Here is a 72,089-nt window from a genome sequence, read left to right as displayed (position 1 = left end):
GGGGGGGCTGGGGGAGAGGGAGGTCCAAGGGGGGAAAGGGATGCTGTTGTGGAAGGGGGGTTTGGTGGGGCGGGGTCATGGGGTGCTGGAGGAGCAGGACCAGGCACAGGAGCAGGCAAGCCGCAGACCTCCCTGAGAGTGGCAGTCAGGGACGTGCGCTGCTGGACCAGCTCCTCCATCAGCCGGTCACGCCACCGATCCTCTCTCGCAGGATGGAGTTGAGCTCCTGCACGGCCTCCACATGCTGCCTCAGGATGTCCGCATACACACGCCTGTGTCTGTGGCTCCCATGTCCCCGAGATGGAGATGGAGGTGGGGCTGGGTTGCTGCGGCCCTCTTGCACGGCTGGTCCGGCTGTGGAGGAAAAGAAGAAGACACAATCAGTCCTAAAAAAGTGGACTCTGTAGCACTTAAAATACTAACAGGTTGGTTTATTAGGGGATGAGCTTTCGTGGGCCAGACCCACTTCCTCAGATCAGAGTAACAGGGCTACATTTCTATCACAATCAGTCATGTGTGCAACAGCTGTCCAAAAGGGCATGCCCTCTCCCTTGAGACAGGGGAATCAGACATTCTGAAGGTAACACTGTGTGTGACCTGGGCATCAGCCTGAGCATGACAGGTTTCCCTTGTGCATCACCCACTGTGCACCCACCTACCTCCCCCCCCCCCCGGTGTTACACAACCTCACTGCACTCACCTGCTGCTTCATCTCCTGCGCCAGATGACACCTGGGAGGCCTCTGGGGTCTGGGTGACTGGCTCTAGGGTGAGGGTCGCCGTCTCCTCACTGTCCTCCTCTGGCACCATGTCCCCGTCTCCTGAGTGCTCTGGGTCCTGCTCTGGCGCGTCCACCACAGGGTCTGCCAAGCCTGACTGGACGAAACGCCATGGTGTGCGTGCTTCACCACCACCACCCAGGATCTGGTCCAGCTCACTGTAGTAAGGGCAGTAGTAGGGGGCTGCACCAGAATGGGAGCTCTCCTCCCTGGCCTTGACATATCCTTGGCGCAGCTCTTTAACTTTGGAGCGCACCTGGTCCTGGGTGCGGGGGTAGTGTCCCTTCTGGGCCAGGGCCTCTGCCATGCGGCCATAAATGTCCGCATTTCGCCGCCTGCTTTTGAGGGCTTGTAAGGCCTCCTCCTCCCCCCAGAGCTCGAGAAGGGTCTTGATCTCTGGCCCAGACCATGATGGTGCCCGGCGTTTGGAGCCCCTGGCTGGGTCCCCAGAAGGCTCTCTGGAAGGGCCAGGAGGGTCTTGGGGCTGGGACATGCTGCACCTAAGTAGCCGTGTGCTCTGGCTCCTTTGCTGCAACAAGTGGCTGTGAGGGTGCCTGTCCCTTTAAGAAATGGCTGCAGACAGGAACCAGAGACATGCAACCCATGCCCCAGATTGTCCACCAGGGCTTCTTCCTGGAGGCCAGTATTTTCGAAAAAATGGCCCCCCCACGTCCACACTCACTTATTTTCGACGGATCTCCGTCGAAAAAGGCGTTCTTCCTCGTGCAATGAAGTTTACCGCCGTCGAAAGAAAAGCCGCGTTCTTTCGATTTAATTTTGAAAGAACGCGGCTGTAGTCTAGACGCAGGTGAAGTTTTTTCGAAAAAAGGCTACTTTTTTCGATAAAACCCCTGAGTCTGGACACAGCCTTAGTTTTGTGGTGGGTCCAGGGATGCTGACATGGCTATGAAGCAGATCATCATACACAGAAAAGCTTGTAATAATTAATTAACCTAGAGACAACTTTAATTTATAGTTTTTTTTAATCTAATGTTTGTGTTTCAAAAAGTATTGCCTATAGACTCTTGTTAGGAAGATTCCCAGTGACTTCAGTAGGTTTGGATCAAGTCCATATGCAGTCCTGAGAGTCCTCTTACTTTTTGGAATTTTGATTGATGTGTTCCCAATGATATATTGACCCTTCAAAAATTGTAGGTGACTACTCTACTATCACACATGAAATAATTCATAGAGATATATTAATTAAAGCAAGAGAGATGACTATTCCATGTACCATTTACTAGACAACAACATGAGAGGTTTCCTTTGTTTTAAAACAAAGCTGGCTCGTCATTTGGAGAACCATTTTACACAGCTGCTACAATTGCAGCTGTGTGCATACAGGCTGATATCTTGGTGCAACCTATTCTCTCTCCCTTCCAAGTTCCATGCAGGTTTTTTTACATGCAAATTGCTTCATGCACAGTCCTTGTCTGATGGTACCTTTGAATTTTTTGAGTGCAACCCATATAAACAAAGACATTAAACTTACATATTTCTTACACATTTAGGGTCAGATTCTCAGCTGGTTCAAATATGTGCAGCTCCATTGTCTTCAAAGGAGTTGCATTGACTTTCACCAACTAAGAATCCGAACCTTTATTATTGCTACAATTATAAAAATAAAAACAGTTTTTAGGGTTTTTTTATGTTGATGAAACAAGATGATATATGAATAAGATAATCACCCAACTGTGTCAACACAGTAGATAAGTGCTTTTTATTGCTAAGCAAAAGACAGATGCCTCCTGTCTAAAAGTGATCATAATAAGAAGTAGAAGTCAGCATACACCTTCTATTTCATTTCCTAAGTTAACAGTGAAGAGTTTGTCTTTTCCCAGGAAGACCTTCATTTTGTACATTGACTCTTATGAGTTTTGTAATTTAAACTAACAAGATATTACTGGTACCTATTTATGCATGTATGTTTTTCAAAGATAATTATTAAACATAACTTAGTCCCCAACAGACCAATGTCAGGGGAACTGCTGTAGGAGATAAATCTAGAGGAAGGAAAGCCAAGTGTGAGAAGATAAAATAGAATGACGTAATTCTTCAGCATGGAGTCTTTACTTGAAGAGAATGTGTTTACACATAGAAAATGGAGTCAAGAGCCAGTGGCTTCAAAATAAAATTACCTTTTGAGATTTTGATCTCTCCTATTTTATATGTCATTTAAAGGACGTCTCAGTGCCTTTGTTTAAAGTAAACATTAAAAAGCTTCTTAAATTGTGAAAGAAAGAAAGAAAGAAAGAAAGAAAGAAAGAAAGAAAGAAAGAAAGAAAGAAAGAAAGAAAGAAAGAAAGAAAGAAAGAAAGAAAGAAAGAAAGAAAGAAAGAAAGAAAGAAAGAAAGAAAAATGTGATAAAGATAAAAAACATACAATACATTTATACTTCCTGTATTGATGCATCAAAGTATCCAGGGTACCAAAACAATGAATCGGGGAGTTAGTTGGAATGTAGAAGGTAAGGCATATGGAATCTTTCACTCTTCGGTTTATTACCTTTCATCGTCTTAATATGCAATCTTAACCTGAACACTTTATTTAAGTAGGGGTGATAATAGGGGAAGTTTCTGTGAGGTAATGACATTAGGGGTGATAATTTGGGAAGCTAAATTTGTAATGGGTGAGATCATTAGAATCTTTATTTAAACGCATACATAATGTGTCAAAAACTTCCCCTATTATCACCCCTATGTCACAACCTCACAGAAACTTATCTTCCTTCCTCACCCCCACTCTGTTCTAAAATTTGATTTGTCAATTTCACATGCGTTCACTTTTTTTTGATTGTATCGGTTTGGTATATGTGGTTGTGCCGATTTTCTTCCACATATTGATCTGAGGAAGTGGGTCTGGCCCATGAAAGCTCATCACCCAATAAACCATCTTGTTAGTCTTTAACGTGCTACATATTTCTGTCTTTTGTTTCAGCTACACCAGACTAACATGGCTGCAACTCTATCACAGTTCTAAGACAGTAAGACTACGTCTACACTTGCATGATTTTCCGAAAATGCTTTTAACGGAAAACTTTTCCGTTAAAAGCATTTTCGGAAAAGCGCGTCTAGATTGGCAGGATGCTTTTCCGCAAAAGCACTTTTTGCGGAAAAGCATCCATGGCCAATATAGACGCGCTTTTCCGCAGAAAAGCTCCGATTGCCATTTTCGCGATCGGGGCTTTTTTGCGGAAAACAGTACTGTGCTGTCTACACTGGCCCTTTTGCGCAAAAGTCTTTCGGAAAAAGACTTTTGCCCGAACGGGAGCAGCATTGTATTTCTGGAAAAGCACTGACGATCTTACATGGATCGTCAGTGCTTATCCGGAAATTCAAGCGGCCAGTGTAGACAGCTGGCAAGTTTTTCCGGAAAAGCGGCTGATTTTCCGGAAAAACTTGCCGATCTAGACACAACCTAAGTGCTTTCACATTCCCACCTGAAGCTAAAGAGTGAATTGGTAACCAGACTTATCATCTGGAAGTAGCTTCTTCTCCAGAAAAGGTTACCAGACGATCAAGGAGGCAATGAGCTTCTACAGACTCTGTGCTGCTTGGACTTGTGGATTGAGGATGCCAGTCTCAGAACATTCAACAAAACACCTATCTCAACCATAGTCACAAGAATTTTACCAAGAATTTCAACTCCAAAGCTTTTGAACTTGTGCTGTGTGCAGTAGAACAGCTGCCATACCACAAAAGTTTGGTTTACTGTCTTATTAGCCAGCCTGAAAAATTTACACACTATCATCCCAAGAAATAGTATTCATTTTAGGTTCAATACTATAGCTTCACTGAACAAAATTAAAACTGCTGCTGCAGCTTCAAGTATAACCCAGGATGTTCTATGACATAACAAGTTGCATATTTTCAAGACAATTGAGCTGAAAATTGCATTTGTAGTAGGAATGTAAAACGCCATTTAACCATTACATTTACATTACGCCATTAACATTACGTTTAACTGGCTAACTACTTATTTGCAATCTCACAGGCCAGGGGTCTAGCAGGGCTGAAACAGCTCCCACCCATGGCACGGCATGGGCAGAGGACCTGCTCCATACTGAGCCCACTGTGTGTTAGGACTGCTTTGGCCAGGCCAGCCATGCCACGCCGCAGGAAGAGAGCTGCTCCAGCCCAGCCGAGCCACTGATTAACCGATTACCGGTAAGCATCACCAGTAAGGGAAATGTTTATTGGTAACCAACTGGTTACATCCCTACTTTGTAGATAAATAATTTGAAAATAACAATTTTAAAAGAACAGTATTGAATGGCAATTTCATTTTTATTAGATTAAAATGTTTTGAATTATCTAACATATTTTGTATGGAATGTTGTTGTAGAAGACCTCTTGAAAGCTCCAAATCTTATCTCTGTCACCCGCAGAACTTAGTTCGCTAAAAATATTTTCACCCGGCTTGTCTTTCCATATCTTGGACATTTACTACTTTTCACTATTAGGAAAAAGATATACCAGGTAGTGTCTCTTATTTACTGTATCTATACATTTAAAGAAAACAAATTTAAAAATGTAATTTGTCACTTCTTTTGGTGCTAAGGAACCTTTTCATAGCAAAATATTTTAGCAAGAAAATCCCATTAGTGCAACCACCAGTGTAACTGCATCAAGAGAATATTAATGTAGACACAGTTCCTTTGGTTTCTGGTGGCTTTCAACTCTATTCAAACAGCACAGTTGGTTTACACAGTAGCAAAAGGCTGAAGGTTGCCAGAGCCTTGCCTATGCCAGTGCTCCTTGTATGCTACCACTGATGAAGCTGAACTAGTCGTATCACTGGTGAAAATATGTGCTTCACTTACCTACTGGTCACAAGACTATCTGTGCTATTTTGAGCAGGAAAGAGAATGCAGTTTTAAGCCTATCCCTGCCTCAGTTTCTCAGATTCCCTTTAATACAACTAAGCACATTTTTGAATGGGCAAAACTGCAAGTTCCAATAGTTGTGAATATCATGGGTCAGTGGATTATAACGGTTCTCTGAACTTCTGCAGCTATCAGCAGCAATACTAAACTTTCTCCGCTGATAAGCTATATATAATGAGATCCAAATTCAACAAGGTACTTAAACACATACCTAACTTTCAGTAGGAAATAGTCCCAGTGAAATCATTAGGACTATGCATGAAAATAAAGTGAAACATGTGCTTAAATGTTTAGCTGCAGCTGGTCCTGACTGCAGGAATGGTCCACTGAGGAAATATTAGTCTTCTACTTCTTTGGTAGCAAGATAGTTCTGTTTCTAGGATCTTTATTTTGCTGCTCAAAGCTAGTCAGAATTTCTTATGTTTACTGAACTAAACTCTGCTCTCTATTATGGCCTGATCCATCTGTCATTGAGAAAGGTAACAGGACAGAATACAAACAGGAAGAAAAGCTACATGATAAAGAATAGTTTTTCCCTTCAGAAGCCTACTCTCCCTTCCTTGCAGTCGAGAGAGCACTAGGAAAGACATGTTAAGAGGCATTATTTTCTTAATCAATTCACCTCCCTTTATCTTCTTTTGGTTTTTGAAGGAGTCACAATCGCAGTCATCTCTCCCATCTTTCACTTAAAAAAAATCAGTGAAAAGACGTTGTTCTGAATGACCTTTCACTTTAGCAGCCCACTTGGCTCTTCCCACCACTCAAATGCTAATCTCTCACATGCTTTCTGGTGAAAATTTTAAATTTTCTGCTGCCACACTCCTCAGTATGAGCCTCCTGTGAAAAATTCAGTCATCCAGATAAGAGGGCCATGACAATGTGGCTGGCAGAAAACATCTCATCTAAAGCTCCTCGTCTCGAGAGACTTGTTTGTACATTTCACTGAGGCTCTTTCTTAGAACAGACTTTGCAGGATTAACAACTGCTAAAATTGCATCTTTTTAGCTCTGCAAATATAATCCATGCACCTAATAGGGAGCTATCTCTTTAAGAGACCCCTGTGGCAGAGGTAGGAGAAAGTTGAGTGTTCCTGTTGTTATTGCTTGGCAGATTCAGCACTCCACACCCAGAAGTTTCTGAAGTTGGGTGGGGTACTATGGGGTCAGACTCCACCAGCAAGCAGACAGGGCAGATGCTTTCCTAAGGCCTGTGTGATCTTAGAGAAGCTGAGCCAGGAGCAGAGAGCAGACTGTTGTTCCTCATTCTGCAGCAGGTTGCAGCAGTTAGCGATCTTGTTAACCCTCTACCAAGAATCATGGTCAGTGCAACTTAGAGCAAGAAGAACCTGGAAGAGGAAATACCTTTGTCTGCATTAACTGTCTGCTTTAAATGCTGTTTTGATTCAATCCAAACTGTTTAGTTAGGGTTGTCAGATGGGGTGTAACTAAAAATACCAAACACCCCCTTTCTCCCCACACAAAAAAAGGGGGTAAAATTCTGTTGAGGAAAAAAAGAGGGAGACCAAAGTTGTTGAGCAAAAAAAAAACAAACAAACAAACAGCATGGCCCCTTTAAGAAAAGCCTTTAAAGCTTTTTGCTGATGACCATCTTATTTTCCTGACTGAGCCAAAAGACAGCTTCCCTATGGAACCAGGTAAGTGGTGGGTCCAGGGGGCTCAGGGAAGGGGCCCAGGCAGGGCCCGGGGGATGGGCCCGGTTGCTGAGCGTGTGTAGCGTTGCCATGTGTCTGGTATTTTCGCTTCCTGGCAGGGAAAAATTCAGAAAATACTGGACATTAAAGGTGTCTGGTATTTTCTGAGTTTTTTTCCGAGACATGAGGTGAAACTACCAGACTCTCTGGGTCAATACTGGACACCTGGCAACCCTAGTATTAGTTTATTTTCTCAGTCAGTTGGATTCTTCAGCTCCTCTGTAAATGTAGCAATGGAGAGAGTCATTTCTGTTTTGTTGTTCTCAGTTTCTTTATTTTCTTGTAACAGGATTTCTTTAAGCCTGACCACTTGTGAGTTAACTGATTGGTTAATCAATGAGCTGGCTGCCTACCAGTGATCCACAGCAGAGGAAGAGTCTGCCTAAATTAAGGATCCCTACAAGCAAGTTGAGAGATGGTTCAGACTCAGCATATGGTGCAGATTTGATGATCAGAGGCACAAACTGAGACTTTGAACTAAATCTAAACTTTTGGAGCCTCTTAGTCTCTTCTTATTGTGTTTGTGTGGACTGAACTGTTCAAATTTTACTTTTAGTTTTCTCTTATGTTTACTGTAACTGTGGACAATATCTATGGGCTATAAAATAGCTCTGTTATGTTGTAAGAATTAGATTATTTGTTTCTTCATAAGATTTTATAAAGTTGTTTAATTAAATTCATTCTTCAGGGGTTTTTTTGGAACTTGAATGTAGGGAAGCTGACACTGGGCAATCCTTTCTGAAATTCCTTACAGACTAAACTCTGAGGCTGTGCCTACACTGCACCCCATTTCCGGAAAAGGGATGCAGATTAGACAAGTCGGAATTGCAAATTCAACGGGGGATTTAAATATCCCCCGCTGCATTTGCATGAATATGGCTGCCGCTTTTTTCCAGGTAGGGCTTTGCTGGAGAAAAGCGCCAGTCTAGAGGGGATCTTTCAGAAAATAAAGCCTTTTCCAAAAGGTCCCTTATTCCTGACTTTAAGAGGAATAAGGGACCTTTTGGAAAAGGCTTTATTTTCTGAAAGATCCCGTTTAGACTGGCGCTTTTCTCCAGCAAAGCCCCGAGCCAGAAAAAAGCGGCAGCCATGTTCATGAAAATGCAGCGGGGGATATTTAAATCCCCCGTTGAATTTGCAATTCTGACTTGTCTAATCTGCATCCCTTTTCCGGAAAAGGGGTGCAGTGTAGACACAGCCTGGGTCTCTAGTACTTCTGTGGGAGTGGTTTTTTTTTAGACACTGGAGAAGGGCAGTGAAGTCTAGCCTACCCAAGGTTACACAAACAAGGAGGTGTCATTAAAAGAGTATGAAGTATAAACAAAAAATTACATGAGAAATTTCTGAACAAAGTTATAGGAGAACAGCCTTAGAGTAGAAAAATATTTGTAATCATGAGAGTGCTATACAGAAAACTGCATTCTGTATTAGTACAGGTATCACCATTGCATTAACATTAATAAAATACTTTAAGAATTACAAACATTTTAAGGGCAAATTTCTATGCCAATTTTAGGATTGCACAGCATGAAAATCAGGGCAAAAATTGTCTCTAAGGGTATGTCTACACTGCATGGGTATTTCAGGATACCGGTGATATCCGAAATAGTTACTCTGCATCTATACAAGCTACCTGTTATTTCAAAATACTTTTCAAAATAACGGGTGTGCTATTTCAGCATCCTGGTAACCCTCATTCCATGAGGGTTAAGGGATGTCTCAAAATAGCATGTTATTTTGAAATTTGGTGCTATGTAGATGAACCATATTTCAAAATAAGCTATTTCAAAATAGATTTGAAATAAGATACACAATTTGCATAGCGCAGATTGCGTATCCTATTTTGAGATTAGGGTGCTGTGTAGATGCATCCTAAATATCAAATACCAGTGTTGTGACTGCAGGCTCCAGAGGGAACAGCTCAGCACCAAGGATGCCTTGAGTCTACACCATCCCAGTGGGAACTACAGGAATAATGGTATTTCAGGGAGGGGAGTATGTGTGGAGTGCACCTCATATTTGCACATACATCCTCCCTCTACTTGCCTGTAGTGTGTTGTGCAAGTAAATCCAGGCAAACAGATACATGTTTAATGATGGTTATTTGCAAAATTCCAGCAATCTGCTCTATATTTTGACATCTCAAGTACTCCACTAACTTCTAGCAGTTTTTCAGCCCTGAAAGGACACATCACTGTATTCCTCCCATATTGGTTTTACAAACCCGCAGAGGTAAACAGACATAATCCTGCATAGTTTTGTTCTAACAAAAAGCCCAGTAACTCTTACAGTCATTTAAACTTTTTTCATTAGCCTTATTCTTACTATGGTTACATTCAACACACTGGAAGTTTTCTTATCTAAAAAGCTTTTAAAGGAATCCATGTTGTAAAGGGTCTAATGGCCTACTAAGTCTTAGATTCAGTTGACTACCAGCAATCTTTTGGGATTTTCTGTGGCTCGGTGCACATTTTTTTCCCCATCAATAACTCTCTTCCTAGTGTGATCTGTAGGTTTAGGTCGTCCTAGACTGGCCTTTTCTCTGTTTATTGTCAATGCACAGGCAATATTTGTGAATATTTACCGTGATAACTCCCATTGAACTCAGAAATCCAGATCACATGCTATAGTGTCTCACTGGGGTGAAGCTGTCATAGCTGGCAATGGGAAGATCTCCCAAGCATATGGCAATCCTATTGTGGCATAGTGGCTTACCTTATGCTTTCTTTAATGCTGTTATTGGTGTTCAGACAGGAACAAAGGGGCAAAACAGCTAGACACACATCCAAGCCAGAAATGGGGGGATTCAAAAGTGAGCTCTCCTGAGATGTAATGTGCAGTTTTTGGCATACTTCACTGTCTATCCATGCTAGCAACATCACAGAAGCATGCCTGACTAACAACAGGAAGGCAAGATTTGTTCCTAAAAAGTAACAAAATTATTTTTTACTCTGTATGGGACAGAAAATATTTAGGGCTGCAGTGTGCCTACCAAGTTCAAAGCTCTCATTTACAGCTTTAGAAGCTCTATACATAATGAACAAGATCTTAATCTAGACTTAAGACTTTTGTTTTGATGACTTGCCAAGTTCCTTCTCCCTAGCCGATAGTATCACCTGTTTCTTGTCTGGACTGTGCTGCAGCCAGCTTGCTCTCACCCTTGTCCCTATCTCATTTAAGCACTGGTAAAGCATAGCAACTGCGCTGCCCACATCCTGTGAAAGAGAGAGACAAAGCTAACTTGACCAGCAATAGCACTTCAACCCCAAACTTCTCGTGTGTTTTCTCAGGAGTGTGACATTCTTGTTAAGCAGGACCGAAGCATACACAGAAAAGCCATCAGGTCAGCTTAGCCACTTCCCAATATTGCCTTCTGAGGCCTCATAAAGAGGAAAAAAATCACTAAAAAGGGAATCCATTCAGCTCTGAAAGCCTCTGTAGGCACGTTAACAGCACATCTTGCAGCCAACTCTTAAATCTAACATAGTCAGAATGGACATCTATTCTTTGCCCACTGAAAGAGAAGATCACCAACCTAGGAAATAAAGGCATTCTCTTCACCATACCCATGTCTCATACTAACCTAAACTGGGTAAGAGAAATGGCTCCAGATTCAGCTAGCCCTGCCGTTACCACTTAGGGAAGGTAGGAGATCAAGTACTAAGTAAGGAAACTATAAATATCACTCAGTGATACTTAATGTGGGGTCTTAAACATCAGTTAAAGAGGCTGATCCCATTCCCACCAAAACAGAAGCATTACTCCCAAATTCTTCTTGCTTGCTTTCACCAGCTATGATTGACACAATGAAGCCCCTCCAGCACTCTGAGTCTTGATAAGCAAAACATCATCCAGAGACCACTATGCATTTTTCACCTATTGGCATGAATCCACCCCCATGGATGTAGACAATCCATTATTAATGCAATAATCTGTCATTTTTGGATAAATACAAAATTCTCTATGGGCAAGGTTGACCATTTCAGAGAAGAAACATCCTTGATTCCCCAACCTGTCCACCATTCTAAGGTTATAACTTTAGGCTTCATACATGCTCAGAGTTGAAGAATGCTTTCTCAGAATCCACCATGCTTTTGTCAGAGTTTGCAAGAACTGTCTGTGCTGCAGATGCAGTCACTAAAAAAAGCTGAGCTGAAGAATAGCCAACAGCACTAAACTACTCCCCACAAAACAGATAATCTGTAAAGCAATGTGACCTATAAAGACAGGGTGATGAAGGAGGATATCTAGGAGCCACTGTATCAATGTCTGAGGACAAATGATCATCTTATTCTCCAGCTAGACCATTAGTACAATGCTTCAATAGCCACACAGTAGTTTCTTTCAGAATTCTGAAACCCAACAGGTCCATCAGTCTTCTCAGAAAGATCTCAGCCTGAAAGGTCAAAAGCAAATAGATTCCTCCTCACTAGCTTCATAAATATTCTCCTCTGTGCTAATGTATTTTTCATTCACAGGTACGGTATTAAAAAAGTGTAAATGAAGAGTGTATTATAAATAGGCTCCTCTTCCAAATACTTTGGCATACTTTAAAGTTCTGCCATTACTTAGCTGAATTATAAAATTGACAAAACATAGTGAGTCATTCCTACACATTTACTTTCTATTTTAAGAATATACTCTGTTCCTTAAAAGTGATTTAAAGCAAGTATACTGTGTGATCAATATATTACCACAGTGGGAGTTTTATCTGCTGTCAGTTTGAGTTACATGGGTAGATCAAGGATATTTGTTATATAGACTTACTTTTGTTCCTCTTTTATAGAATGAAAGAGTAAAACACCAATAAAGTTGACTTCCTTGAGACACCCTTATTTTAGTCCCTGGGCCCCGCTGAATTAAGGAACTAGTCCCTGGGGGCACCAAAAGGTGTTAGCCACCCTGCAGAGGGGAAAAAGGAAAGTGTGCTGTTAGCTGACCCCATATCCACAGTGGCAAACAGAACTGTCTAGACATGCAACATTGTGTTATGGAGTAAAGCAGCATCAATACACCCCCTCTCTTTTTTGGAGAGTTTGTGTCTAAAAAGCTTCCTCCAGCACTCACCTACAGTGCCTTTCTGGAATAATCTGGCCTTTGCCGTGTAAACAGTGCACCTGTGGTTCTTCTTTGGTTTGAGATGTCTCAGTCTGGATCTTTGTTTACATTATCATAGCTCAGCTGAAGTCTATGGAGCTCTGAAAATTTGTATAAGCTGAGGATATAGCCTGTATATTGAAGAGATGAATGGCATATAATTATTACACTTTTACAATATAGGACTTGACATGATTTAGTCTGAATTCTTGTTTGAACGAATTCATCCTAAGTACTTTCAGGATGCAGAAGGGAGAGAAAAAGACATGCTAATTTTGAAAAGTCTCTGAGGGAATGTCTACACTGCAGATTTTTTCCAGAAAAATGGCTGTTTTTCCAGAAAAACTACACTTACGTCCACACTGCAACTGCGTTCTTTCAACAGAAAGTCTGAAGAACGGAGGGGTTTTTCCAACAGCAGTAAATCTCTTTCTACGAGGAAGAAGCGTTTTTCTGAAAGAGCTCTTTCAGAAAAAGGTATGTGTAGATGGGGAAGAGGGGTTTTTTTGAAAGAAGAAGCCTCCAGGAAAAAAGCACAGGTGCCTACTAGCCACTATAGCCATAGTAATCACAACTTAAATGAGAGAGAGCATCCAATCCATGTGTACGCTATCTTTCAAAAAAGCTTTTTCAATGAGCTTTTGCTGTGTGGATGCTCCCTTTCGAAAGAAGTTTTTCTGGAAGATCTGTCATAGCCTGTGTGACAGATATGAGAGCATTGAAGATTTCCATTTATGTGTAAGACAGTCAGAACAGGCAATGCCCCATGCCTCCATGTCTGAACTAAAGTAAATTCTTTTTTTTTTTTTAACAGCCATTCTGTCCGTGGTTTCACTTCTAAAACTACCAATGACGAAACAAGATGTTCTAGTGGTTTGTGTGACACAAATGACTGTTAACCAGACTGATACTTCCTGATGGTTTTTACACAGTTCGCTCAACAGCCATGAATCATTACTAACGTAGACAGATTTCAGACAGGCAACCTAAAATGAAAAAAAAAAATTCCCCCAAAAAATCCTGAAAGGTCCAGTTTCCTTATCACAAGATTCCTTGTAGCACTGCCTAAAAATAAATAATAATTGTGAATTGCAGTACAATACTTTAATAGATCTTTGTACATGAGTAAAGCTGATTTTAGAGAGACTATACCCATTCTTGAAGAGTATATTATAGCCGTGACACTCAAGATATGCCTATATTTCAAAGATGACAAAGGATTGAAAAGAAAATGTATATTCTGAAGTATGCATGTCTCAATGGAACTTTTATATGATAAATATCCCAAGAGCTTTATTTTATAAGTAATCCTTAAATCTGTGGGGAATGTACATTTGTAACAAAACCCATATTTAAAGCATTTATATATATAATCAATATATTTCTGATCTAGTCAATAAAATTGCACTTGCATGCCTGTAACAGGTGAAGAATGAGATCAATTCAGTGTATATTTCAGGTTTTTCAGCTAAGTTTTAACCCTGATAAAACTATAATATTGCACAAGATCATATGATAATCTAGGCAACTCCTTTTCCTGCCCTTTTCTAAATTTTCACATAAAGAAGAGAAACCATGGTGCTCAAATACAAACTGTCATTTAGGTCATTTAACTAAACTGATTGGCTGTATTGAATTTCCTTTTAATAAATTGTTTACATATTCCTGCTACCAACGTGAACTGTATGAGAATTTATGCAGGATATATTTGATGATAAAGTTAATTGCAAGCATATATACATGGTTAAGAGTTAATTATTAGCATATATACATGATCATAGGTACAATATCAATGAGCTAAATTTGGAGTATTTTACTTCATTAGTGCACAGTCTTCACCTAAGTATATTCCCATTGACATCATTGGATGTGCTGGCAAAACAATTGAGTGAAAATAAAAGCATATTCTGATCTCCACACACTGAGTAGCACCTTAGAAAGTTATAAGCAGTCTCACTGAGCTCAAGGGGTTGATGTCAGCAGAAATTCTGGCCCACATGTTTGTGAAGCTACCTTTTCTTATTATTAAACCCTTGTACTCCAAGCGGAGCATAGGTCATTTACAAGTCTCCTCCGCTTCACTCTGTCTTGAGACAAAACTTCTAGCTGACTCCAGGAGTACCCCAGTTGTTGTCCTTCAGTCTCAGTAGATCTTCTCCACGAAGTCCAAGGTCTTCCTCTTTTGTGCTTTCCTTGCGGGTTCCATGTGAGAGTTTGACGGACTATGCTGGATGATGGTTTTCTGAGAGTATGGCCTAGCCATCCTTACTTTCTTCTCTTGATTTGAACGTCAAGTGGTCCTTTCTCCTTAAAACAAACACAGGCAAAAACTAATCTTTGTAGCAGGAAAACGTCATTATAATATTCAAAATTCTTCCATATAGAGATGAAATAGGAATTTTTATTTTCTCTTCCTTTCTTCTATACCTATTAATGAAACATTAGTTTACTGTTTTCATTATATGTGCATAAAATGTCGCTTATTTGCTTAGCTTTTATTGATCAGCTTTCATTAAAAAACCCATTAAACTCATCCAAGTAAGCATAATAAATCTGCTTGGACATTAAAAGCAGTTTATAACAAATACATTAAAGGAAGCTGGTCAGTTGAAATACTAAATTATGTGTCCTTGTCTAATTATTGACCTTTAGAACCCATTTAGAAAAGATCATTTAGTAATCTGTATGCTTAAAAGAAGAGAAAACATGCCTCACATCACCTCCTTCTGTCTGATTTATAAAATATTAATTAGAAGCCTAGAGAAACCACAGTAGGAGTCAGAACTCCTGAGGATCTTTTCCTTCTAGGGCATGCTCAGAATAATGTGAATAGGGCTGTAGAAACTGAAGCTAATAAATTAAACACAACATGTGAGGTCTACTTTTTTGACTAGTGGTTTCATTTCAAAGACAACTTACTGTCCAAAATGCACACACAAACCTGGCCCTGAGACAGTAGCAGTAGAAAATTATTTTGTTCTCCATAATACAGTTCTTTCCCTCTCATGTAAGACTGGGACATTCTCACAACAACAGTTTACTTCTTTGTTGACTGTTATATTTCTGAATATTCCTTAGCCTTGTTTTAATAATTCATAAAAACCTGCAATTAGCATCAATTTTCATACTTATTCTGTTAGAATTAGCTGTAAATTAGGCCTCGTGGAATTGTTTGCCTTTGTATCTGTTATTAGTTTTCCAGAACATTTCTGTTTTGAAATGGTGATGAAAAACACCTCTCTAGGAAACAGCTTCCAGTTGGGATTTTGGTAGCATTATAACTACTCCATCATGCTGCTGGTTTGGGTGTCCTTGAGGAATAACATAAAAGACAGAAACGTCCATACAGTCAAAAAAAATCAGAGCTGATACAGAAGAAGAGCTAGAGGAAAACACAACTCCTCTTGTTATATTTAATTAATTCATTTAAATATCTATTGTAAAAGAAACAAAAAAGAATAACTACACTTCTTAATAGTGATAGAAATGTAGCCGTGTTATTCTGGGGTAGCTGAAGCAAAAACATCCCACTCTCCCCACCTCTAATATCATCAATTCACAGACACTTACCTTCCTTCCTCCCCCCCACCCTGCATTCCCCTCCTGTTCTGAAATGTGATTTGTCCTTTTCATATGTGTTCATTTTTTTAAATTGTATCCTTTGGTATATATGGTTGTGACTATTTTCTTCCACTATTTGATCTGAGGAAGTGGGTCTGGCCCACGAAAGCTCATCGTCTAATAAACCATCTTGTTAGTCTTTAAAGTGCTACATTACACTTCTTAAGTATTTTTAATTCAAGCCATGGTCTAAATGCAGCATTTTAAGATGACTCATTGAAAAGGCAGGTTCTGAAAACTTTTATAAACTCTGGAGACTCTAGAAGTACCAATCTCTTCCCAAAATCTGTTCATTATCATACCAATGAACAAAAGTCAGGGAGTTTAGGACTGTGACATGCAAGTGGAAAGGAAAATAGGAACAAAGGATTCACCATATTAGCTCAGACTTTTATTACTCTCTTGTTTTCCCTGGCATATCCAGACCCCTGGCTTATCCAGCTATCTCCTGGTTCAGGAGAAGATAACAAAAATCTATGGCTATGTCTAGACTACATCCCTTTTTTGGAAAAAGGATGTAATTTAGATGTATCGCAATTGCTAATGAAGCGGGGATTTAAATCTCCCGAACTTCATTAGCATAAAAATGGCTGCCGCTTTTTTTCAGCACGGAGCTTTGTCGGAGAAAAGCGCCAGTCTAGACGCTGATCTTTTGAAAAATAAAGCCTTTTCCAAAAGATCCCTTATCCCTTATCCCTCATAAGATCCCTTATCCCTGTGAGCACCTCTGGGACACCCCACAACACAGTGGGGCCATGTGGAGGCATGTAGACTTAAGGGCAAGGGGTGGCACTAGGGGTAAAGAGAGGAGCAAAAGGAAAGGGGACATAATAAGGGCCAGGAGTCAGGCATGGGGGAAAGCAAGTGTAGGCCCAAAGAGGGCAAAGGATGAGGGGAGGTACTGGGACATAGGAAGGCTCAATAGCATGGAAAGCCACCAGGACTTAGAGAGGCATATAGGGAGAAGGGCAAGCAGTAATATAAGAGAGCAAGAGGAGGCACAAGGGAACAGGATACACATCAGGGGTGCAGTAGGTCCATAATATGCACCTAGGGGATCCAGTCACATGGACTGGGATTTTAGGGGGGGTTAACCTCATTTTGAAAAGAGGTTAGCATGCATTTCAGTGTATTTTTAAAGTCCTGATTGCTTATTCACAGAATGAATGTTGACAACCCTGCTTTGGTATTGGTGGTTCCAATACATTTGTAAGTCTTAAGTCAGGTTTTTTCCTGGCACACTCTTTCATTAAGGGTATGTCTACACTTGCACCTTAGTTCGAACTAGGGATGCAAATGTAGGCATTTGAAATAGTCAATGAAGCGGGGATTTAAATATCCTGGGTTTCATTAGCATGATATCGCCGGTGCGTTACTCCAATCAACAGAGGTTTTGAAAGTGAAAGTGCATGCCGGGACGCGTTAGTTCGAACCAAAGCTCTTAGTTTGAACTAACATTACTCCTCATTACTCCAAAAAATGAGATCGTGCTAATGATCAAGTGTAGACATACCCTAAGGGCTCGTCTACATTGGCCCCTTTTCCGGAAGGGGCATGCTAATTTTTCAGATCGTAATAGGGAAATCCACGGGGGATTTAAATATCCCCCGCGGCATTTAAATAAAAATGTCCGCCGCTTTTTTCCGGCTTTTAGAAAAGCCGGAAAAGAACGTCTACACTGGCCCTGATCCTCCGGAAAAAAGCCCTTTTCTGGAGGATCTCTTATTCCTACTTCAAAGTGGGCCAGTGTAGACGTTCTTTTCCAGCTTTTCTAAAAGCCGGAAAAAAGCGGCGGACATTTTTATTTAAATGCCGCAGGGGATATTTGAATCCCCCGCGGATTTTCCTATTACGATCTGAAAAATTAGCATGCCCCTTCCGGAAAAGGGGCCAATGTAGACGTAGCCTAAGAGATCTAAAATAGAAAACCTATTGTAGATATCTTGATAATGTTATTTTAAGCAACCCCCTGGAAAGCTACCTACCAAATTTTCTGATTGTGTATTAACTGAGGTTAACACACATAACTAGCTAATAGAATTAAAAGGGTGCACAAATGGAAGAACAGACCAGTCTCATGCAGACCCCACATAAACTACACAAAGCTATTCAATCGCACACTTACTATCGTATTCAGTGATAACGGTTTCCAGAAAAATCTGCAGAAAAGCTAATTTGAGAACATTCTATGGGTACTTGGTTTTGTATTTTAATGAGTGGTGTGTAAATGGTCCTTTACTCTAAGAGGTCACCTTCAGATTACATGAAACAACTTAATGACACAAGTAAATGTCAGGTTCCTCTTGCTCCACTTTTTAACTGAAGTAGGGCCAAGGTCAAATATCTCAAGTACAAGAGAACTAAAGCAATTAATTCACATCTAATAGCTTCTTCAGCACATTTAGATTTTTTCCCTTCTTTATCATCCTGAAGAGCATTTGGAATTTGAGTCATGTTGCTAAATTGCGACTGGTAGAATAAGTCATATGATGCTGTTTTTGTTTTCTAACTGTAGGTAGCATCATGCCACCAAAACATATGTTAGCTATTATTTTCACTCCTCATGATAGTGTGGTGACCCTTCTCATTGAGGAGTAAAACTTCAATAAATATCTTAATAATTAGCTGGTAATTAAACACTTTCAGCCACATTATCGACTTTTTACTTTCCCTCATTAAGTGCTTACTTATGTAAGTATACTGTTGCCGTCACCAACATGGGAAAGGGATTCACAATCTGCCCTTTTATAAACAGTTAGCCAAACCTGCATCAAAAATGGAAGAAGGTTTATGTGTGTTATGTAAAGAACAAAATAATTCATAAGTAATATTTGACAAATTCTCCATTTAACACTGCAAGTGATTTTACTAGTGGTATGGGGGTGGGATAGCTCAGTGGTTTGAGCATTGGCCTGCTAAACCCCGAGTTGTGAGTTCAATCCATTTGGGGCAAAAATTTGTCAGGGATGGTACTTGGTCCTGCTATGAAGGCAGGGGACTGTACTTGATAACCTTTCTGGGTCCCTTTCCATTCTAGAAGATAGGCAATCTCCATTAATTTAATACAATTTGCTAGACTGACCACAGTAGACAGGGAAGTCTACTGAACCTAGAGTATCTTTAGCATGCACAGGATAAGCTTTTCTTACCTCACTTGCCAAAGCATAACACCCTTTCTTTGGGTGATATTTTGTCTAAACACCCTCCAATCACGGTTGGTCTCTCTCTGGTGAGGTTGCCACCACTGATTGCAGTATAAAGTATAGTGACGACCACTGTTTTGCCCAAACACATTTACTCAGTTTTAATTGCCAATTAATAGATATCTATTGTTACCAGATTTGCCCAATACTCTGGGGTATGCTCATTTATTAGGGTTACTCTTATGGGACTGGGGGAAGCAGTGTGCGGCTTATGCTAACTTGTGCTCTCATATGGAGGTGAATTCTCCCTGCTGCCAATTCCCCCTCCCGCTGGAGCTCTCCTTCAGGAACTAGGAACTACTTTCTCAGGTTGGGGTTCTTACCACCTTAGCAACACACACAGACACCTATGCCCACTAACAGAGCACGCCTGAGAGCACTGGGTAATCAGCACTCACAAGCTGACCCCCTCATATGTCCCTGGACTCAGCTGTCTGGCTGGGTTTAACAGCAATGCCACACTGCACCCTCATGTGCCTTTGGATTCAATGGGCAGGATTAAACATTCTCATATGCCCCCAGGTTCAGCACTTCCCTATCCCCACTTTCATACCACAATCATTCACTGGTAAACCCCACAATGAGCAAACCCCACAGGACTTTGGGAACTACAGGGATCTTTAGCTTGGGTACAAGAAGCGTTGTTGCAGAGCAAATGGGGAAGCCAAAACAAAACCCCTTGAGGAAGAGTGAGCAAAAGAGAAAGAAAGAGAGAGAAGCAACCAGCTTAACAATGAAAGTTATTAATTTCTGAGTAGTGAATAGATATCAAACAGTTACAATATTAAATCTAACAATTACAATATTAAATCTAAATTGAAACTGATGACAAATGTTAGGGCTAGCTAACCATATAACAGTTTACATAGGGTAGCTATGCTTAGAGAGGTGGTTGATGTGTGTGTGTGTGAGAGAGAGAGAATCCTCACCACTCTATGGAGCTTGCACTGATCGGGGTTCCCAGATGATGATGGTAGCCGGGAGTCCAGAGGGCAGGAGACAAGCAGAACAGAGCCCCCAGACAGGAGATGAAGAAGTCTCAGTGGAACTGATGCAGTTTAAATCCGGGTATCAGAACAGTTTTTCTTGGGCAAGGATAGGCGTTTTTATAGGGATAGGACAATAGTTCAAAGAGAAAGAGGAGAGACAATAGAGACTGATCACCCCTGGTTATGAGTGATGTTCCTTGAAGAAGCTCACAATGCAACTAGGCAGTTTCAGTATTTTGGATGTCAATAAGATCATTATTAGAATTGGTCTGATAATGACTAATTGGGTGTGAGCAGGCCTGGGTTCATTAGCATCTGGAGTAGAGATTTCCCATCAGGCAGTACTTCTCTGCTTTCGGTATCCCATAGTTCACTGCGGTTCCTGCCTTGGAAGAGCTGGTTTCCATTCTCTATGCTAATGAGTTCTATCTTCAATGCAGATGAGGCTGGGGTGTTTCCCTTATTAGTTTAAGTGTGTCTTCCCTGGCCTTTTCATTGCTTTGTCTGATTCTAGCAAAGGCTTAGGGGAAGGGAGGGAGGATGGTTTTCCATGAATGTCACTCCCTGGCTCCCAAGAGCACAGGGCTGGTAGGTAACAGTATATCTGGTTACATGACTAGAATTCCTCAATCCATTCATTCAAGGATGAACTCTTTATTGCTGAGGCCCCACACAGAGTCCCACATACTACTTAAGCCTCACTTAAGTCCTTAATTCAGCATATAAAGGGCAGGGAGGGTCTTGTGCATTCACATGTCACTGGTGTGACTTTCACACCATTTGATTAACATAAATATTTATTAATTGTCACTAAAATGTCAGTGTTATTAGAATAATACAAGCATATTATCCTTTCTAGTACTGTAGCATGGAATGCTCTGAAGTACCTTGCTTTCTCTATGGCACTGAAAATGCATGTCAGAACATTATTTTATCAACTGTACTTACAATATTTTTTGTCAGATATACAGTGTATCTGAAAGAAGGATTAATTAAGAAATGGAGTGGAGTAGTGGGACAAGCTGACATACAAATTAAAAGCAAAATTAAAACTGATGCACTCCTTTGGCCATACAGCAGATTCATATACTATATGACAAAGAGAGATGTAGCATGTGGTCAGCATCTTCCTTTCTATAACACTAAGTTATTGAGCTGTATAAATTAAAAAGAGAAGCAAGAGATTGATTATGAAATATTTAATATGGGGAAAAGCATATATTTTCTAAACTGTCCATAATTTTTTATCAGTGCAACTCATTGAGATCACAATAGCAGCACATTACTGGCAAATTATCTTTATTACAAAATAATATTGTTACAAATTCTTTCCAAGGTGACATTTTTAGACGTATGGGGGAGAATTTCTCTTGAACAGAAGAGGGCTTTTTTAAGAGCCATTTAAAAAGATGAGCACTTGCTGCAGCAGTTTTGATTAGGCAGCCTGTCACTGACATCTATTGGCAAAATTCAGTTAGGAAGTTTGTGTCAGGTTAAAACAAGTTAAAATAGAGCCTAACTTACAGACTTGAATTCTTAGACAGTGTAAACCAGAATAGCTCCAATTAGTCTATTTACATCTGGTGAGTATCTGACTCTCAGTCTTTTTATAAAATAGAAGTCATGGTCCAGCCAGTATTTATGAATAGGTTCAGTTCTATGGACTTGAGATTATTTACATGAGTCAAGCTATAAATATACATAATGTTGTGCTAACAAATCCCTTCTTTTATATGCATGGACACATCATACTACTTTCACTACACATTTTATCACATGTTGTAGGATTGGCTTGCTTACATTGCAGGAACAAATCCCTATACAACGTGCTTTGTCCATGCACCATTTCCATATTGGACTTTACTCTTTACCTAAACATTCCATTTTCAGCCTGCTGATCTGATTACCTCCCTAACCTGGTCTTCCAAGAAATGAGACATCCCCCATGTTTAATTTAATTTATTCACGACATAACATTAGCTTTCTTTTTCTTTTTATATGTTTTATTTGAATTACATTTTTATTTTTGTGGTTCAAGTTTATTATTTAGTAACACATTTTTAAAATATAGTAGTTGTACTTATTTGAACTATTATAATCACTAGGCTAAAGTATGAACCGAGGAGTGCAAGCTTACCTTCTATGTTGTAGCTATGGCACATGGGTAGCCAGGAAGGCTCCATGTGCTGCTCTTGTGCCCACAAGTATTGCCCCTACAGCTCACATTGGCTACAATTCATGGTCAAAGGGAGCTATGGAGCCAGCATGTTGAGTGGGGACAGCAGGGATCTAGCAGCCACTTATGGAAACCGTGTCAAATCAGGGAAGGCAGGGAACCTACCTTAACCCCGGGGCCCCCTGTACCAGTGACAGGATTTTTAATGGCCCAGTTGGCAATGCCAGATAGAGCTGTCAGGGTTCCTTTCCAACTGGTGGTTCCGGCTGAAAATCAAGTGCCTGAAAACCCTAGACCAATCACCAGATAAAGACTGTGCAAAACTAATGCTGCTGGAGGCACTTTGCACTTCATGGTTGAGATCTCTTAGAATCACCAAGCTCTTACATTAACTCGTATCTCTATTCATGGTTTTACACAGTAGAAGAGGATATGGGCCTATATCTAATATCTACTATGTATGTGAGAGAGTTTGTGTGTATGTCTGTGCATCTCTGTCCAGCTGTCTGTTCAAGAAATCCTCCTAAATGATAAGAGCTAGGACCACCAAATTGGTGTAAGCTTATGATGTGCCTGGGATGGGGTTGGTGCTCATAAAAGAATACAAAAAAGAGACTGAATCACTAGGCAGATGAAATGGGCTGGCTAAGGATGCACGTCCTCTATCTGAGCCACCTGTTCACCCCCTAGCACCCTTTAGGGAAAGTGTGGGGACTGAAGCTTCCCTCCCTTCCCCCCCACACATTTATACACAAACATTGTTGGCTGTTCTCCTTCATCAGGGAGGAAAGTTCCCTGGGCACCCATGATGTATAGCTACAACATAGAAGTCAAGCTCGCACCCCTCAGTTCATACTTTAGCCTAATGATTATAATAGTTCAAATACAACAACCATATTCTAAAACTGTATTGCTGAATTCCTCACTCTGCCTGGGGTTGCAGGGAGTAGATGAACCTGGACCTGCCCCACCAAGGGGACCTGCACCCCTTCCCCAGCTGTGCTTGCTGGAGCCACAGCAGCTATGGAGAGGTGCTTCTTTCTTGTTCCCAAGTTGCTGGGGCAGTCCTCTCTCCCTGGCGCAGCATGCATACTGAACCCCTCATCCCCAGCCCCACCCAAGAGCAAATATTTAAATGAAGAAAAACAAAAATTAATCAAGGACCTGAGCAACACAAGAAAAATCTTCTAGTAAGTTTACATTTCTGGGGGTTTCATTTTCTTTCCATTTGAGTATTAAATATGTAATTTAATTGTGTACAAAACAATTGATTTAGTTAATTATCTTCTCTTTTCCAGATTCCTTGCTCTCATATCGCCAAACTGTCTCCCTGACTTAGCAAAAATAAAGAAATCACATTTCATCTCTGTCTATATCACACACACAGCTTCCTGAGTTCGTTCTTTCTTTCTTTCTTTCTTTCTTTCTTTCTTTCTTTCTTTCTTTCTTTCTTTCTTTCTTTCTTTCTTTCTTTCTTTCTTTCTTTCTTTCTTTCTTTCTTTGTACTTAGATATCTTTAAGACTCTGATACACGCAAAATACATCTTACCCATTATTTCCTTTAAACTCCATCCATAGGCCCACTTTGCTCTTGTCAACAATCCCTTTAGAACCTTCTTTCATTTTTTATTCTAACCCTTTCATTTCTTAGGAAAAGTTCCTCTGCCTTTACTTCAAGGGTCTTTCCTCTCCTTCTCCAAATCTCATTTATTTGTATTATACCCACCACTGACCAACTAATGTGCTATCTAAACTCTTCCTCATGGCTTGCCCTTTGGTGTTAAAAGAATATTCTTAGCTCAGGTTAGTTAACATGAGGTAAAATGCTAGGGAAGACAAAGCAGGCTGAAGGTTTCAGTTGAGTGACCAGGTCAATGTCAGAACTTACCAAAGTTAAAGCCTTTAGCATTTATTTTGTAAGATTTATGTTGAGGGACATAAGGAATAGTAAGAACCCTCCCTCATCACACACCCTGCACAGACTACTTAGGTCAAGGACCACTGGTGATGTCAGGAGTTACATACTCACTTCTCCATGGCTCTAAAGCACAGGGATGGGGAGGAGCAGGGAATGGGTAGAACACTGGCTTTTCTCCCCTATGCATTAGCTAGCACAGCCTGCTGTGTAGACCATCAGCAAGACCTTACCCCAGAAGCAAGACTGAAGCAGGGAAGGAATTGTATTCAGCAAGATTTCTAGGGAACAATGCATCCCACAGCCAGTCCTGGGTTGGTGCAGTTTTCATCTTCTTTGAGTTGTACCTACATGCACATTCTAGTCCTAAATATTTTTATTATGTATATATAAAAATATAAACATATATATTTCCATATATATATATCCTGGGCATGAGTTGTTTTCCTGGGAATTTTTTCAAATTCTCTTTTAATATATGTGTTCAAAGACAAGTAGTTTCAAATTGTTTATTTTACTTACACAAAGATTGCTAATCAAAATTTTTGCAATATTTTATGTAAAACCAGAGTTTTCATTTGGCTTTCAAAACATTTTACCTGAAGGACAGGCATTACTTGAAGTGATTTTCCTATGCAAAATGACTTTGTGGCATACTGAAGACAGGCAAATTATGCCTATGGAAAAAAATTACTTTTCTAAGTTGACCTTGCTGTTCTCAATCTGTGCAGTACAACTACAATGTGGAGATTTGCATAGTGTTCTAACAAAAATGCATTTGAATGCCACATGGCAGGTGGCTCCATATTGCTAAGTTGCTAACTGTGTCATGAACATCTAGCACGCCTTTCCTTTTCAATGGCATAACAAAGGCAGTGAAGGTCTTATGGTTCAATTGATCAGTCTGGGCAAACAGAACACTTCCTTTCTTTCCATTAATGTGAATCATAGACAAAAACCAAAAATCTAAACAAACCTGGGTATGGGATGGACTCAGCTGTGGTTAAGTGTCAACCTTGAATTAGATGCTTAAGAGACGGCAAAGCTGACATAAGCAAGAAGAGCACATTTGGACTCAAAGCAACAAAACAAAGTATACTGCAGCTTTGTAACCAAAATAGAGAAGCAAAGCAAAGAGTAGAGAAGTGCAGATCCTTCACCCACATTCCATCAGGTGAGTACAAAGAAGCATTTTTAGGTACGCAATATAAATGCACTTGACTTAAAATGAAGATTTTTTTTAAGTACTCAAATATTGTATATCAGTCATTAAAGTTGAGCAAGTTTAGAAAAGCTAAATAATTCATAAAACATAAGCCAGCACTGTGCCTCATTAGGCAATGTTTATAAGAAATAAGGCATTATCAGTTGATACACTAATATCACTCTTTCTTTCCTAAAGTTTTAGCTTGGGTTTTCCAAAGATATAGAAAAAAGATTCTCAAGCACTCCTAACTCAGGCATTCCTCTAGGCATTCCTCTTACTTCTCATGGCTGAAAGTTTTAAAATATCATTAATTTAGAAAATTAGAGATGGGCCTCTCCTGAAAACTACCCCAGACAGCAGGGATATTTGGTGCTTGGATTTGAAACCAGCACAGCTCTACTATTGCATATTCATATTTTTATTTACCCTCTTTCTCATCTGACAGGTTTGGGGGGGGGGGGGGGGGAGTTAAATCCTGATTGGTCAAATTATTAGCACAGAAAGTCAGGGACTCAACCAGATGCTTGAGTATCCCTAAAAATCTAACTCCCAGAAGCTGGGATTAGAAGACAGAGAATGGATCACTCAGTAATTGTCCTGTTTTGTTCATTCCCTCTGAAGCATCTTGTATTAGCCACTGTTGGAAGAGAGGTTACTAAGCCGTATCGATGCATTATTTTCTTGCATTATTTTCATACTATTCTACTACTAATAAAAATAGTTTTGAGAACAGTCATATTCTCCTTTATTAAGAATTTCAGTAAGATATTAGAGTCCTTCTCTGAAAGCTATTATTAATCTTTAAAGGGAGCAAATACATGACAAAGATTGTTAATGTTATTCTTCCAGGTTTTTGAATTCTAAATGTAAATAAATGTCATGGTACTGGTTGCTTTTCCATAGAAAAATTTGATTAGAATTAACTTTGTCACTATACACATAAGAGTTCTGCTATAATAAAGTAGCCATATTATCTGCTACGACATTTGTGACATATTAACTAATGCTCCACAGACGAATCACAGGATCACCAGGAAAAGCAACTGAAAATATTCCATGTTGCTGTTTAGCCTGAAATGCAATTAGATTTCTGCTCCTGAATGGGTATTGTAGCCATTGGTTAATTATTGCCATATGGGGTGCCATTGATGAGGGGAGATTAAACACAATAAGCATTATAAAATGACATATCGGATCTTTTCTTGTGATTTGTTTTGTCCCTTCTAGAAAAAGAAAGCAATAGTTTGCATACAACACTGTCAGTCAGAAATATGTCAGTAACATTAGGAAATGAACTATTTAGACTTAAAATCAAACTCTCTTCCAAAGAAAGCTTCTTTTCGATTTTGTTTCACAAATGATTTTTTACTTAGCCATAATTTGTTCTATATCTTTCATTTTGAAAAGTTGTGATGTTACTACTTCTGCCAGCAAACACAATAGGGAAGCTTTCAATCAATACGAGCAATTTTAAAAAGCGTATGTTTTATTCAAAAAGCTTTCTATTCTAGTCCATAATCTACTGCGTGCTCTTTTTGAAGATCCTGTAAAGATGATGCCTGCTAGGTTTCCTTTCAGATTTCTTCTGATACAATTCCAAAGATACATTTCTACCTTTACAAAATTAATTCTGTCCTTTTACTGCAGAGTAGGTCTGAAGCTTCTGTAATGAGAATTTATTTACAATGTAAAACTGGAATCAGATACTAAATAATACATTAATGGATTCTGAAACTCTAAGACACATTGAGCTTATTTTCTTATTCACACAATTAGTCCCCTGGAATTCAATTGAGTTCAGAAACACATATAATAAAGGTTCAAACTCTAAGGTCCTTCATGGAAACCCAAGCTATGTGATTAGTCCCACTCAAAGTTAACAGACTTGTTTGCTTATATAAAGTATTTTTTAATGAGATAAGGTATTGCTTATGATATTTTTTAGCAATTGCATCTTTAGGAAAGACAACCAGCATACTTAATATAAAGAAAGAAAAAATAAAGTTGAAGGGAAATATCAATGATTAGATGTAACAAAGATAATCATTTAGTAGTCCACTATAGTAATAAAATCATCCCATGCACAGGACTAGTACAAGGCCTACACTCTATTTTATTGCCTGTTTACACAATAGTTGAGAATTTAAGTATTACCTAGGTTTCATGTTGGTCCTATGGCCAGACTAGAACTTACCCATTAAGAATATATGGATGAACTTTGACAGTTTAACATTAGGATAACCTATCATTAACCATGCAAGCCTGGCTGAAGCAGTTCCCAACCTATGAGGATCCTGCTCCTACTCCCATGCAGAGCTAGCTGCCGGCTCCAGGCCCCAACAACCTGTAACTATGATGCTTACCGGGTAACGGTTACCTATTCACATCTCTAGCAGATGTGCTGCCAGTTAAACTTCAAATGAGTGACATCTCCCATCATTCAAAGTAACAAGTAAAGAAGCAGGCAAAGTTCTGAAGCAAATTGGCCTCCACAGAATGAAAGCAATGCTGATCGAGAGCAGCTTGATAGAGTTTTGCTTACATGACCCCGAAGTACAGACTGTAGAGCTGCAGTACCAGCTAAAGCAGTATTTCTTAAACTGTGTTCTGAGGAATACCGGTGTGCCAAGAGGCTGTTAGAGGTATGCCGTGGAGAACAACAGAGTTCAAAATGGCCACCCTTAAAGGGGCAGGCAACCTTTTTTTTTCAATAACTTTCCCCTCCCGACTCTTTTTTTCTCAACAAAAAAACCTTGGTGTTCCTCATAAAAAAATTATTGTTTGGTGGTCCTTGGTCTTAAAAAGTTTAAGAAAAACAGAGCTAAAGCATTGTACTATGCTTTCCCAATGTGGGCTAGTCCAGTGTAAATTAAATATTACCTAATTCATATTAAAGTAGCCCTACATGGACCGTTTTAGTTTCTGCTAGCAGGGTCTACACAAGGCAGTCACAGTGGAACACATTAGCATGCGTGCCTTGCATCTCCCATGTAAGTACTGTGAAGCTATGTAGACAATCCTTTAGACTGTTAAAGTGCTTGGCATTTATGAAAAATTGCATCATAAAGCAAATCTGTGAAAAACAACATGAAATTAACACAGGAATTACTTTGAAGCTATTTTCAAAGGGAAAGTGCATTTGTGTAGCGTTGATATGAGATGTTAAGAAACAAAAGGTACTATCCAGCTAAACAAAGATGAACAGTAAATGGAATTAACATGTTTAGAAGGAAAGTCATAAGTGACATGATTGAGAAACAAAGTAAAATATGACATCTGTAATAGTCACCTCAAGTACATTGGGCCTGATCTATACAGCTTTGTTTTTTAGGAGTGATTCCCCCGCAACATAGACATACAAATACAACCGCTAGAATGGATGCAGTTATTATACCTGTAAGAATGTGTTGGTACCACTATAGCTTGCTCTCTTTCCCATACAGAAATAACCTGTATCAAAATAAACACCTTTCTACTGGTATTATAACCATAGACATTAGAGTATTGCACTGCTTAACTATCAGTTTTTGTGAACAGACAATGCCTTATCCTCATCAGAAAAAAACAACAACAAACCTATGGGTTATACATTGCAATCCATAATTACTAAGATCTTGTCTATATGAACAGTTAGTGCATGGCAATCTTAGGTGTAAATAGACCTTGCACTGCCCTGCATGTGGAACCTGCTGCAGCTACTCACCACATGCTATTTAGTTTGCGTTGAACTGTCCCATTTTGAAACAGGAGTGGATCAAAGTGCACAAGGCAACTTTTAGTGCACAGCAACAGGTCCCACATGGACAGTTCGGCTACTTCTAGACTACAAAAAAGAGTTGGAAAAAGATACGCAAACAGCGAACTGCTTTTCTTTCTAAAGAGACTTTTTCCACTTTTCTTTCTAAAGAGACTTTTCTAACATTTGGCATGTCTACATGGTGCCACATTTTGGAAAATCCTGCTCTTTTGACACATACCTTTTTCCTCATAGAATGAGGTTTGCAGGGATGGTGAAAGAGCACATCTGCTTTTCGGAATTTTTTTTTGGAAAAGTGTATGTGTTCCATGGACATGACATTGCTTTTCCAGGATACCTCTGGTATCTCGGAAAAGTGCTACAATCTAGACATAGCCTCAGTGTGCAGCAAACCAGTGTGATATAGATTTGCATCCCATCTAGCTCTTAACTATGATAGCACTCTCCCCACACCTTGTACAGTTTAGGGGGGTCAGACCAAAGTGGCTCTGTGTACATTAATTACAGGCTTTGCCAGCCAAGAAGCTACACAAATCAATTTTGTTTGTTCCTCCCTCCACTCCTCTCTTTGTCTGATGCAGTGTCCTGTCTTGTCATACTCAAATTAAACAGTAAGCTGTTTGGACAGAGCCCATGTCCATATTCTCTCTCATTATTTTTAAGCCTGTAGTATGCTTTTGACACTGAACTTGTGGTTTTTAAATGCTTCAGATTGGTAATACTGATACAAAGCAAAATTTGATCCCTTGTCTCAAAATGTGCTTGAGGAAAACAACACTGTGCATGTGTCAATGGAATAATTACGGAGAAATTCCTGTACAAGTTTTGAAATATACTAATACTAACTTTCTGTATTGCTATCTCTTGGTTGTTCACACCCCAGAGCAGAGCTTCAGGGTTCAGTTCCAAAATACTTGTATGTGTTTGACTGGTTTTAGCATAACATTTTCTAAAATGTACTTATTAAAAGTAAGTGTAATGTTTGAATGAAAAAGTGGAGGCCTACACATGCAAGTCTTAAAAACACAAGAAGATTCTTGTTTATCCATATCATTTGAATACTTTTGTTAAGATTTGTGTTAACTCTTCCCAAACAACAGTCTCTTTTTCTATTTATGTATGTACATAGTGCAACGATTTTTTTTCTCTTACATCAATAGCCAAGTTACTTTTTTCAAACATTTTAACTACTTCAGAATAGTCTTTAAGCTCACTATCGAGTCACTAGTTATATGACCTTGAACTGATAAAACTGTCTAGAAATTCTTTGCAATGTTCAGTTTTTAGATTTTATAATTATTTTTAGCTACGGTTTTGTTGTTGTGTGAGATACATTTACACTTAACTTGCATTGCCATCAAAATCACAAGAAATTTATTTATTAGTGAAAATATCTAGTGTCTTTGTGCTGAGGAGCTTAAGTATTGATGAAGTAATTAATACGCATTCAAATAGCTAAACTCTGAAGGCCACGTCTACACTGGCGGCTTCTTGCGCAATAACTGTTTTGCAGAAGAGTTCTTGTGCAAAAGTCTTCCACAAAAGCTCGTATACATTGGCATGTGCTTTTGCACAAGAGATGTGCTTTTGCACAAGAGCATCTATGGCAGTGTGGATGCTCTCTTGAGCAAGAAAGCTCTGATGGCCATTTTAGCCATAGTGGTTTCTTGCGCAAGAAATTCATGTTGCTTGTCTACACTGCCCTCTTGCGCAAGAGCTCTTGCACAAGGGGGCTTATTCCTCATGTGAAGAGGAATAACTCTTCCGGAAGAAGCCCTGTTTTCTGAATCTAGACTGGAAATTTACTTGTGCTAGAACGCACGTGCAGTGTAGCCATCTGGAAAGTTTTTGCGCAAGAACAGCTGTTCTTGTCCAAGAAGCTGCCAGTGTAGATATAACCTTAAATTTTTTAAATTTTTCTTTAAAAACAGACTAATGAAGTTTTCAAAATATTCAAATAATTCTATGGGGAATATTGAATCAAACTTCTCAAAAAGCTAAATTAATCTTTCCAAGGGTAAGTTATTTAAGGCCATCCTACAGTTACCCTTTAAAAGCCAATACAATAAAACTTGTCTCAATTGATTTTCCAGTATACTAGCAAATATCAGTTGCCTAGCAAAATCTGTCTTTCATTAAAGGTCAACCAATATTGTATTGGAAACTGTATAGTAGTCCTGTGAAGCAGTCCCTAATTCAGGGACTTATTGAAGACAATTTTTGTACAGTTCTCACTTGATTAAAAATGGCCCAAACTATATTAATTCATACATCTCATTTACCCAAGAAAATCTAACACCAAATATTCAGCGAGGCAGAATGTGCAGGGGATGACAGAGCAGAAGACCACAAGGAGAGGACATCCAACCAGTCTCCAGGCTAACATGTTCGGGAAGTGGCAGAGAAAAAGACTGAAAGAAGGACAGAGAAATGAGCAGGAGTAGGATTAAATGCTGGGAAGCTCAGGGATAAAAAACAGAGGGAAAGGAGAGATAGCTCAAAAAGCAGAAGGAGAAAGTGAGATTAGTTTTCCCAGAAAGAAAATATACTTATAGCATTAAACGCCATTGAAAATACGTAAGGAGTTCATGTTGAAAAAAGATGTATTCTGAAAGAATTTCTGTAATTGCTAATGAAATTTTGCATGATCACATTATGAATGATAGTAATAGAACTAAATACTTTTGCACATGAAGGCTCAGTGCCCCATTATTCTGGGTATTATGCAAACACACAAAGACTATATCCACACAGCAACATTATTTCAAACTAATGTCAAGATGAAGGACTTCTTTCTCTGACTCCTGTAACCCTCATTTCACAAAGGGAAATGTAAGGAGTAAGGGAAATTGAAGGGAGAGTGTTCTCCCTTCGACTTGCAGTGTGGACAGCACCAAAAGTTGAGTTAAGCTGCTTAGATTTCAGCTACACAATTAACATACCTGAAGTTGTATATCTTAATTCGACCTTTTCCCGTAGTGTAGACATACCCAAAAGGAACAGTGCTATCTTTGAGTGCTACAGTGAAGAAGTACAGATAGAAAGAAGACAAAGGATGTAGAACATAAAAGTGAACCCAGAAATGCATTGACATTGCTTTGTTAGGTGTACTCAGTTTAGGATTTGTTTGTTGGTTAGTTTTGGATTGTTTATTGAGGCTAGAATTAGAGAGGAAGGAAGTAGGGAAAGAAAAGAGAAAGAGGAATAGGCATACATTGCTACCTTTCTCAGCGTATTTGGCACGTTGGTAACAATATGGGTTCAAGACCAGGAAGTGATCCAGAAGGTGATGTCTCTATAAAGACGTCCAGAGTGTAAATAAAGTTTGAAAGATGTTTCCATTTAAACCATGTTTAATTAACTAGCTATTCTTTAAGATGAGGGGAGGATTAAATTAGACTGGCCATGATAAAAAACAAGCCATGTTTGTGAAACAGAAATAATTTGAAAGAAAGTGGTAAAACAGAATGTCAATTTGCAACCTGCTGTTTGGTTATTTGCATACTAATTGTAATGTTCCTGCTGTCACATTACCTTCAGATTGAAGATCAGTCAGAAAGAAAAAAAAATCTGCATTACCTGTGACAGTCAGACAGTGGAACGAAAAAATGCCAGTGAAGTGAGTTGTTGTTTATAGCTATTTTTATCTAAGAAGATGCATGGAATGGGACAGTTGACATCTGATTAGCTGGGGCAGTTTTTTTCCCCTTCCTTCTTTATAATTAATATGCTGATTTTGGCCCTTGGGGCGATTTCTGCTTATCATACCCAAGAGTCATTCATTGAAATCAGTAAGATCATGCTGAGTGAAGCAAACAGCACCACTCTCATGAGGAAACTACATGGGATTAGGTCCATTCTTTTTAATTTGTCCATTCTTTGATACGCTTTTGCATGAGATTTGAAAGCAGTTAAATATACACTGAAGTTTCCAAGTATTTGTTATATATTACAGTTGTTACATTTATTGGTCCAATTTCTCTGCTGTTATACCCACCAAGGCAGCAGAGAGCTCTCAGGCTCACAGGTTTTCAGAAAATTGACAATGTAACAATTTCATATAATATATTTTATAATTTTGATTTGCATTTTTATATAATTTTGTACAGTTATCTTGCAAGTAAATTGACAGTGATTTCAAAATAATGCTTGCAATTTTATAGTATCAATGCAATCCTCCAAAATCAATAGGATGCCCATGATAGCATGTTGATGATCCCGTATTGCACCTTGATAAATATGCAATTAATGAATATTATTGTCTGTAATACATTTTACATTAACGCTATTATTGTCTGTAATACATTTTCATAGCTGTAAGTGGAATATAAGTCACAAACCCCCTGTACAGTTTAGTAAGAGCTGACACAACCTAGCTCATTGATTAGTTAAGAATATCAAATATATTTACAGATTAATCATGTTTGAGTTAAAAATTTTAAAAAGCCCCACAATACGTTATTCAGAATAAAGTTTGACTAGTTTACCAAGTGTTTGGTCTCTGGAAACACTGCTTTTTAAATTCAGTATTCAGGAGCACCAGCCCTCTCTAAGGTCAGCAACTGGTATAAAGATCAGTTCTTAGATGATTTCCGGAACAGATTGTTAGTTAGACAAGAGCATCATACACTTCATATTAGAGGTTACTATAAAATTCTCTCCTGACTGATGGGTGTCCAATCAACCCTGAAATAATCCTTCTTCATGTTTGTAATCTGAAGAAGCAGTAAAGCATTCCTGATCAGGTGTTATGCAGCACAAGAAGAAAGATTCCTCCCCTCAAGAATGACGAATAGCGTCTGTAGCTGATAAACATATAAGCCTGCAGTGATCTGGTGAGTCAACAGTCACTAAGGCTTGGTCTACACTAAAGGGGAAGTATCAGAGGGGTAGCCGTGTTAGTCTGAATCTGCAAAAGCGACGAGGAGTCCTGTGGCACCTTATAGACTAACTGAAGTGTAGGAGCATAAGCTTTCGTGGGCAAAGACCCACTTCGTCAGAGAGGAAAGTTCTCAGTTCTGAATGCAAAGCTGCCAGCAGCAGCAGCAGCAGCAGCAGCAGCAGCACAGATGTAAGGACAGCACGGTATGGTATCTGCACCCTTACTTCTGCACTGCTTCTGGCAGGGTAGTGCCCTTACAGCTAAGCAGCCAGCCAACAGTCTCCATTCTCTGAGCTATAAAGGCAGATCAGAAGAGTGACGATACTGAGATTTGCCCCACCTCTCCTACACACAATAAAGCCCCTGCAAGCTCTTTTGGGTCAGGTCTCACACTTTGAGAGATGGTGGTCACTCCAGTGAAATCTGTATAGTATAGGGTGACAGTACACAAAAGGCCAGATTTCACAAGGCTGGATTTAACTGTCTGTGATGTGTTTTTCATGGCTATGAATCTGGTAAGACCTTGGGAGGTTCTCACTCCCAGCCTAGGCTAACCTAAGTGCTTGGAACTGGTAGCTAATCACAGAAATGCCAACTTCAGGACATCAGAAATCATGAGTCAGACCCCCAAAATCTTGATTTTTTTCCCTCAAGATTTTATTGTAGTTTTGATTAAGTGCCAAAGAGGATACCAAAGCCTTACTAATGCCAAATAATTGCTTTTTTTTAGATTTGAGAAATTAGCTAACATATCATATTCCACACACCTGGGGCTCGTCTACACTGGCCCCTTTTCCGGAAGGAATAAGTAGGAATAAGAGCCTCCGGAAAAGGGCGCTTTCTCCGGAGGATCGGGGCCAGTGTAGACGCTCTTTTCCGGCTTTTTTTTAAAAAAAAAAAAAACAGCGGCGGACATTTTTATTTAAATGCCGCGGGGGATATTTAAATCCCCCGCGGATTTCCCTACTACGATAGGTGAAATTAACATGCCCCTTCCGGAAAAGGGGCCAGTGTAGACGTAGCCCTGAAGAATCAGCCTCAGCCAGTTTCTGCATTGTCCTTTTAAGTAGGTAGTTTGGCATTTTTCTCAGCACAACCCACTTCTCCCACTAATTTTTTATTATGAACCATGATTAGGGAATGAGGGTAAGATCCTCTCCTTTGCCCTCATTCCCTAATCCATAGGGTGTTAAAAATAGAGGGCTTACAAATGCCATAGACATTTCAGAAAGAGTTTTTTGTGGTGCATGTGATCAGACTCCCACTCATCCCACTGTAACTCCATGTGCTGGTGGTTTCTTTTCATTTTAGAGAATCTTGAATCCTTAACTTCCCCAAGATTTTTACCATGAATTTAACAACTCAGGACAGTTCACAATTGAAAAGGCTTAAATAGATACTCCCCAACTGTTTGCTTGTTGTTTATCTTGGCTGATCCTTTGGGCAAGCAACAAATATTTGCCATTAACAATCAATTAGCTAACAGAAAAATACTGACACTATGTGTACACCTAAAATGGTACAGAAGCACTGCTGTAGCACTTCACTTAGGAAACTTGCCACAGCTCCCATTGCTGTAATGAATACATATCTCCAACAGGTGGTAGTTAGGCTGATAGAATAATTCTTTTGTTGACCTAGTATTGTCTACATAGGAGATCTATGTCTCTCAGGGGCATGAATTTTCACAATCCAGCAAGATGTAATTATGTTGATGTACATTTTCAGTGTAGATCAGATCTAATTTACATGCACCCGTCTCTTCACCAAGGGAGGGGAGTGTATTCAAAATGTGTTATCCTATTTTAGACATAGTAAATTGCAGTTTTTACATACTAGCTGATCGAGATAAACCCTAAGCATAGGGAAAGTGTTAAAACTACAATATGCATAATCTGTGCTGCTAGGATTATAACATTTTAGACATGGTCAAACATTTGAGTGGCATAGTCATTCCACTCTGTATATCAATATGTAAAGCACATCTTGATGAAATGCTAAAATATAAGTGATGGGTGGTTTAAAAGTGTCTAAACTAGACAGATTGTGCTATAAATATTGTTATTCAGTAAAGTCTGTAGAAAGTGGACATTTAAAAAAATGCAGCCAGCCTAATCAACAGAATGTATAAACAACCACTTTACTGCTCAACGTCAGATATCCCTTAGAGTGAAAGACCTATATAAATAATGGATTTTATTCATTAGCGGAACAATGGATAATAGTTCAGATGCTCAGTAAGTCTGCTTTAGACCATATTGCACATGCATCCAGTCCAAAAGGAGCACTTAAAACTATTAATTAGTTTGGGAAAGATGTGCTCTGACAGGTTCCTAAAATTAGATACATCACCCCAGAACTGAAAATGTTTCAAGTAATTGTATTCGTGTGCTTTCTTAGAGATGGAAGAGAGGGAACCTCCAACACCAATGGGAAACAAACAAGAGAAATTATAATAGTTTTTAACATCCATTAACCAAAATGTTGTTGAGAATCAAAACTAAGTATGGATCCAGATTTTTATATCACTAGAAAACTAAGAAATAGTCCATTTATCCCTCCATTGCTAGTGTGATAACCTTTAAGATAATTCTAGTTTTTCCAAACAAAAATTGTCATGTAAATTAATGGTTAATCCATTCAAAGTTAAGAAGAGATCCAGCAATCCACCACAAAACAGTGACTAATATCTCTCCTGCATTTTATTATAGTTCAGCCAATTGCAAACATAAAACTGCTGTCTCCTAAATTAATAATCAAGAGTATGTCTACACTAGCCACCCTGGTTCGAACTAGGGTGGCTAATGTAGGCATTCGAACTCCTGCAATGAGGAGTAACGGGAGTCCGAATTAGGGGCTTTAGTTCACACTACCTAGCCCGTGCCGCGTGTCGCTGCAGGCAGGAAGTTCGAACTACTGGGCATTTAAAAATGTCGGTGCCCGGGAACATGCAAATAAAACCCAGATATTTTAATCCTGGGCTTCATTTGCAAGTTCGAATGCCTACATTAGCCACCCTAGTTCGAACTAGGGTGGCTAGTGTAGACATACCCTAAGTTACTAGTAGCAAACTACATTCTACTTTGCAGTGCTTTATGGTTATCTACACACTAAAAAGAAATCAGGCTTTCTTTTCTTTTCTTTTCTTTTCTTTTCTTTTCTTTTCTTTTCTTTTCTTTTCTTTTCACCTTTTACTGTTTGATAAATGGTGCAATGCTCATTTTGCTTCATTAATGAATTGAGGATAACATGTTCCAAGTAACAGAAAAACTAACATATACTGCATTGGCAAAAGATCACAATGCTATTTTCAAGGGTAGATGTTGTTTCCACAGGTCAACGTCTAGGGAAACAATGGAGTGGTCTGAGTCTGTGGATACACTACTGGAAAGTAAAGGTAAGAAGTATCTGTAACTGTAAAAACATATCTACTGGCCCTGTTTACCTGAAAGCTTTGGCACAGATTTCAAAGGCCTCAGATTCAAGCCCAAAGATGCTTGAATGTCAGTTTGAGCTGAATATGCCACCTACAATTAGTTTTGAAATTACTAGATACTTTCAAAAAAATATACACATATGCTTTCAGTTAGAATCCCACTGAAGAATTTGGACTCATTTAGATTATTGCCCTGGTGTTAAGCAGCCAGAATGGAGGATGGAATTTGGCCAGCTCTTTCTAGAAAATCTTCCACTTTGACTCCAGTTTTCCTGTCCAAGGAAGTGGAAGTTTTCTTCCAGTATAAGCTTTAAACTTTGCCTAAACTCTGATAGCTTGAAACTTTGCAGTTGTGCAACCTAAATACATCTTCATAAGATGCCCAGAATTTTAATGGGAGACAAAAAAAGGAACAGGTCCAGGGAAATGTCTCTAAGCTGTACAGTCAGTGGTGCATTTATCTAAAAAGTGACCAGCATTAAGGTGCCAGATAAAGCAGCCTTCCTCACCACTCAGGGTATGTCTACACTACCATCCTTGTTCGAACTAGGGTGGTAATGTAGGCAACCGGAGTTGCAAATGAAGCCCAGGATTTGAATTTCCCTGGCTTCATTTGCATAAAGCTGGGCGGTGCCATTTTTAAATGTCCGCTAGTGCGGACTCCGTGCCATGCGGCTACACGTGGCATGGACTAGGTAGTTCGGACTAGGCATGAGGAGTAACGGTAGTTCGGACTTGGAAGCGGCTACACGCGGCACGGACTAGGTAGTTCAGACTAGTCCAAACTACCGTTACTTCTCGCACTAGTGGACATTTAAAAATGGCGGCGCCTGGCTTTATGCAAATGAAGCCAGGGAAATTCAAATCCCGGGCTTCATTTGCAACTCCGGTTGCCTACATTACCACCCTAGTTCGAACTAGGGTGGTAGTGTAGACTTACCTTCAGATATTAATTTACATCTACACCGTAAGTATAATTAGATGAACACATACCTCCTATTATGTGAGAAATAGTAATGCCACATTAGTTTTACTCCTTACAAACTTAAATATTCCTGTGGAATTCTTGGTTTTGCTCTCCGAGCAGTATTGCAGTTTGTTTACACCTTTAAGGCAATGAAAATATTATGGAGAACAGTGAGCCTTCGTTATAGCACTTGAGTCTCATTCACACAGTAAGACAGTTCTACCCATCCCTAGGACTATGAGTCACCTTGTTAACGCCTGCTTGTAATGACAAACAGGCTTTCTTGTGCATAACTGGATGTTAGCTCCCTGACAACTCCAGTCTATTGACTACCCAAAATCTCCTCTGGGCTGTGCCATCCCTTTCTTTACTTTTCAGGACAACAGTAGGTGCATCCCAGTTCCCAAGTCCCTTTGAAGCATTGCTATATTGTGTACAATCCCATATCCATTGAACACTCACTGAAAAAAACAGGTCTTCTGTCCCAAGCAAAATGAATGTGCCGACTGCACTGTTGATTTCACATCCCCTTGTATATACATGGGTAGCCAGTGTGTTAGTTTACACTGCTTAACATGCTGCTAGAGAGACTGGTCAATAAAGCATCTTTTGTGACCAAAAGCCAGTTTGTCAACTAGCTTGATACAGACTTTAAAACACATTTTCATTATATATATATATCTCTTTCCATAGTTTCCTACGTAAACATTTCACAACAATATTAATGAACAGTGTGACATGCTTTCATTTAAAATTTCACATGATAGTTTTTGGTGAATCTGAGTATACATACTAGGATCAGGATATTATTGTAACCCTATTTCTAGATGGCACTCGGGGGTTTATGGGTCACAGGATCCTTTACATAGCCAAAATGATGTGAATTTAAGGATGCTTGTAAAACAGAGATTTAGACTGCTAAACCCTTAGGCTGTGTCTACACTGCCCACATAACCCGTAATAGCTATGTTGCAAGTAGGAATAAGAGATCCTCCGGAATAGGGCTTTATTCCGGAGGATCGCTCCAGTCTGGACGCTCTTTTCCGGCTTTTCCCCAAGCCGGAAAAAAGCGGCGGCCATGTTTATTTAAATCCCGCGGGGGATATTTAAATCCCCCGCGCATTTCCCTATTCTGACTTCTCTCATTTCCATAGCTATTACAGGTTATGTGGCCAGTGTAGACACAGCCTTACTGTGATATATTCCATTTTTTTCTCAGGTATTTTTGGAGGGATGTTGTTTACTCAATTTAATGGGATTGACTCAAAAAATAATTGTAATTAAAAATTGTGATTAAATGAAGTTTTAATTGAACTGTCAAACAATAGAATACCACTTGAAATGTCTTAAATATTTTGGATGTTTTCCAATATTTTAGATACTAGGGGGTATGTGCCTATTGCTCGCTATGCTCACCAATCCTCCTCTCTCATAGCTTTCATGGCCAGAGATCATGGAAGTGTGATAACGTCATTCTGTCACCGTCAGGAAAGTTTTTATATATATATAGAGAGAGAGAGAGATTGATTTTAATTACAATATAGTTTCTTTTTTATCTTGTACTGTAAAAATGATAAAGAAGAGAAATAGTTTCTTTCAATTTACCTTAGTTCCGTATAAGTACTGTAATCTCTTTATCATGAAAGCACAACTTACAAATGTAGGAATTTTGTTACATAACTGCACTCAAAAACAAAACAACGTACAACTTTAGAGACGACAGTGCTACTCAGTCATACTTCTTATTTAGCCAATCACTAAGACTATATCTACACAGTTATTGTGAAATAAATTAGGGCATGTCTACACTACAAAGTTAATTTGAAATAACAGCCATTATTGTGAATTAACTTTAATAGCATCTACACAGGCAAACTGCTATTTTAAAATAAATTCGAAATAGTGGAGCCCTTATTTCGAATTTGGTAACACTCATTCTATGAGAAGTAACACCAAGTTCAAAATAGCTATTTCAAATTAAGTGCTGTGTGGACACTTAATTCGAAGTAGGGGGCCTCCAGCCCTTCCCAGGGAGCCCTGGTGGCCACTCTGGGCACAACCAGGAAAACTTACTCTCCTCTCCCCCAGCCCTGGAGACATTAAAGGGGTCGACCCTGGCCACAGTGCCTGTGCCAGCTCCAAGCCTGCCAGCCCAGAGCCAGCAGTGGCTACCGGGGACCCTGACCCAGTGGCCCCAAAACATGAGCCAGCAAGCCACTGGCAGCCAGCCCTCCACCACTCCCCAGGAGCAATCTGCCAGCTCCCAGGAGCCTGACAGGGGCTGGAGAAGGTGGGTGCCTTCCTGGTCCAGGGTGGAGATCATGGACCTTATTCAGGTTTGGGGAGAATGCCCCCAACTTCCATGATCTCAGCCCTAGATGGAGGAACACGGCCGTCTATGGTAGGATAGCTGCCAGCCTGGCCACCAAAGGCCACATGCAAACCCAGGGGCAGGTTTGCATGAAAGTCAGGTTGGTCTGGTGAGACCCCCCCTCCCAACCCTGAGCTTCCACTCCCCCTACTTTCCCTTGATTCCCCCTTCCAACTCCCTCCTCCCAATCTCCATGACTTTTCAAAGATAATGGCCAAAGGTTCCTCAATGACATTTGCCAACTCCCTCAGTACCCTTGGATGCATTAAGTCCAGACCCATGGATTTGTGAATGTTTAGCTTTTCTAAATAGTTTCCTAACCTGTTCTTTACCCACCAAGGGCTGTCTATCTTCATCCTATCTTGTGTCACTTAGCGCATTAGTCCGGGAGTCCACCTTGTCCATGAATGCAGAGGCAAAGAGAGCATTGAGTACTTCAGTTTTCCCCACATCATCTGTCACTAGATTACCTCCTTCATCCATTAGGGGCCACACACCCTCTCTGATCACCTTCTTCTTGTTAACATGCCTGTAGAAACCTTTCTTGTTATCCTTCACATCCTTAACCAGTCGCAATTACATTTGCGCTTTCACCTTCCTGATAACCCCCAGGCATTCTCAAGCTATACATTTAAACCCCTTCCTGGTCATTTGTCTAAGTTTCCACTTTTTGTAAGCTTCCTTTTTGTGCTTAAGTTCACCAGAGATTTCCCCTGAAAGCCAATCCGGTCTCCTACCACGTTTGTCTCTCTCACTACGGGTCAGAAGAGTTTTCTTCCCTTGACTTCTGGCTGTGTAGACAGTGCCAAAAGCCAAACTAAGCTATTCTGACTTAAGCCATGCAATTGATGTTGCTGAAGTTGCTTAGTTTAATTCGACTTTAGCCCTGCTGTGTAAACATACCTTCAGACAGATAAGTTTGTTTACTTTTAAGGGTGATAATGCTGCCCACTTCTTATTTACAATTTCACCAGAAAGTTAGAATAGAGGTATTCACATGGGTATTCAAATGGGACTTGCTGATGACACTTGTTACAAAATAATTCATTAATTAAACATGTGAATTAATTTCTTATGGGGGAACTGTATGTCTCTGGCTCTGTTTTCCCTGCATCCTGCCATATATTTCATGTTTTAGAAGTCTCAGATTATGACTCAAAATATGTTGCTTGTTTGAAGAAGAATTTTGCAGCGTATTTGGCAAAATATTTGAAAACGTAGAAAACAGCAAAAAATAATTAAATAAATGGTAGTTTATTGTTTAACAGTACAATTAATAGCATGATTAATTACAATTTTAATTGAACAATTAATCACAATTAAATGTTAATTGTTTGACCACCCTAATTTTTCTAATACAATGCTTACTGTGCAGTAAGTAGCCATATATTATTTATTTTCTTTTTTTAACCAGCAGCACAGTCTTCCTTAGGTGCCATTGAAGGAACAAAGCCATTATATCACACAGTTAACTTAGGTTCTGATCTTGCGGACACATATGCGCTTCAGTTTATACACTTCAGCTAGCTCACTCACATGCTCAAAGTTAATCACATAATGTAACAGAGCTGGAGCTTTCCAAGATAATTTAGGTGGCCTAAATAGACCAATTAATTTTTTTCTTCTATTTACAAGCTTAGTGAAAAGAAATCTGTGAATGCTCAGTGTGTTGATATGGTCTGGTAACTCAAACCAATTATCTTTGGAACAAGCAAGAACACTTTTCTTCTAACAGGGCTATTTCCAAGTTAATTCTACACCCTAAACCATTTAGACTATTAAGACATTAAAATTGCTTGTAGATTGTTTGAAAAAAAAAGGATAATTCCCTACTCCCTCCATTGCAGCTCCTTAAATACTTTTTCTGCAGAGCTGCAGCAAGGGTTGTAAACTTTCTTTTTGTGTTTAAACTTGCCAAAGAATTGACTGTTAAGCCAAATTGATGGCCTACCATATTTTTTTACTGTAAATCAGGAAGGTTTGTTCATGCACTTTCAATAAAGCTTCTTTAAAATACAGCCAGCTCTCCTGGATTCCTTTCCCCCTCAGATTAGCATCCTGGGGGATACTGCCCATCAGTTCCATGAGGGAGTCAAATATTTGAAAGGAGAAATAAAAAACCAGAAACATCAACTACATTTCTTCAATGGGAGACATTTGATTATGGTGATATAAATAAATCCTGTGCTCATTTCTCAAACAAGACTCCTTTTAAATTCAAAGTTCTGAAATCAGTCCACTGTTATGCTCACTGAAATGAATAAGGTTTTATATGAGTCTAACAAAAGGCTGATTTTATCCCAGCAGCTTGTAGACTGAATAAGGGCAGCAGGATTCAATTTCTGGATCCTAACTTCTTTATTCCTTGGAATGCTACATCAATTATATATGTCTTCTAATTTATTTTTCTATTTCTGAAGATGGCTTGGATGCCTTTAGAACATTCCTAAAATCCGAGTTCAGTGAGGAGAACATTGACTTCTGGATGGCCTGTGAGGATTTCAAGAAAACTAAGTCTTCTGCCAAAATTGTCTCAAAGGCCCAAAAGATTTATTCAGAGTTTATCCAGGCTGATGCTCCAAGGGAGGTAAAACAGTCATTTCTACATTTTTCAGGTAGTTTCCAGGGATAGTTCTCAATTTGCAAAGCTCAGATCCAGAATGTCATGATATTCAGAATCACAGGGCATCTACAACAGACAAATAATTACAACTACAGACAATCAAATAAGATTCCAAACATTTTGAATTTTAGCTTTGCTTTTTTCATGTAGTAGGGAACACAGTCTTTTTAGAACGCTTGAAATCATGTGGAGACATCTAGTGCCTGAAAAAAACAGCAAATATTATACACCGTTTGGGTTCAGCACTATCTCTTAATGCATGTGTTTTTCCTTCTGATGCACGGAGAAGTATGCATTATTGCCAGTTCTCAATTTTATCATGACTCTGCCAGTTTGGGGCCATTTTTTTACATGTCTCGTGAGGGTAGCCTCTCATCATGTTAACTTGTGAATTTTCCCTTACTCAGAATGGCTGTCATTTCCCATTACTCTCAAGGGGGTCAAAAATAGTATGAAAGTAATTTCCTAACAGTCTATGTACTTTTGGAAGTGAGGCTGCCTGTAATAAATGTGGCTGCCACCTTCAACAGGCAAAATGGCTGCCACTCTAGACGGGGCTCTAGAAAAAACAATGTTAAAAAACTGACTCTGAGGAGTATCAGAGAACAAGTAAAAGGTGCATATGCAGAATGTGAGAGTAGCAGGTGGGGTGGGGGCAAAACAAACTTCATCTACTACTCTACTGAAGGATTGAGGGAGGTTGAAGAAAGTGGAGGTATAGTACTGAGGGTAAGAGAGAGATTCAATAGCAACTCCCTCACCTTAAGGCAGGGGTTCTCAAACTTTGTGATACTGTGCCCCCCTCTAAGTTGCTCGCGGCCCCCCAGGGGGTTGGGACTCACAGTTTGAGGAATGCGGCCTTAAGGGAAGAAGAAGGCAAGAAGAACCCCGTTCAATTAATCAGAGAAAAGACACATTTCTACATCTGAGGGTGAATTTAATCATAGAATCATAGGGTTGGAAGAGACCTGAGGAGGTCATCAAATCCAATCCCCTGCCCAAAGAGAGACCAACTAAATCATCGCAGCCAGGGCTTTGAAAAGCCATGACTTAAAAATCTCTAGGGATGGAGATTTTGACCCTTAAAAGCTCTTACACACTTTTGAGGCAGGTGGCATCTACCTAAAGCTTCAAAACCCCATAAACCATATAAAATCCCTCACAAAATTATTAATTCAGAGCATCTCAAGATTGTTAAACCAATCTCACGATTTTTGAATAGTTGGGGATTGGCAATATGTATGCTCCCTTTCCTTGGCTTTTGATTGACTATAGACTTCTTTATGGTATGATAAGCAACCTTCTTTCCACAAAGTAAATTAAGCTATTGTTTATTCCTTTAACAGAGATATTTTGATGTAATGACTATTGAAACATTCCCTTTGAAAACTCCTGTCACAACCTTCAATTTGCTCACAAAAGAAAATGTTTTGTGTGAATGAGCGAATATGCAAATTAATTACCTTTATGATGTCTGCACCCTCTTTGGTCTTTATACTGATGTCTCTGCTTTTTGAGAGTGATAGTGTTTTGGCATGTACTGATGTCTTCTAACAAATCAGAGCTCTTTTATTTTATTACAATTATTATTGTTAAAAACAAAATTACAAAAAATTGTGGGTAAAATACAATAACTGTTGTCACGCTAAAGTCAATGGAAGTTGCAGGTACTCACTACCTCTGTGTTTGAAGTATGAATAATATGAATTAAATTATCTAGGTGGAACTGCAGATGAAAGAAAAAAGGATATTATTATAATTAAATGCTGATAGTGCCAAGTAGGAATAATTAAATGACAGAGACTTGAATTTGATACTTAACTGCCCTTGAATCCTGTGTTTAAAAAATATTTTGTAACATGTTCTCTCTTCTGCATGACGTAAAGTTACACTCAGACTTTTTTAAAACAACAAATACATTAAAATATCCTTTAAGACTACATTAGCCTTTACTTTTAGTTTTTACCAATTCTCCCACCCTACAAATTCCTTGGTTTACATGTTTTGTAGCTTTTACTAATTTTCACCTAAATTTTGGACATGGCAGAAATCCATGGACACAACTCCTCGCTCTGGAAGGAGAGATGGTGACTTGGACTCACCTTGAAGAGTCCTGCTGAATGGCATTGTGGGCCTTTTCAGAGGCCTGATCTTCTGTATGGCAGCTTCTGTTCTGCAATGGGTGAACAAGACATGCAAGGAAGTGAATACTGGCAGCCCAGAACAGTCTCTGCAGCAACAGGTCCACAGACTTCCTTAGCTGCTGCATTATGGTAAACAGTCAGGAGCTCTTCTCTGATGTTCCCCATGAGTGTTGGGCACTCCTTCAAATTCTTTCTCCTCTCTGCAATGCTTCTGAGAGCTTCAGTTTTGAAAAATTTTGGAAGGACAAACTAGAAGCAGCATTTTGTAAAATTTCGACCTACTACAAAACTCTATCAGTAAACTGGGGATATTCAGGCATCTACTTTAATTTATTCTATGAGGAAGCAGGCAAAGAATATCTTTAAATTTTGCCTTTCTCGAAGACTATTACAAATATCACTATGAAAAGATTCAATGTGTGTTTGATTTCATACTTGATACCTCAGAAAAATGTGTTTGATGAAAGAGCATGTTTTCACCAGAGAATCCAAGAACTAGGAGAAAATATTGATTCTTTTATAAGACTTCTGCACACATTGGCTATGTCTAGACTACATCCCTTTTTTGGAAAAGGGATGTAAATTATTTCAAGAGGGATAAGGGATCTTTTGGAAAAGGCTTTATTTTTCGAAAGATCAGCGTCTAGACTGGCGCTTTTCTTCGACAAAGCTCCATGACGAAAAAAAGCGGCAGCCATTTTTATGCTAATGAAGCACGGGAGTTTTAAATTCCCGCTTCATTAGCAATTGTGATACGTCTAATTTACATCCCTTTTCCGAAAAAGGGATGTAGTCTAGACATAGCCATTGGTTGAAAACTCTGATTTTGGGACTGCAAAACTTAAAAACATCAGAGGCAGGCTAATCACTCATCTTAGTGATAACAACATTTTACAGGAACTACAATTAAAGACAGATTTAAATCTACAAACTGCTACCCAATTAGCAAAGCAGTTTAAACTAGTCAAACAGTAGGACAAGAGGCAGGAGCAACTTAAAAAAACAGAAACTAGGTTAGAAGCTGTAAAGATACACCACGAGTGTTAAAAGTCATTACTACAAAAGCTCTGAGGATACAAGGGAATCCCAACCTTCCAAGAATTTCAGACTAAATGCACAGGATTTGGAAAAATCCATAGCTGAAGATATGTGATGGAGAGAGGCTGTTCTCAGTGGTGACAGATGAGGAGTAATTGTTTTAAATTGCAGTGCGTGTGGAGTGGATCTAGGTTGGATATTAGGAAAAACTATTTCACTAGGGTTCTGGTGAAGCATTGGAATTGGTTACCTAGGGAAGCAGTGGAATCTCCATCCCTAGAGGTTTTTAAGTCCTGGCTTGACAATACTTTGGCTGGGATGATATAGTTGGGATTGGTCCTGCTTTTAGCAGAGGGTTGGACTTGATGTCCTCCTGAAGCCTCCTCCAGTCCTGTGATCCTGTGTGTCAAATCATGTAATAAATGCACAAAATGTGGACATTTTGCTGATGTTTGCCATCCTAGGCCATCAGGGAGTTGATTAATATTACAGAGCCGCTGTTTCTGTGATCTATCATAAGTGATGACATAGCATTGCCTGGAGAGTGAAACTGAATATTCATAGGAAGACTATTGATTTTAAAATGAAAAAGAGGCAGATGTGATCATTGTCTCAAAAGGGGCCTAGAATCACCTAAAAACCTCTCCCAGAGCTGAAATTGACACCTCCTTGACTAGATTTGTAGAATCTCTCAATTTAATGTGCCAGTTCACCATTCAAACAATTTATAAAGACAAAACCTTTGCATTCATAATGACTGTGACCAAAGGAACAAAGTCCAACAATCTTCTCAGCCACACCAGGGCAGCCATAATGAGCCTAATGAGAAAGATGGAAGAATTCAATGTATTTGGAGACAATGGATTCTTGAAAGGAAATCCAGTACAAATAACCTTAAAAGATAGCATTGAATAATATAATGTACATACACCTTTTAGGATTCCTTGGTAAAACATCTGTGAGACTAAAAACAGATCTTCTTACAATGGATGACTTTCTTCTCCAAGTAAAAAAAGATACGGAACTTTCCAAAATGGACTCCTCAAAAGAATTTGGCATCTTCCTTCAGTGAAAAAGTTCTAAACTGACTGCATTCACCATAATCTTTGGGAGATTTTGCTTTTGAAGATTAGTTTTTGGAACTACCATTGCAGCTGAAATTTCTAAAAAGAGATGGCAGAACGGTTACGAAACACAAATGAAACTGTAGTTTTCATGGGTGACATTCTGATATATGGTTTGATGAAAGAACAATAAAAATTTCAGTAAAGTTCAAAGCCTAATCAGTAAGTCAGGCCTAAAGCTAAGAAAAGGGGAAAAATCATTTCCCAAATACCTCAAATTGAGTTTTTGGGACAGACCATGAACCAAGATAGAATCAGGTCTACCTCTGAGAAAGTAAAAGCTATTAGACAATTGAATGCACCAATAAATATACCTGAACTAAGAAGTTACTGAGGATGATAACTTACTTTGGTCAATATCTACAAGACCTTTCTATAGTGACAAAATCACTGAATGAACTGTTAAAATCCTACACATCTTGGCTATGCAGGTCAAATCAAGAAACTGGATTTAGGAAAGTAAAAAAATATCTCAACAGTTCTAGTATTCAAGCGTTGTGGTGTGACCTAATCCAAAAGGGTCAATCTGGATAAGAGCAGCTATGGCACAGTTGCATACCATTTCAACAATGTGGACCTGAGAAGAAGCCAGCTTTATTTTTCTCTCACACACTCCTAGAAGCAGAAAAATAATATGCACATATTACAAGGAGTTCCTGGCAAGCACAGTCCATGTTAAAACTTTTATAGATATCTGTATAGATTTAGTTCTTTTACTCTGATAGACTGTAAACTGCCTGTAACTCTAATTAATGAGAAAGACCTGGATCAAGTAGTAATGTGATGCTAGCATCTAACAATAAGGCTGATTGATAAATATGTTACTGGAGAAAATTGGATAGAAAAAGAAACACTATTCCAGAGTCCAGCATTGTACCTGTGAACTTGAAGATGATATAAGGGCATACACGGATGCGTTGGACGCATACAAACCAGTATCAGAAAATATATTACATCAGCTGCAAATAAACAGCTTTGGCAAATATACAAGTTCAAGAAGTTCTAAGTTACATGAGCCACTGGCCTTAAAAGATACTAAGGAAGTGACAAGAGGCTACTTTGCAGTGCATGGGCAATTAAGCAAGCCAGATGGTCTAATGACTAAAGTCAATTGCACTGTAATTCCAAACAAAATGAGAGGTGAAATCTTAAACCTTATCCATGAATGACATCGAGGACAAACTAAATGTCATGAATATGTCAACCAGGCAGTGTGGTAGCTGGGCACCAGCAAGGACATGAAGAATAAAGTATCTGCATGTGAAAGTTGCAGAACTAATGCACCAAAACAACACAAAGAATCTTTAATAACTTCTCATCTACCACACACACCTTGGAAGAGAATAGATGTGGTTTCAGAGGACGATACTTAGTTGTGGTAGAGTATTTCCCCAAATATATAGAAATAATGTACTTAAGAGACTAGGGATGTAAATGGGTAACTTCTTAACTGGCACCCAACCCAGCCAGAGCAGTCCCCTTGCTCACAGCATGGCACGTTGGTCTGGAACAGTTTCCATTTGTGGCATGCCATGGGCAGAGGGCTACTCCAGCCCAGCTAGGCCCACCAGGCCACAATGTCAGACATTGGAGAGATCAACAGAAAACATCAACATCTACTATTTGTTCCTCAGCAAGAATCATCAACAGAGAAAGCAAACTTTACAGATGGCAGGGGCCAACAAGATGACAACTCAGTTTTTAAACCAACCAACTAACAGACAATCAGGTGAACAAGTTGCTATATGTTTGGGTTATATAATTAGAAAAACAGTATAATTCAGATATTTACAGTCATATCTGTACTGAATGCTACAGAACCCCCATCCACAAATAATCATGTTTTTTTGAGTGGTAGAGATGTAAAAGAGACATTGTGTGGAGCTGAAACAAAAAACAGGACTATGTAGCACTTTAAAGACCAACAAGATGGTTCATTAGGTGATGAGATTTCATGGGCCAGACCCACTTCCTCAGATCAAATTGTGGAAGAAAATTGGCACGACCATATAAACCAAAGGATACAATAAAAAAATGAACACATATGAAAAGGACAAATCAAATTTCAGAACAGAAGGAGGATGGGGGGGGGAGGTAAATGTCTGTGAGCTAATGATATTAGAGGTGATAATTGGGGACGCTATCTTTGTAATGGGTAAGGTAATTAGCATCCTTGTTAAGACCTAGGTGTAAAGTGTCAATTTAAACCTTGAATGACAGTTCAGAGGATTCTCTTTTAAGTCTGGTGTTAAAAGGTCTTTGAAGCAGGATGCAGGTAATCAGGTTGTTGAGACAATGCCCTTTCTGGTTGAAATGGCAAGAAACTGTTTTTTTCTGTGTGATCCTGTCTAATATCTGTTTTGTGTGCATTGATTCTTTGGTGAAGTGTCTGAGACGTTTGTCCAATGTACATAGCAGACGGACATTGTCGGTACATGATAGCATAAATTATATTTCTGGATGAGCAGGAATATGTGTTACAGGATCACAAAAAATAACAAAACCAGTTTCTTGCCATTTCAACCAGAAAGGGCATTGTCTCAACGACCTGATTACCCGCATCCTGCTTCAAAGACCTTAAACACTATAAACAAAATAAAAGAAGAGTCTTATATAATCGTTCCTTTGCTTCTTAACAATCACTGTAAGATAGTTCACATCTGAGTTAAATGTGAAAAAGACCCTAAGCATGTTCAGTTGAGTCAAACTATATATCACTAAGGACACAGAGCAGCAGAAGTATGCATAGTGTTGACAAAATATGTGTAATGGGGAGATGGAGATTTATTTCAAGTCTAGGACCTGAGAGGCTATTCAGATTGAGAAAGCAAGATCAGGACCCTAAGAGGAAGCTGAATATCTTTCTCAATAGCCTTATGCGCTCTTCACTCAGCAGCTTTCAGTGGGACATGTGGTACTGAGGCTAAGTGCACTTAGAGATGTGGTGTGATTCCCAGCTCACACATACGTACTTATGCTTGCTCACATCAAGCTATTGTATTAAACATAGTGTAGCTGTGGTAGCACAGGCAGCACTAAGTGATGGCATTTACCCCTGGATAACTGGTGAATTTATACTTAAGGCAACTAACCCTTGCTACTTTTCATTGCTACCCATGCCAACAGAACTGCATTCCTATTTTAGCTCATCGAGCTAGCACAAGTATATCTATGCAAGATGGGAATCACACCTCTAGCTCACATGCATTCATAGCCTTGGTGTCTTTCAAAATCCCAGCCTATACATTTTATATTAATTGTGTTGTTTAGACCAGGAGGCCTCTCTCGTGTCATTTATAAATTGTGTTCTGCACTAGAACAGGGACCTGTTGCTTAAACACTGAGCTCACGAAAATAGTAGGAATCTTTTATTGTATCCTTTATGGCAGTCTCCAGTCCAATACAACACACTAATATCTTGGCTTGAACCAATATTAGAAATCCTCTATATATTGTATGTAAAAAAAAATTCTGCCAACAATGGCAAAAATCACATGGTTAATCCATTAAGTGTAAAGTTTTAATACAAAGTTTTCATGGATAAAAAAGAATATTTTATATGATTTCAAGTCATTTGTTGAAAATTAACTTTTAAAATTTTGTCTTGATATTACTGTTGGTTTTATTAAAGAAAATAGATTATGACTGTTGTAATTTGTTATTCCAATTAATTAAAACTCAGTCAGATTTTTATTAATATGGATCCAAATTAATTGACCTTAATGTCTCTTGAGATAGTAGCCCACAAAGCAAGCACAAAAACATTTGCAGTCATAGGTGAATGTGTGGAGCTGCCACTGGACTGCTGCTCCACCTTGGTAGTCTACAGGTCACTTGGGCTCATTAGGTTGCCTGGAGACTGGTTCTACTATAGGCCTTACTTCCAGTCTAGCTTTGCTGCAGGACCCAATTCTTGACAGAAAGGAGGACATATGGGAGAACTTGTGACTAGGAGCAACCCCTCTGAATCCCAATATCTCCAGGAGCTACTCCTAAAAATCACAGTCTAGGTCTATGGAACTCAACACATTGCACATTAATGCCCATATAGAAGTCTTTCTTCCTCAGAGTCCTCTTAAGGCTTTAAAGACTTCAATTAAGCCTTACAGCAAGTATAATTGTAATTGGCAAGTATAATTATAGTTATTTTACAGATGAGTAAACTGAGGCACAAACTGGAAATCAAAATCAAGAATCCTGGTTCCCAGTTTAACAGTACAGGCAGTCCCCGGGTTACGTACAAAATAGGGACTGTAGGTTTGTTCTTAAGTTGAATCTGTATGTAAGTCGGAACTGGCGTCAGCCGCTGCTGAAACTGATCAGTTTCAACAGCGGCTGAATCTGGACGCCAGTTCTGACTTACATAGGATTCAACTTAAGAAACCCAGGCGTCCCCAAGTCAGCTGCTGCTGAAACTGATCAGCGGCTGATTCCAGGAAGCCCGGGGCAGAGCAACTCTACCTCGGGCTTCCTGTAGTCAGCTCCTGGTCAGTTTCAGCAGCGGCTGACTTGGGGACACCTGGGGCAGAGCAGCTGGGGTGCTGCTGGGTTGCTCCAGTAGTGCCGCTCCTCGGCGCTACTGGAGCAACCCAGCAGCACCCCAGCTGCTCTGCCCCAGGCTTCCTGATTCAGCCACTGCTGAAACTGACCAGCAGCGGCTGAATCAGGACGCCTGGGGCAGAGCAGCTGGGGTGCTGCCGGGTTGGTACAGTAGCGCCGAGGAGCGGCGCTGCGGGACCAACCCGGCAGCGCCCCAGCTGCTCTACCCCAGGGGTAGGCAAGAAAAGCCTGGTCTGCTGGGGGGGAGGGGAGGCACTAGCTGCACCCCCCCCAGCAGACCAGGGAGACGCGGGTGGCGGGACCGCCCGCGTCCTCCATGGCTTTTCTCGCCCCGGAGGACGGGGGCGGTGGGACTGCAGCGCATCTGGGCATCCCGCCGCTCCTGTCCTCCGGGGCGAGAAAAGCCCCGTTCGTAACTGCGAATCCGACTTAAGTAGGATCCGCGTAACTCGGGGACTGCCTGTACAAACTCTTAGGAACACACCTTGTATTCGGTGTTTCTTTTTTTCATGTTTTAATAGAAAAATCTTTTTGTGGTCCACTTCTTTCCCATTCCCATAGGCACTACTTCCTCTCTGATATACAATCACTTAACATCCCTGAGACAGAGTAATTGTGTACCTGAAAAGTAACATTGGTGAATTATTTGATGTATATAGCTGTAAACAAGGATGAGAGCCAATCATCTTGTTCTGTGTGATCATCTTGTTCTCATGGACCACAGCTTTATTATTGTCGTTGTTAATAATTAGTCAATTAAAGAAGAAGTAGGAAGTCTTAGTTGAAAAAATGTATTACTTGCTTTATGACTAATAAGTTACATATCTGTGATTCAACTGGAGAACAGATCTCCCTTTAGTTAATAGTTAACATCGAAATAACCCTAGACTGACTGGAGAATTAAGGTATTTCAGTTAATTGAGTTGTGTGCATTAAAGAATATCTTTTTATAAAGAGTTGGTCTCTGAAATGAAATTCAAATGTTTCCCTTTTTGTATTATAATGAGTTAGAATTCTCTGCCCTTGGTCTATCCTTAGATAATCAAAAGCATTTTTTTCAACTTTTTTCTGTACTAATACCGTCTCTTTAAGTCCACGGAGCCAAATTAAACTAAATATTCAATAAGATGGAAAATAAAAGCATTAACGTCATGCTAGTTGGCATCATATAGTATATTCTAGAAAAAATAAAATACTATTTGCATCATGTACACATATAAACTTTAATTCTCCAATAAAATTTAAACTAATTTTAAACTTTTTTTTCACAGATTAATATTGACTTCACTACCAGAGACTGCATCACACAGAATATCTCGGAACCAACCCTGAAATGTTTTGATGATGCTCAGAGACAGATCTATAGTCTCATGGCCAAGGACTCTTTCCCTAGGTTTCTCAGGTCAGAAGTTTATAAGGAATTGGTAAATAAGCAACAAAATGGAAACCAGAAAAGATGGCTCCCATTTTTGTGAATAAGATAAATATCAAGGACACAAGGATTATCAATCTACTCAATACTTTCTATTGCAACTAAGTACAGCATATTATATTGCTAAGTGGTTATGCACACTACATCTAAAAATTCCCATTTGCTTTTAAAATGCAAAATGCATCATACTAAAACGTACAATATTACTAAAACAGCTGACTGGGAATTTTTCAGTTAAACGGTTTGCATCAAAAATGCTGAATCATAAAAAAATATTTCCCCCCAGGGAAAGGGTTGGTTCTGACTAATTTTTCAACTCAATGATTTTAAAATTTGTCAAAATGAAAAACTCCATATTAAAATGACTTTTCATTTTGAATTTTCAGCTAAACATAGCTCAGTGGGATAAAAATAGAAAATGAAATGAAAACAAACTAAATATTTTTGGTTCAGTTTTGTTTGCCTCCAAACCAAAATTTGACTTTTCTTCTCATCCTGGGGACAAAAATATTTTGAAATTTCAAAAATATTTGCAACATTGAAAAATGTTTCCTGCTCATCTCTAATTTATGATTTTAGTACAAAAGCCTTAAAAATCTGGTAAAATATTTAAGTCAATTCACCAACATTCTGTATGAGGTAATAGATCCAAAGAGGAATACATACGCAACACTGGAAGCAACCTGGATAGAAATTGACTGGAGAGGAGGTACCGATGGAACTGTATAAAAACATCCAAATATTATATATAAGCAGGACCTTGGAGCTGGGGAGGAGGGGCTAAGGCTGCGGGGTTGCAAGAGGGAGGGTTGTGGGTCCCCCCCCCCCACACACACACACACCAGGGGCCTGTTCCTTCTCCATCCAAGTTCCCCCTGCCCACCAGGGGCCTGTTCCCAGATCACCCCCAGCTGCCAGAGGCCTTCCTCCCTACCATCCGATGCTGCGCCCAAGTGCTGGAAGGGGGGGAAGAGTTTGGGGTGGGAGGAGAGGATACTTACCAGTGTGCTGGCAGGCAAGAAGGCATAACCCCAGCCCTGCTGGCCACTCCCTTGGTAGTACAGCTGCCCCCAGTGGACACTCTGTGGGATAGCTCTCACCTGCAGGCTCACTGCTCCTGGGTGCCACTCTCATATCGTGTGCCTCTGATCAGCAGCCTCTCACTTTGCATGTTATGGGAAACTGTCCCATTTTCCAGGGCTTCCAGTTCTCCTGACACAACCAAACCCTGACCTTGCTTTAAGGAGAGGAGGAAGCTGCATACCAAATTTGTGGCCTTAGGTCTTACCGTTTAGGAGGAGTTCTTGAACAAATGGACTTGAAGACAGACCCACAAATATACAGATGTATTTCAAAATATACATATTTAGATAACTATAAGGCTTACCCAGCATTGCTTCGGTCCTTCAGAGCATGGACTTGGGGCTGTGGAGGGTGCAGGAGTCAGGGCAGGGGTTTGGGAATGTAAGGAGGTCAGGTCAGAAGATGGGTGTAGAAATCAGGGCAGAGGATGGGGGGGTGCAGGAGTTAAGGAAGGAATGGGGGCTTAGGGAGAGAAGCTGGGCATGTGGGGAATTCAGGGCAGGGGGAGGGTGTTGCAGGAGTCAGGGCAGGGGTTGGGTGTGGGAAGCTCAAGGCAGAAGATCAGGGTGCACGTGTCAGGGCAAGGTATGGGAAATGTTGGGGGCCCAGGCCAGGGAGGGTGAAGGGCTTAGGGCAGGGATGGGGGACCCAGGCCAGGGGGCCCAGGGCAGAAGGATGGGTGGACTGAGGGGGCTCCTTCTGGGGCCATATGTGGCAGTGAGGCTAGTGTTTCTCCAGCAATGGCAGCTGTACTGACTGGCCCCAGCTTGCAGCTTCTCAGTGGGAGAAGGGTGTGTGCTGTGGCTGTGCTGCCCGTCCGTGTGCCGTGGCTTCTCCTGGTCAGGGAGCTGCTTTGGCTGGCCCCGGGGTTGGGTGCACGGGCCATGCTCAGTGATGCTCCCAAGATGGCTGCAGAGGAGGGGCTGCAGCAGAAGGACTATTGGCCAGCAGGGCTTCCTCCCCTAGTCCAGCACTGTGGCTGAGGGATAGAGGGATAGGGTTATGGCTGGGGAATACTTACCAGTGACTGGAGGTAATATGGAGAGCTCTGGGCTCAGCTGGCCACTCTGTTCCTGGTGTGGCCACCCCCTTGTGGTCACTCTGACGCCTATTTCCTTTTTATGGAAAACAATCTGTTTCCAGACATATCCCACTGTCCTAGCACAACCAAACCCTGAGTTTGCTTTAAGAGGAAGCTGTATACCAAATTTGGTGGTCCCAGCTCCTTTAGATTAGGAAGAATTCTTGAGCAAATGGACTCACAAATGAAATTATGGACAGACAGACAGATGGGCAAACTCTATACATATAAAGTTAGGTTAAGAGCCTATGATTTCATGGATTTTACAGCAATTGTAAAACTAGCTCAATACTACATTTTTTTTCAAGGTAGAAACAAGGATCTCTGTTTCTACCTCCCTGATGAGACCACAAGTTCTCATAGGGTGATTAGCAGAGCAGGTCCAGAAGGAGATGATGGGCCATCTTATCCCATGACTAGGGTGTGCACCAGCCAATCCTATTCTGGTTTACTCTATACTCAGCTCCAATCTAGACCTCAGTGTTCCTTCCTGTCCACGTGGCAGGAAGAAGAGGTTTGGTGCTGACAACACAGTGACTAAGAACTCCACCCAACCCCACAGCAGCCCCCGGCAGATTCAGAGGCAGACACCAGAGTGCTGGCTGGCCAGGAGCTGAGACCAAGTTCCCTCCTTCCTGCTGTAGCTGACACAGCAGTCAGACCTGCTGCTGTTAGAACAGGAACAGGTATGTGTGGATCCTGGTCTTAGCTTCTTGATAGCTGGTGGTGTGGTGTCTTCCCTGGGCCTGTGGGGGCTGCTGGGAGTCAGGGCTAGTCAGGTCCCCTATTCTTGAGGTTAACACCATCCTCTCTTCCCACTGGCTAGATGGGAAGCAGCAATTGTGGCCTGGGCTTGAGCTAAGCCTGGAGTGAGTCAGACCCAAATTCCTGTTCTGGCCAGAGCAGCTGGAGCTACGAGATTCATTTGCACACTGATCCAGGTGGTGTGTGTAACACCCCATGTCCACGTGGCATGCCCCTTTCCCCCCTCCCCCCGCACACTGATGTCTCACTCCCCACCCCTTGCTACCCTTCCTTTCCTGGCTAGGACTCCACCTCTCCATGCCATCCAGGATGGAACCAGCCTCTTAACTGCCCAAGAGCTGCCATGACCTTCTGCTGTTTGGGAAATTGCAGCAGTTTGGATGAAGGGGGACTGAGCAGCCATGCATACCATGTGAACTGTGAACATTTAGCCATGAGGCTGTCAAAAAATTTTTTTTAAAAAACCTGGTCTATAATTAGTTTAATTATCTATAGTATTCAAGTCTGCTTTATGCCACTCATTTTGTATAATCAAAAAGGCTGTGTATAGACTGGCATGATTTTGCGGAAATACTTTTAGCTGAAAACTTTTTCCGTTAAAAGTATTTCCACAAAAGCGCATCTAGATTGGCACGGATGCTTTTGCGCAAAAAGTGCTTTTGAGCAAAAGCATCCGTGGCCCGTCTAGACACGATTTTGCGCAAGAAAGCCCGATCGCCATTTTAGCCATTGGGGCTTTTTTGCGCAAAACAATTCTTCTCTGTCTACACTGGCCCTCTTGAGCAAGTATTCTTGCGCAAGAGGGCTTTTTCCTGAGTGGGAGCGTTAAAGCATTTGCGCAAGAAGCACTGATTTTGTACATTACAAAGTCAGCGCTCTTGTGCAAATTCAAGCGGCCAGTGTAGACAGCTGGCAAGTTTTTGTGCAAAAGCAGTCGTTTTTGCACAAAATCTTGCCAGTCTAGACACACCCAAATAGTTGTGTAATATGCTTAAGCAACAATAATGGCACATGTTTCAAAAAATGTTCATGTCACCAGAGTGTATATGTAAACCAGTGCTAATCCTTGTGATATGTTATCCAAATTATTTCCAGAACAGGATACATAGTTGTTTGCCTTAAAATAACATATTCTGGCAACCATTCTCCTATCAGCTCCCTCTTACTGAATCCACACATTCACCCACATGATTATCAATGTTAAAATGAGGACACATGCCATTGGAGAAAAGGTAGGCAGTGACATTAAAATTACGAGCAATGCTATAAAGGCTCATTCTGAATATTGAGTCAGAAATGCTACAGACAGGATGTAAAACCATTCTGCAGCAGATACTGCACTCAGCTAGCCTGCATGGCCCTTTACATGTACCCCATCCTAGTTGGAGGGCAATGAAATATTTGTGTAGTAAAGAATCCTCTAGGTTTGCCCCTGCTACATTCTACCTATTTCCTATCCCCACCCCAAATGGTGTGCACCCTGTTTGTGGCCTGATTCCCTGCCCCTTTGGTACAGAAGTCATCAGTTCTGCTGCAAGCTTGTCTGTGATGTATTCCTAAAATAGCATTAACTCTATTAAGCCAATAAAACAATGGTCACATTTGACACTTTTATACCTATTAGATTATTAATAAAATATGGACATATAAGTGGAATATTGGGGTAGTTATTTCAGCTCTTATGTTACCTTCCCATAAAATAAGGGGAATGAAATAACTGAAAAATACCATGGCTTTTTAAGTATGGAACCTCCTCCCTCCATTAGGAGAATTTGTCTAGCTCCACTTCCATACTGCAAGAACTCATAGAAATGCAGACAGCACAAGCTAGAAATTCCACAAGAGATCATTGTCTCAGCCTCATAGAAAAATATTAGGTGCACAGAAGACCTGTGATATGGCATAACATATACCAAATGGCTTAATGGTTAACCTTGAAAGTACATTAGATACATGCACTACAAAATTTTGTTTGAACCAGAATGTTCTCTGTGTTTTTATTGTTATAAAAAACCCATTTAGCTGTGCTGTAATGATTATTACTTTGACATCATCAATCCAGCTAGGATTTCTGTCACACATTATTACTGTTTAAAGTACAGATTTGATAAACTACCGATCAATACTTTAAATAATATATGAGCAAACACACCTGAATATTTCCTAACAGAGCAGATGGTGAAAACATGCTTAAAAAGAACATGGCATCAATTTTGAGAGGGACGATGAACTGTGATGGAGGTAAAAATAAGACAATGCACTCAAAGCAAAAAAGTCCACTGATAATATAGCAAGCCTATTGTTTTAGAAACCTGTATATTTAATGTATCTAGATTAAAATCAACCAGTGAAGTATCTTCCAAACAGGAAGAGTCTTCTTGCTATTCCCATTTGTTTTCTGAGCAATGATTGTTTAATTAAATGTGCTTCTACTTTTGACATTTTAAAAAAGAGGCAATTTCAATCATTTATATACTTTACAAACAATAATATTTTGGAGCCGCTGAATTAATATCACCAAAACCTTCATGAATTCTTTTCTCTAATTGTTGTTACTGTACACTTAGAAGAGAGGTTTATATCTGGTGCATGATATATACTGTAAATTATGAGTCATGGATAATAATAAATAGTCACTTTTTAACAATCTGATATTAAGAACAAATGGAGGTTTCATAATATGCTTGTCTAACGTTCTCTCTATTTATTTCATTTAATTTTTTCATTAAAATATCTCACTATTAATTTTTCGTGTATTTAAGAAAAAAAGGAAATAAATGTATGTGCTATTTCTATTAATTATTAATTTGTCTTCTCTTTGCCAAACATTTCAAGTGCACTGTGCACCTATAATCATGTGCTCAAAAGCGTCTCTGCCAATTTTCACTAATTCTTATGAGTATATGGAGAATACAGAGCATATACTCTATTTCATCATGAAAACAGGTTTTTTAAATGTACCTATATAAATATGCATACATGGGCTGGATTTTCCACTGTGTAATTTCATTTTCCTAGTGAAAGGAGTAGGAGAAAGAATTTGAAAGCAAGTCTGGAAGCAATGTGCTGTAGAGGCAAGGACATAATAAGGGCAACCTGATCTTGTAAGGACATATAACTAACGATGGCCTGATCAGGAGTGGTAGAAGTTGGAGCAGAATAGCAAGGGAACCAACATCCATTGGAGAACCAACAACGAGAAAGCAGAGAGCCAAAGCTAGTTCCTAACCATCATCACTGCCCACAACATATCAGCATAGATTGGCTGAATGAATAATGTGAACAAAATATGTTCATAGAAGCCCAGAGACATGGTAAGTGAGATGACAGACATCTTGTATTGATCCAGCTTATGTTGGTGGAAAATTCAAGATTTCTAGCTACACTGAGCTCTTCTTCACATCTGGGGGGAGAGCAAAACACAGACAGATTTAGAAAACTGTCAATAATGCCTGCTCTTCCTGCTAGGTGCTATGCAGTCTTTATCATTATTCAACAAGGTATCTTAAGTGGCCAAGTAGCCCTACTAACTTCAAAAATTGGTAGAGCAGAGAGTGTTCGGTTAACAATAAGCACGTTCAAAAGGAAGAGGTAGACACCCAGAATTTGGGCACATGCTTGTTCAGGTTTGCCTGGTCATCAAATAATTCATATTTTTCTCCTTGTAGATTGAAATATTTGAGACGCTTAAAGAACTTGTGTTGGTCCTTTGCAGACAAATAATCCAGCTGTCATCAGTTATGCTATATGTGTAATTAAGACCAGCTGGATTCATTCCACAATGTTTTAATCCACAACATTTTATAATACATTAAGCCACACAGGGGTATGCATAAGCTGTTTAAGCAATCTTCAGGTGACTACAGGACACACACCTACTAATACCGTTTAAAATTACTGAATGACTCACTTATTTTTTTCTGAAAAAAAGATCTATTTTTAGGGGTGGTGAAGAGATAGACAAAGTGTTTTTCCACTATGAAAACTAGTTCCTACTGTTTGAACCTCTCTAATCTGGCTCTCTCTGGGCCATCAACATCTGTGGTCTGGCATGATTATAGTTAGCCAGGTATCCTCTTATCGTGGAGGTGGCCAAGTTTCCTGCAGTCCCATAAAGTTTCTTTACAGTTTTCAGTCTTGGCTTTCAGTGTTCTGTGCTGTTATTTAGCTCTAATTTATCCTTAAACATCTTCTAAGAGCCCAGTAAGCAGTGGAAGAGTTCGTAATAATGCTAGACAATATTGACCTCCCATGGTTCCGCAAATTCTCTGGTTCAGCACCAGTCAGGTCCCAAGGCTGTCAGAGTAGAGAGTTTCAGCCTGTGGTAAGAAAGAATCAGTAATGGGTTTAACTGGATTCAAATTAATTCACGGTGTTTTACCAGAAATACATAACAATTACACTTTGCATCGTAATTACTGAACTCACATACAGTACAAAAATACTAATTCATCTGTAATTCCTTAATTAAAAACATATTTCAATGAAGGCATAGGTTCTGAATTTGGTATTGAACAAACCTTGGAACAATTTTGCAGATTAATCTTTTTTCAAATCCATTACATGCAGTGGAAACCTATGTTTAAATAAATGAATCATTACAAATTCATATATAACCAATAATAACTGGGACTCACGATTAATTAATTGCAAAAACACTCAAAGCAATATCTGGCTGTATAATATGTAATTAACACAAGTATCCAACTCACATTAAAGTGCTTCCAAGTTTGAAAATTCGCATATATATATATAACTTATGTATCATTAAAGATAGGACACCTAAAGGCAAGAAAAAGCCTGGCAGAATATTATCAACCTTAAATCCCAGTTTATAAGGAAAGTGTTTGAAAATGCCTAAACATGAAATTTTCATTAATTTACAGACATTATTTTACTGTCAGAAGATAAAACTTTATGAATATAGTTTTACCATCCTATTAAGGCAAAACATCCTTTTACTTCAAAATGTTTCTAAAACAAGTTTATGTTGTTTTATGTGCAATTTGAATAGCAAATCTTTTTATAATAATCAATACATTTCTACTCATACATGGAGTTTTCAGATAAGAGGCAAAATTAAAGGGAGTTTTATTTGATTAAGGACTGTAATATTTGCCAATGTCTAATAAATTGCTACATTTCTGCCCTAGATCTAATGGAATACATACTGAAAGAATAAACTAAAACTGAAAAAATGCATCTATTTTCCCATATATTCTTTGTATTTTTACAATCGATCAATAAAAATCATGAAAAACATAAACAAGTAAGTTCATTCTTCACTACAATGAGATAAATAAGTTGGCAGAGCAAAATTTTGTAGAGTAATGGACAGGCTCTGGATTGTGACTCAGGAGATTTGAGTTTAATCTGTAGCTTTGCCATAGACTTAATGTGACCTTAGACAGTTGCTGAATCTCTCTGTGCCTTATTTCTCTATCTATACAATGGGATGATTGCCTCTTTACTTCAAAGATTCTGTAAGCAAAATTAATTCATCTCAACGAGGCCCCCAAATACTCCTGTGAACATCATAAAGCAGTTTTCAGAAGACTATTCAATTATGTTTTTTCTGATTCACTGTTCAGGTTAAACATGCTCATTGTCAAAGACAATGAAGGTTTGAAATAATGGTTGTAAACTATGGGTATGTCTACACTACAAAGTTAGTTCGAACTAACGGACGTTAGTTCGAACTAACTTTCATAGGCGCTACACTAGCACTCCGTTAGTTCGAACTTAATTCGAACTAACGGAGCGTTTAGTTCGAACTAGGTAAACCTCATTTTACGAGGATTAAGCCTAGTTCGAACTTACTAGTTCGAACTAAGGGCTGTGTAGCCCTTTAGTTCGAACTAGTGGGAGGCTAGCCCTTCCCAGGTTCCCCCTGGTGGCCTCTCTGGGCACAACCAGGAAAACTCTTCTCCTCTCCCCCAGCCACGGGCCCTTAAAGGGGTAGACTCTGGCCAGACGGCACTGGAGTCAGACAGCCCTGCCAGAAGTCTCTGCCCCTGAGCCAGTGGCCCCACAATGAGCCAGGTAGCCAGTGGCAGTGAGCCGTCCCCTGCCCAGTCCCCAAGCACCCAGGGGCCAGCCAGGGGCCGTAGACGGCGCGCGGCCTCCTGGTCTAGTGTGGAGGTCATGGACCTCATTGAGATTTGGGGGCAGGCCCCCAACATCCATGATCTCCGCACTAGGAGGAGGAATGCAGCCGTCTACGGCCGCATAGCAGCCGCCATGGTCAGCAGGGGACACAGGCGCACCCAGGAGCAGGTGCGAATTAAGTTGAAACAGCTGCGGCAGGGGTATGCCAGGGCCAAAAGGGGCGGCGCCGATGCAGGGGCTGCCACCTGCCCCTACTTCGCTGCCCTCCACCAACTCTTGGGGGGCAGGGCAGTCCGTGCCAGCCCGGGGGACAGCGAGCAGGGACCAGAGGGCCCTGACTTGGGCGCACCAGAGGGGCCACCGCCAGCTGTTCCAGCAGGGTCGTCCAGGGAGACTGTACCGGGTAAGTACTTTGAATTAAGTAGTTTGGGGGGGGGGGGGGAGGTGGAAGGGAGACCAGAGACGCGTGCGTGGGCCATGCCTTCCACAGATCACGCAGACACCTGTGCATGTGTGAGCACGTGCCATGCCACCCTTGGGCAGGTGGCTCCAGCTGCGTGACACCCAGGGGCCATTGCCCAATAGGCACATGCTTGTGCAAAGAGACGTGACATGCTCCCGACCCCGGGGCAGGACCCAGCAGGATGATTTCCCTTCACATGTCCCCTCTACACGGAGGCAGGGGACATCTCCCCCTCCCCCCCCCCCCCCCCGCCGCCGCCCCGGCCACACTATACATGGCACAGGGACATGGGTGCGGTCTTGGGGCAGCTCCCAGTCCCGGGGAGAGCCAGACATCCTGACCATGGCCTCTGTACAAGCACAGCGGCTGTGACGGTGCAGGACATGGTCACCCTCACGTTGCGGAGTTGGGGAGGGGGCTGGGCATCATCCTCTGCATCCCCAGGGAGAACTGACCACTTCTCTTCTTTCTCCACAGCTGCACCAGCTGCTCTTGCAGGGCGCACCACCCCGCCCGGGACATGCTCCCGCACCCGCGGCCTGCTCCGGACCGCCAGCACGGAGCAGGAGTACCGGGACCAGCACCTGGGGGCCCTGCGAGCCGTGCACCGCACACTACAGGCCTGGATGCGGGAAGACCTGCAGGTCCGCCACTAGCTGCTGGCTGAGCTCCGAGGGCTGAGCATGAGCATGGTGCCCCGTGCTGGTCCTGCGCCTGCTGCCCCCCCAACTGCTGTCCCTCCTCCCACTCCTGCCCCCCCTCCCACCTCTTCCTCCTCAACCCCCACAACCTCTTCCTCAATGTCCACACCCCCCACCTCAACCTCCGCACCCTCCACCCCATCCCCCCGGGGATGCCGAGGCCCCCTCCCTCACCGTGCTGGGAAGCGGTTGGCCCGGCGAGACCCCCACCCCTGATCCTTCATTTTCCCCACCCCCTCCTTTCCCTTGCTTCCCCCTTTCAGCTCCCTCCTCCCAGTTTTCCCCCTCCCCTCTCCCACCCTCTCTCTTCCCCTCTCCCACCTCTTTTTCGCAGTTTCCCCAAGTTTTGTTAAATAAACAGAGTTTCTACTTTTGTCCACACGTTATCTTTATTTTGTACATCAAGAAGAAGGGCTAGGGAAGGATAAGTGGAAGGAGGTGAGGGAGGAATGGGGTACGCGCCCCCGATGGGGAGGACTGGGCTGGCTCTGCGGGCTTCTGGGGGTGAAAGCTCTCCTGCAGCCCCCCAATTACCCCCTCTCCCCAGATGGCAGCCTGTGGCAAGTGCAGCAGGGCTGATGGCCGAGTGCTGTGATGTGCCCAGTGTGGGCACTCCGGGCAATCCAAGCCAGGACTGCTTTGCAAGCGGGGCACCCCTGAGAACTGTCTGTCCGGGGTGGGGGTCGGGACCCTTTAAGCACAGCCCTCAGCTAGCCTGAGACAGCATCTCCATGCTCTAAGTCCTCCTCTGATGCCCTGCTGGCACTGCTTCCAGCCATCCTTAAGCCTGGTTCAGGGTCCACTTAATGTGGACATGCTAGTTCGAATTAGCAAACGCTAATTCGAACTAGTTTTTTAGTCTGGATCTGTTAGTTCGAATTAGCTTAGTTCGAATTAACTAATTCGAACTAAGTTAGTTCGAATTAATGTTGCAGTGTAGACGTACCCTAGGATACTATTTCTCTGACCTGGGGTGAAAAAAAAAACCTTCTTTACCTTGTGTAGATTGTCAGAATGAATAATGCTGATTTTTTCCCTCCCACTCCAGGAATGTTTGCATTTAGGTTTACATTTCAAGTTACATTTAGTTCGGTGAGTAATTTCCACATTTTGAAGGACAGTGCTAGAAACGAGCAAACTATACTGGGTATAAAATGAAAAAAGTCCTATGGTAATAATTTTGGCTAATGCATTGATTACTGCTTTTAGTGACATCAACAACTTTATCCTCTTCTAGCAACAGGATCATAAAGAGGCTGCAACAGCTATTTTCTATTAAATCATTTCTAAAAATTGGACCAAATGTTATGTACAGTGTTGGCAGTTCCAGAAATTTGATCATGAATCTTGTGATATTTCATATTTTTTTAAATCTCAGCATCCAGAAGCAATAGACAATAAAAGTCTCATATTCATTTTTTAATGTGTCTAGTCCTGATAGTTGGAAATAAAGATCTCCCAAATATGGAATTACTACCTAAAATTACACTTGTTTGAATTGCAGTAGGGGCAACAAATTTAGTGATGGTCCACCACCAAACTTAACCTCTATTATCCCTATTCAAGGGTACAAATGGGAATTTAATGTCACTGCAGTGGGGAAATTTCCAACCATCTAATTGGGAACACAAGATTTGCTTTTTAACCCTAGAAGGCTTTGAAATATTGGACATTAAAATCACAGAGTTATTCATGTAATAACACGAGTCAGATTTTTAGAGGGTAATAATATATTACCATTTTCCTTTCCAAACCAAAAACTATTATCTTGCTACCGAACTGGCCTTTTCCAACAAAGGCTTATGAAATATAATAACAACAACAAAAGATATGCTGTATTCATATTACATGTAGTGCGATATGCTATAAAAGTTGTAAGGCTAATTTCAGATGACCTAGATAATTTATGAATGTTGATTAAAACTTTATAGCACCCAAACTATTATTCCATTTATGTGCAGTTTTCTTTAATTCATAGGCCATCTCCATAGTAATCATCCAGAATGACAAAGATATGGACACAACTGGAATTCTTGAGAAAAATTATGTTCAGAAAACTTTGTTTGCTTCACATTTTATGAACTGGTAGATATCACCTGAATGTATTAGTTAAAATAAGCAATTCAATATTTAAAAGTATATTAAGTCTATTAAAAACAAACAAGACAGAAGTAAAATTTCTATTAGCTGCAAATATCATTTTAAAATGGGACTCTGACATTACTTCCTTTCTGCTTTATTTATGTTAAGCTATTGTCCTAACTATTTTTTAATATCATCTCGGGTTTTCAAACTGTAGCTCATAAAGCACTTGCTAGCAACAAGGTGCCAGCTCCTCCTTACGACTATTACTAAACTGTATTAACTACAGTGCTTAGAGCATGCAGGGAGAGTGTCACACACCTTCCTGCACCCCCATAAGATATTTATGAAGCTTGAGGGGGATCACTGTGAAGAGCAGAGCTTCTGACAGAAAGCACAGGCACATTGTCAGGCATTCCCCATTCACAGTCTTTTCTGCCTATCATACCAGAGGTGGTTTTTGTCCCTGGAGGAAGGCATTGGAGCTTCTCCTGCTGCTTTGGGAAGAGAGGGGCACAAGAGAGCCTAGACCAGTGTTTCTTAAACTTTTTAAGACCAAGGAACACCAAACAATGATTTTTTTAATGAGGAATACCAAGGATTTTTTGTTGAGGGAAAAAAAAAGGTCAGGGGGGAAAAGGATCGGGGGGGGGGGGGGGGAGAGTTATTGGAGAAAAAAAGGGTTGTGGGAAAGTTATTGAGCAAACATTTTTTTAAAAAAAAAGGTTGCCTGCCCCTTTAAGGGCAGCCCTTTTTATTTCTGTTCTCCGCAGCACACCTCCGACTGCCTCATGGCACACAGGTGTGCCACAGACCACAGTTTAAGAAACACTGGCCTAGAAGCTGTGGAGTGGCTAGGATAAGCTGCAGGGGACATGGATCATGGACTTTCCACCACCAGCCACCAGCACTTTGTAGGGACAAGCTTGCTGCCAGAAGAGCAAGGAGGAATGGGGGAGATTGGGAAGCAACAGCAGTTGGAGTGGGGAGCAGTGGGACCAGGAGGGTAAGGGCGGCACTGGCAGCAAGGGTGCCAAGGACTCAGAGGGAACCATACTCCCGTTCCCGGAGAGACTCAAACTCACTGACAGTCACTTCACCCACCTGGAAAGTTTCCCAAAGGCTGTCAATTTAACCCCCATCCTCAGAGAGGACTCAAGCCCCACCAAATCTCACTTCATTTCCCATCCCCCAGTCCCAGAGATCCCCAACCCCACTGAATCTCCCTGCACCTCCAGCCCTGTATCTCCAGATAAAATCTTTAAATAGCAGAAAGCCTAAGCCCCAAACTTCAGTGAATCTCATTGAACCATAGTCCCCAGAACAACCTGAATGCCTCTGCATTCCCAAACACTCTAAAGAGACCCAACAAACCACTGAACTCATTGCACTCCCCAGGCTGATACCCCCAATTGTACCAAATGTCACTGTAGCCACAAGGTGCTACAGCCCCAACCCCACAGATCACAAACTGCTAGTCCCAGAGAGATCCATACAAATCTGAGAAGCCCCAAACCTAATGGAATTTAATTGGAACCCCCCCATCCCAGAGAGACCTCCAGTCTCACTGAAGATCAATGTACCTTCATAGAGATACCCCAAACCTCAAAGAATCTCACTACACTTCCCATAGCTCAATCTCCCAAACACACAGGATATATTTTAATATTTGCAAGAGTCCTTTTGCCTCATTTTAAAAAACAGTATGGCTACGTCTACACTGCACTCCTTTTCCGGAAAAGGGATGCAGATTAAACCAGTCGGAATTGCAAATCCGTGGGGGATTTAAATATCCCCCGCGGCATTTGCATTTACATGGCTGCCACTTTTTTCCGGCTTGGGGATAAGCCGGAGAAAAGCGCCAGTCTAGACGCGATTCTCCGGAAAATAAGCCCTTTTCCAGAGGATTTCTTATTCCTTCCTTGAAAGTAGGAATAAGAAATCCTCCGGAAAAGGGCTTATTTTCCAGAGAATCGCGTCTAGACTGGGGCTTTTCTCCGGCTTATCCCCAAGCCGGAAAAAAGCAGCAGCCATGTAAATGCAAATGCTGCGGGGGATATTTAAATCCCCTGCGGATTTGCAATTCCGACTGGTCTAATCTGCATCCCTTTTCCAGAAAAGGGGTGCAGTGTAGACACAGCCTATAAGTATAAATAGCATCATGAGCTAAAATCAAATTCATTTATGTAATAGATGTAAGAAACTTTCACGGTATGCTTCATGTGCATAAAATTACAACAGACATCACACTTCTTTCAGACAACTCTTTCACTAATTAAAAGACTTATTTTCCAGTATAAGCAATTGTTTTCATTAGGATGGGAGGTGGCCTATGGGGCACTCTATGAAGCCATGGTCTATAATATAAAGATTTCCAAATCTCCCTTTTCTGAATATAATTTCTTTACCACGAGGAATCCAATCCCACATTTCTGCACAGTTTAACTCACTGCTTTTAGTGGAAAAATCTGTGCATAGTAAGCACATAATTGTTTCATATGAGTAAAATTGTGGCTTTATGAAAGCCAATGACAAAACTAATGATTTTAATAGAACACAGATTTTATACTGGGTGTCATTCATTTTAATTAAACATATTAAGATAGGGAGATGATAAACTTTTACTAATAATTAAGGCTGAACAAAATTTTTGCATCAAATATGTTTTTCAAAAGAAAATTGCATTTGACTTCAATCAATTTTTCCTATAGAAGGTCATTACTTTCCTCAGAACATTTTGATTTGTCATCAAACCCTTTTTGGCTGAAAACTAACATTCTTTTCTTGCCTAAGAAAAATCAACATTTTCTACAAAAACATTTTTCAACCAGTTCCCTTTTAAGCCATCTTGAAGAAATGTGACAATATCATACACACACACACACACACACACACACACACACACATACACACACACACACAATTGCAGTCACAAGAAAGCTTATTACTTATGCAAGGTACTAAGGCAAGCCATTATGAATAGTTGAGCTAATTTGCCATTTAAAACATTATATTCCATACTGAAGATGAATAGTCAAATATAGAATGACTAGATTGACATCAGGAAAGCTCTGAAATGTTTGATTCTGAAAAACAACACTACTTAAACTAGAGGATGACAGAGACAATGACACTGATTGATACAAGGATTTTAATGCATTTAGTGCTAACATTTTTCAAAAGTGTATGCTCATTCTGTATATGTAGCTTTTTATATTGTACTCATTACTATACAAAAAAAATTGTTCCTGCAAGTCCATTGAAAGTCTGTGGGCATTATCACTTGCCTTGAGATATATCAGACACTATACTATCTGTTCTGCACAATTTAAAATTTGTTTGAATTTAATTTTTTAAAACACATCACCTGGACTTCGACTTAACTTGCAATCATTTTGCATGTTGGAATGAGAAAAAATGGCAACTGTGAAACACCTTGTATTTACTGATTTTCAAAATATAGCTGAGCCTTTAATGGAACAAAAAACATTAAACAACATACTAGAGGTTCTTGCGGTATGATATATTTATCTCTTCTTTTTAAAGGATAAGCATCATTTATGGATTAGGAAAACTCATTAATCCTGAGATCTCTTTTATTCCCATATATATTTTACACTTCATAGTAAATAAATATCAGCTGTACTGTGGTCTAATGGAGGAGTTACATAAGATAGCACTGTCAATTTAAAAAAAACCAACACTGATTAATTAAAGTAGACAAAAAAAGGTGTCAATATGCTGGGGTCTTCCCCCTCCTTCAGTAGACACACACACACAAACTATTAAGAAATAGAACTATTAAGAAATAATCGCGGCTTCATTTAAATTTAAATGGCTGCCCCGCTCTGCCGATCAGCTGTTTGTCGGCAGATCGGGGCAGTCTGGATGCGACGTGCCGACAAAGAAGCCTTTCTTGATCGGCACAGGTATGCCTCGTGAAACCAGGTTTACCTGTGCCGATCAAGAAAGGCTTCTTTGTCGGCACGTCGCGTCCAGACTGCCCCGATCTGCCGACAAACAGCTGATCGGCAGAGTGGGGCAGCCATTTAAATTTAAATGAAGCCGCGATTATTTTAATCGCGGCTTCATTTCCCTCTGCCGATCTGGCTAATCTACATGCCTCCGTCGACGGAGGCATGTAGTTTAGACGTACCCTAACAGTAACACATTTGTTATGTATCATATTGGTTGAGCTTTAAAAAATATTCAGAATTGGCCTAACTCTGCTTCCATTGCAATCAATGGTAAAACTTTTCTTAATGTCAATGGGAGCAAAGTTAGGCCAATGCAGAGCATTTTTGAAAATCTTTCAAGGGTCCACTGATGGACTAAGTAGTAAAACAGACAGCGAAGGACAAATTTTCCAAAATGCTCAGCGCTCAGTCCAATTGAGGTTATTGGGTTCTGAGTGCTATGGTAAATTTGGGTACTTCCTTATGGTGCCTAAATGTGTAGTAGACGCCCAAAATCTGGCCCCACATATAGGTACTGAGCACTTTAGAAAATCTAGTCCTAAGACTTTAATATCCATTTTCCCACTTTATTCTCTAAGGTAGATATCCACATTTGGATTACATTAATTTTCCACATATATATGGTTCCTCTGCTTTTCACATGCACAAAATCTACTATCTACAACGGTTGTATCATTTTACTAATACATCTCCTCATGGGTGTTGGGCATAAGATGTGTGGGAAGGCAATGCCTTCCCAAATGGCCAGGCATGGCTCTGCCCACACTCTGCCATTATCATGCCTACTGCCCGCCAGGAGCCATAATCAAGCAGTAAGCATTCTGGTGCTAGAGCACAGCTACTCCTGGGCATCATTCACAAGGAGGCTGAAGATGCACTGCAGATGCATGAGGCAGTGCACCCTCCCTGTGCTCCAGGGTGGGGAGACTATGGCTGCAAGCCGCCATACTTCTCTGTGGAGTTCCAGGGCTAGGTAGGCTCCCATGGGGAGCTGAAAGCTTGTCTTTGTGGTGGTGGGAAAGCCTGGCTCCCATGGGGGGCGGGTGGGGCTTTGGGCAGAAGGAGCGAGGCTAGAGCCTTGCCGCCCCCAGCCCTATATTTACCCACTGCCCATACTTCTCCTTACTGATTGCTTACCTGTTACTCAGTGTCTTATTTATATGTATTCAGCAATATGCTGAGAAAAACATACATTTCCTTTCTTTGATACACTTGTAATAAATAAACATTTCTGCAAAAAATTGCCATTTCCACTCAAATCCAAAACACAAATCAGCTATGTTGATTAATTTAAATGAAAAAGTCTTTTTAAGGTGTCAGATTCACCCATATTCATACTCCAATCACTTAGTTCTAGACGCTACCTTTTTCAATAAAACTGGCACGTAAGAGAAAATGTTAGATTAGCTACAGAGTCAGAGAAGGATAAAATACCAAACTGTGCCCTTTTCAAAAGCAAAGACTGTAACAAATGTGACACACACAAACATGCTCAAGAACAGCTGAACTTTATTACCTGGCCTCAGTCACCTGACACAGATTATGTTACAAAAGGTTAATATACCCTATCACAGAATAAGAGTCAGTATCCACAGACTCCAGTGGCTGTTGTTACACCTATGTGCTGACCGCCAGCACACAAATAGTCCTTAATGAGTCTGAAAGCCAGAAAATCATGGATAAATGTATGGTCTGATAACTTCAGCAAAGTCTCTCCTTTGTATTCATTAAAACCAGTTCTGTCTCTTCTTGACCATGAGGATCACTATGATCTCCTCAAATTCTGCACAGTACAGGTTGAAAGACTGAGAATCCCAAAAGTAAAATTAGGTACATTTTGGTCCTGGACAAGGTAGCTCAGTTAGCCCTTGGAATGCTAACTGTGTGTGCAAATACTTCTAAGTATTCTAATT

The 72,089-nt window shown here is 40.4% G+C and overlaps 1 protein-coding gene across 1 annotated transcript; it reads left to right on the top strand.

The window, feature by feature from the left end:
* The first annotated feature begins 37,575 nt into the window (after positions 1-37,575).
* RGS21 (regulator of G protein signaling 21) lies at positions 37,576-66,206 on the top strand. Its single transcript, XM_006129148.3, has 4 exons — positions 37,576-37,618; positions 43,416-43,582; positions 53,756-53,908; positions 66,096-66,206. Exons 1-4 carry the CDS (start codon positions 37,576-37,578, stop codon positions 66,204-66,206), a joined length of 474 nt encoding a protein of 157 aa, XP_006129210.3.
* Positions 66,207-72,089: the final 5,883 nt, after the last annotated feature.

This window comes from Pelodiscus sinensis, chromosome 9 (assembly GCF_049634645.1).
Source record: "Pelodiscus sinensis isolate JC-2024 chromosome 9, ASM4963464v1, whole genome shotgun sequence".
Taxonomy (NCBI): domain Eukaryota; kingdom Metazoa; phylum Chordata; order Testudines; family Trionychidae; genus Pelodiscus; species Pelodiscus sinensis.
This window is presented reverse-complemented; position numbering and strand designations above follow the sequence as displayed.

Bases quoted from the DNA above. Each gene is read 5' to 3' on its own strand.
- RGS21 (XM_006129148.3), top strand. From the start codon at position 37,576: ATGGAGTGGTCTGAGTCTGTGGATACACTACTGGAAAGTAAAG. The intron at 37,619-43,415 runs GTAAGAAGTATC...CTATTTCTGAAG, and splicing joins TACACTACTGGAAAGTAAAG to ATGGCTTGGATGCCTTTAGA. The intron at 53,909-66,095 runs GTAAATAAGCAA...TTTAATTCATAG, and splicing joins CAGAAGTTTATAAGGAATTG to GCCATCTCCATAGTAATCAT.